We start from the raw sequence: 72,089 nt of genomic DNA on the forward strand, positions 1-72,089 counted from the left end.
GGTTATTATTGCATTCACTGACACCAATGTCAGGGTTATTATTGCGTCCTCTGGCACCAATGTGGGGGGTTATTATTGTGTCCACTGACACCCCATCTGGAGAGCTATAATTTTCCGTCTACTGACACCAATGTTGGGGCCTATTATTGTGTCCACTGACACCAATGTTGGGGGTTATTTTACTCCAGCTACAAAACATATAGCAGTACTGAACTTTTCAGACACAGGTGTGCATCATTGCCCATTTCATTTTGCATGGGCTGCCAAATCCCACCTCTGCACTTAAAAGCATTCACAGCACCAAGATTGATGTTTTTGAATGGTTTCATTTTTTTTAAAGATGGCGCCGAGAGTTTCCGAGTAAACAGGAAGTGATGTCAGGTCATGGCTTCCGGTTTATTATAGGGAAAGCCAATCAAAGTCGGTGGGACGGGAGACCCCGAGAGCACAGTGGAAAGCGGCAGGAGGGGGAACACCCCACCCACTGCTACTTGTACAAGTAATCCAATCCAGACTTTCTTTCCTGGGAGAATCCAGGGGTGTCACCAGAACTAGTGTCCCCGCTGGAAGATTTCCCCACTTCCTGCTCTGAGGAGAGCCCAATATTTGGGGTTTTCTTTGCCTTCCACTTTGAATGGTAAACAGGACACATGTAGAGGATGAATGTCCCTAATGGGGGGCACAGATGGCAATGACAGGGGTCTAATCCCTCCCCACTCCATACACAACTAGGAATATCAAAGGTTAGCCTTCAGTTATACTGTAACGATGCCCCTGGATCATTTCTGACGGGAGCCGCCATTTTCTTTCCATCCCCAGGTCTCCTCAATAGTAAGAGCTGAGCCCACACTACAGAAAGGCCGGATTTTATGGTAGAGTAGTGAGGACACGCCCCCTCCCCTTTCCCTCCCTTCTTTTTCCGCCAAAACCCCCCCCCCCCCCCCCCCCCCCCGGTATGTGTTGTGAGTGAAGGTGTGAGGTAAACTTTGGCGCGGAATCTCTATTCAAATCAACTAGGAAGTCCGGACAGCCGGCGGCCAATCAGACACACGAACTGCACACAGAGATCCCGCCCCGCCTCTGACTGACATCTTCAATGCACCAGTCGCCGGACTGCCTTTGGCACCGACCTACCAATCCGCGGGCACACCGTGGAGCGTTCCACAGATAGCAGCCTTCGGGGGGGAAAACTCTTAATGGGGATAAAACATAGGTTTGTGTAAAGCGGGTCCCACGCCGAGCGCTGTGTGCCACACAAGAGGGGGGATTTTACAGACAGCGGAGAGGGAAGGAGAAGGTGTGGGTGTTGGGGGAGGGGCGGTGGGTGTGGTTTTCGTGGCGGAAGCACCCCTCCCTTCGGGCTGTGGGCCGGTCCAGCGGCGGGAGTCCGGTTAAGGGTTTTGGTTTCTGGCGCGCTTGTCTCAGTAGGAAGAGAGCGGAGAGAGAAGAAGAGAGCGGGCTATAGTCATCATGTCTCATCACTGGAGCAGCCGCACTGAGGAACGGAGGTAATATATCGGGTCCACCGAGTCACCACCTTGTCACCCAGTACCGCGGGAGCCCGGGTAGTGCACCGGGGCCTGCTGCTGGGAGCAGAGGCCTGTTCTCCAACACGGGCAGATCACACCTGTGTCCCATCTATTATTGTTGGGTAACACGACTTCTGGTGGACGGGGCACTCTCCTTCCTGAGCCCAGGGGTTGGTGGAGGGTTGCTGAGGAGAGATGACCCACACTGGGGGGGATCTGACTGTGTTGGTGGGCTGCTCTGCTGACTGGACTTCATGTTCTCTGTGCAGTGTGATATCGGGGTGCTGAGAATAGGTCAGCTCCAGGGTAGGCCCCCTCCTATTGCCTGAAGTGTCCTTGCAGAATAGTCACCACTTCTGTTTTTATTAACTAGATCATCGTCTGTTCCCCTTCCCCCCTCCCTTGTGTCTTCCTGTGATATATAGACCCCCCCCCCCCAAAAAAAATCCTCCTGCTAGATGGACTTCATGTTTATTTACCATGTGAAATCTGAATGCTGTGAGTAGCCCAACTCCAGGACAGGCACCCTCCAGTTGCTGGAAGCTTCTTTGCACGATAGTTGGATCCCCTTGTTCTGTTTGATAACTAGGCCCTACTTGTGTTAACTGCCCCCCTTCACCTTTTCTTCCTCCTGGTAGAAGGACTTTATCTTTTCTTTACAGTGTGAAATCCTAGATGCTGAGAATAGTCCAGCTGCAAGATAGGCAACCTCCAGTTGCCTGAGACTTCCTAGCAAAATTATTTTGTACGTTACCTAGTCCCCCTCCATGTCCTCCTGTGATTGGATCCCCCTTGTGTCCTCATATCAAGACCTACTTTTGTTTTGTATAAGCAGATTCCCCCCCCCCCCCCCTTCCTCCTTTCCCTCCTGGGCTTCATATTCTCTTTACAGCGTGAAAGCTGGGTCCTGTGATAACCAAGTTGAAACACATTTCATCTCAAAAATCTCGTATCAACCCAAACCCCCAAGAGTGTCTTTGCTGTGTGAAATTTTCTTAATCGTGATATCTGGATGGTGAGAATAGTCCAACTGCAGGATAGGCACCCTCCGATTGCCTGAAACTATCCTGCAAGAAAGCTAATAGCCCCTCCATTATGTTCTTTTGATAACTAGATCCCCCTCTGTCCTCCTGTGCTGGCTGTATCCCACCTTGTGTCCTCATAGCTAGACCCCCTTTTGTGTTTGTATAAGCAGGCCCTGATCCCCTTCCTGTTTGGTGTTCTAAAATAACAGGTCCCCTTGGTGGCCTAGGATAACCGGACCCCCCTCCCCTTGGTGGCCTAGGATAACCGGACCCCCCTCCCCTTGGTGGCCTAGGATAACCGGACCCCCCTCCCCTTGGTGGCCTAGGATAACCGGACCCCCCTCCCCTTGGTGGCCTAGGATAACCGGACCCCCCTCCCCTTGGTGGCCTAGGATAACCGGACCCCCCTCCCCTTGGTGGCCTAGGATAACCGGACCCCCCTCCCCTTGGTGGCCTAGGATAACCGGACCCCCCTCCCCTTGGTGGCCTAGGATAACCGGACCCCCCTCCCCTTGGTGGCCTAGGATAACCAAACCTCCCTCTCATGAGTCAGCCTCTATAGCTACAGATAATTTTTACCTTTTCTGTCCTGCCAGGAGTAGAGGCACTGTGAGCTTCCTAAGAGCTTGTCCACATGGGGGGCAGTAGAAGCAGGTGGTGAGTTGCTGTTTTATTGCATGCCACAAAAATGCAGCTGCTCTGTGCTGTACACATGGTGTGGTGTTTGGCAGGTGGTATCACCGCTGAGTGCAACTGTGATAATTTCAATGTGGGCAGCTGCTCAACAGGTGGGCCAAGGAGCTGAGGACTCAACTGCTAAACCTAATCTTTCCCCAAGAAGCTGAGGACTCCTGTCCCTAATGTGTGGTGTTTGGTCGAGAAGCTAAGGACTCCTGTCCCTAGTGTGTGGTGTTTGGTCGAGAAGCTGAGGACTCCTGTCCCTAATGTGTGGTGTTTGGTCGAGCAGCTGAGGACTCCTGTCCCTAGTGTGTGGTGTTTGGTCAAGAAGCTGAGGACTCCTGTCCCTAGTGTGTGGTGTTTGGTCAAGAAGCTGAGGACTCCTGTCCCTAGTGTGTGGTGTTTGGTCAAGAAGTTGAGGACTCCTGTCCCTAATGTGTGGTGCTTGGTGAAGCGGTCCTGCCCCTAATGTGTGGTGATAGGTCAAGAAGTGGAGGACTCCTGCCCCCCTCCCCCTTCCTAGGCCAAAAGGGGCTCAGGACTACCTGTTTCACCATGTGCTAGGCGGGGAAGGTGTAAACTCCTTGCCCTGTGTTGGCCATGTGGTTGTGGCCTCTCTGCCACTTCTTCCTGGGACAAAGGGCTTGGCTCTGAGCCTTTGATGGCCTAAGGGGGCTGAGGACTTGTGGTAGTGGCTTTGGGTGGTTCCTTGGCATCATTTTTATTTTGCCTTGTGTGGCAGCGCCTTGTCAAGTACCAGTGCTGTCATACAGAGAGGAGTTATGTGCTCCCTGTACATGTGAGTAATGGGGATCTCCCATCCCCCCCACAGGTGTGGACAGTATATGTACAACTGGTGGTTTTGCTGCTGTTGTGATCCTGTTGCTTTCCCTACCATGGGGCATACTAAGATTTAAGCCAGCTGTAGATGGATTGAATTGGGTACAGTCAGCCTGCTCATCCATCCATCGACTTGGGTACAACCAGAATGTCAGATTTTTAGCATGTAGTTATTGCCAACGGCTGTAGCCTCTAGCAATAATCATTGTGTTCTTCTGGCAGGGATGGTTCCCTCCTGTCTGGAGAACACAATGGCTCCCTGGCAGGGATTCCCCCACAACACTGACTGTTGCTGGGGAGGGGATCGTGCGATTCTTTCCTGCAACCTGTGATGGCAGGAAAGAAAATCACAATCTTTGGCCTGCCTTACTTTGGAGGGTGGTGATGGGGGAAGGGTGGTGATGCCTTTAGTTGCCCCCTTTTCAAAACCGTAAGGCCTCCCCCTCCCGCAAGCTGTGCTGCCCCCCCCCATAGCTGACATCTCCTTGGCCAGCTGCTCACTTCCTCTACATTGTCCTCTGATTTGGGGTCATCTTTTGTCAGACTCTCCTAACCTCCCCTTCCAGAGAAAAGGGAACTCGCCACCCTAACCACGCTTCAGCCAAAAAAGATCTTGTAGATCTCTGCACATGCGGTCTATGGCTATCCGTGTGACCGTATACCAGACACTAGACAAGTCTGTGGTTTTTAAACATCTTTACAAAGTGGATGGAGGCAACCTCCCATAGGCAGCTTCTGTCTGAAGTGTGAAATGCTGGTAGATTGTCTTGGTCTAGTCAATCATACTTGTTGGATATTTCTGCTTGCACAGTATAAGCCTTGTGTATGGTGCTTTATAGATTTACAATACAAGCCCATTCAGAGGGTATTGCTGCTGCAAGCGGGATCCTGGATTTACTGCAAATCTGAGAGTTGCTGCATCTCTGACCTGCAAAGTGGGTGGATGTACGTTTAGTTATTGTCTGCAGTGTTGGCTATTGGTATACCTTGCACTGTATTAGGCGTTCAAACTCTGCTGCACTGTACAGTGAAATCTGCAGTCCTTTGTGGGCAACATCCATCTTCAACAAGTGAGGTTACAGGATAAGCCACCTAGAGGCTTTTTCAGTAAAGCAGTAGAGGCCTGTGCTGTCCTGCCGAGGACTGATGAGAGGAGCAGAAACGATCATAAAATATCTGGGCTAGATGTGTAGCATGAGTGTATAACTGCTTCCTGCGCTTTTACAGTTACAAATTTGATTTAAAAATGTAGAAGATTTTAGCATTCTGTATTAAATACACACGTGAAAAAAACACATTTATTTACAGTTTTGGTTTGAAACCGATGCAAACAGTGTATTGTGGGAGCAAAGCGCGGTGTCCTGCATTTACATACCAACCCCAGGTCTGCATGCAGGTATAGACCTACCATTATGGCTGGAGGAAGGAAGCAATGGAATACAATAGGGATGCACAGAAATTTTGGTGCCTGAAATGTTTTGGCAGAAATGAAGAGCACCGAAAAACCCGCAGTTGCCGTCGGTAGTTCTCAGCCATCGATCCCAGCGCTGGGCATAGAGATAAGTGAAGGAAAGATGGCCGCCACTCATCTCTATGCCCTTGGAGGACTGGACCGTTGTCACTTCCCGTTCCGGCCATTTTTTTTTTTTTTCTTGTTCAAAGCACTAGATCAGTGTTTTTTTGATCCAGTACTCTACATTGTAGAGTAGAGATATGGGGTCTTTGTGACTCCATATCTCTCCATAAAGAGGACCTGTCACAAATTTGTATCACAAGTGATGCATGCATTTCTTGTGCTGAGAATAAGTGATTAAAACATTTTTTTTTAAAGGGACAGTGCAAAACAATAAAAGAGAAAAATAAGGAAAGTGCCCCTGTGCTCACACATAGTAGTGAACGCATACATAGGCCATGCCCACATATGTAAATGGTGTTCAAACCACTCACGTGGTGTATCGCCACGAAACGTCTGAGCAAGAGCAAAAAATATTAACTAAAAAAAGCAGGCAGACTTGATGGACCACTCAGTTTTTTTTTTTCTCAGCTGTCACTTTTCTATGTTTCTATAGCGCTAGTTTCAAAACAGGCGTGTTCAGGGATCAGAATCCTGTTTCTTGGGAGGAGATGGCAGTTTTGAGGGTGGAGTGGCAAAAAAAAAAAATTCTTGCTCGATGCCCGGAAGTACATGTCCCAGGCGTGGGGCGATGGGAATTGAACATCCCTGAAGTGGCACATAAGCAGCTATAAAATACGGGTGGCTGCAGCAGGTTTCTACATGAGTTTAAAACCAGATAGTACTTTATATGCTGTTACAGCAACAATTTCCTTTTATGAAAAAAAAAAAAAAGCTGGTCTGTGTAAATACCCCAGTCAGTAGTAAATAGTTTTGCTCATCCCTGTAACTACTACATCAGGAGAGCTTTTTCTTTTGAAAAACAGGCTTACCCTAGGTTCACACAAGTGCTTTCTGCAGCATTTTGTAGAAACGCAGTACAGTTCATTTAACATGACTTCCTATGGGACATGTTCACATCTTTGCATTTTCACCGTGTTTTTTTTTTTTTCTTTAAAAGGGTCAGGGACTTTCGTGAATGCAAAAAATAACATTTTTGGTTCTATAGACTTCAATGAAAACACTGCATAAAAGCATGTAGTGCTTTTTTTACTGCACCTAGCAACAAGGAAAGAAAAAAATATGCGGCACAAATGCAGGTGCAAAACGCAATGCAGAAACTGCTCAAACACGACCTGCATGAACCTAGCCTTACTGCCTGGATCACCAGGTGAAAATTGAGGAAATAAAACCTAAAAAAGAAAACTAACTCAGCCATCACATCTAAGAATTGGTAAACTGTAATATAACGGTTTGCTTTTTGGGGTTAATACTGCTTTACTCTATTTTGGGTGTTGACTAGGATAAATGACACTAGATTTTTCCATACTACAGGGTGTGGAAATTTTTGGAAATGCTTGTCCAGGGACTAAATTGGGGTCCCAATCTACTTGTCCAGCATGACCATCTACTTGTCCAGATAAAGACAAATTTTACCAAAACCATATTTAGATCTGAGGTGCGTTTAGGAATGTCTTGGACTTTATGGCGACTTAAACATTTTAATTTTTTTTTTTTTTTTTTTTTTTTTTAACATTGCAGTTTATCTCTTCCCCTCCCTGCCTGTCTCCAGCACCGCACAAGGGTACTTGCAGGGAGGAGAGACATTGCAGTGAAGTGAGCACTGATTAAGTGCTCCTCAAGAAAGGAGTGTCCAGCTTATCCTTTATCCCTGTTGCTGCCAGAGCCGATTTTGCACGTTTAACAGATTATAATTTTAGGCTTTAAGATTACACAAAACCCCCAAACATTAAATATTTACTAAGAGTCCCTTGAGAATAAAATATTGGTAGTTCAAATTTTTCATGTCGCACAATATTACTGCAAAGGTCTAGGAAATGCGAAATTTCCGTTAAAAAAAATACACAAGTTAATTTTAGGGCACAAAAAGTGATTACCCTATTTTTCTGGTAAAATATAAGACGAGGGTGCACCGAGTAAATAGATATCCAACATGTCAAACCTTAAATTTGTGTGCACTCGTGAAATGGCAGCAAACTTTAGCACCCTATATTTTCTGTAGGCGACCCTTTTAAAGCCCTTATAGGTCATCCGTGTAGTGTTAGAGGATGTCTTGTGCTAGAATTATTGCTCTCATTCTGGCGTGCGCATCAATATGTAACGTATCGCAATCAACATTTTCATGCGTAGGCACCCCAGCGAGTGCATTTACGTTTGTATGTGTGGGAGTCTCAAATTTTTTTGAGATGTTATGTAATTGGGTGTTACAATTAAATAATTTTTTTTTTTTTTTTTATTTAATCACATGGGACAAAGTCACCTATGTTGTTGGTGACAGGTCCTCTTGAGACATCCAGGGTCTAAAAGACCCTTCATGTTGCTCCTGAATGTAATGCAGTGTACTTCACACTGCATTACATTCTTTCCTGGCCTCAATGGCCATGAAATTTGTGAATGGGGAAGTGACGACATAACGTCGCTTCTGGGTCAGAACAAGAAGGGGAGGGGTGCCGAGGTGTCTGCTCTCCTCCCTCCCCTTTAGCCATTGGCACACGCTGAACCAGTCCTGGGCCCGCAAGTGGAGCCCGGGAGACATAGCGGGAGGGGGGAGATTTGCATGGGAGGGGGTGGAGGTTGGCAACGTAGTGGGCTGTAGGAAAGCAATCGGGCGGTAACGGAATCGCCTGAATGCTTCCATCTGAAAGGTGAGCCCTGCTGCTTGCCTGCAGCAGGGCTAAAGGTTGGAAAAAAAACTACCTGCCCGGCGCCCAGAACTACAAGTCTTGGCGTCCGATACAAATTCAACATCCCTGTACTAGTTCCCTGGTGACTTGACTTGCTTTTGCTGACCTTTTAGTTTTTTGCTTTGTTTTAAAGTGTTACTAAACCCACAACAGTAAAATCAGTCTGTATATGCCGTAAAGCATGCTTGTTATACTCACTGTGGAACCTAAGGGGTTAATCCTCTGGCGTGAAGGCCATTTGATCCTGACTTCTCTGCCCCTCTTCTTCAAATGACCACCTGATGACAGACTGAACCCATAGCCACATGCTCAGTTTAGTGTGTATTGAGGGTTTTTTCTTGGGAGAGTGCATGTGATCAGCACAGGGCCAATCGGCACTTTCCAGACAGAGGTCAGGGGTTTTGCATCCTCCTAGAGCAGAAATAAAACTCCTAAAGCTTTAACCAGTGCTCTACTACACTGATAGAAGTCACAAGATTGCTCTAACCGCTGATGAGAAAAGGTATTTAGCAGTTTATATTTACTAAAATTGCATTTCCATGTTCTGTGTACTGTGGGAGACCACATACGGTGAATGCAGGGTCCGGGGAGACCAGATATAGTGAATGCAGGGTCCTGGGTTTAGTAACACTTTAATGTCTATATATATTTTATTTTATTTTTTTCCCCCTCAGACCTCAACCACCATCTCGCTGGTCTCAGGGACGAAAACGCCGCTCTGATGGTAACCTTAGAAGACGTAATGACGACGACTCCACTGTCTTTGATGAAAAACCTCCCCAAGACAAGCGTCCTGACAGGTACCGTACGTTTTTTCATGCCTGGCAACAATATGGCTTGGATGTTTCTGGTTCTGAGGTGGTTGTAGCAGAAAATATCTTGTGCAGTATGAACAAGTAACTGTTGTATAAAAGCTTGCTCCACCTTAATCTGATGAGGAGAAAGGGCTGATCTTGCATACTGTGGCACAAACCTGGGAATGTCTTGGAACCAGTCACTTATGGAGTCGCAGAGTTCAGAGGGTGTCTTGTTCAGTCTGTTCCGTCCTTCCAAAATAAATTTTGATTTTGATGAAGTGAATCATTCTGAGACTTTTACTCTGAACTATTTTAATACTAATGCAATAAAAGCAGAACAAGCGAGCACACGGTTAGACACAAACCAGCTGGCATACAAGGATGTACCCCTATATCCTCAAACATATAAAAAATGTGAAATGCAGCGCTATAAAATATAATAAAAACAAGGCACTGGTGCATAAATGTATAAGTGACAATAGTGGCAAATACAAAGTGAGGTGCTTAAATTTAAGCACTGACGTGAATGATATTCCATAAGTGTCTCGCAAGTAGGTAACGAGAAAGTGATATTAATGAAGTGACAATGGTGAACAGTACAGTATAAATATGATCATTCAAGGAAAAAAAATGGCAAAAACAGCAGAAACTGTCCAAATCTCTTCCATGAATAAGTGAGTGACTCTGTGCTAGGTAATGCTGTATGAATGCACTCACCAGAAGCGCATATTAAATACACATAATATATCCAGCTCCTCCACAGGTAGGGAAAACTTCCATCAGTAGGTATGGAGACAGGGAAACACCCCACTGGCTTCTCACAGCATTACAGGGAAGACTTCAAACACCACCACTGGCCTCTAACTGCATTACAGGGATGGCTCAGGGTACCTCTCCATGGACAGGGCCAGCAGAAACAATATATTCCACTGGTAAATTTGCTAAACCTGGAGGGTACAAAACCTGGTGCAGCTGTATATGGTAGCCAATTACCTTCTAACTTCAGCTTGTTCAGTTAAGATTTGACATGCTAAGTTGAAGTCCTCATTTCTCTTCTGTCATGAAAAACCAATAAACACGGTAATATGTGGGATGATCATTTACATTTTCTAAGATGACTGCAGGTACATGTAAATGTGGTTCTAAAAGCCTAAATATTTTTACTTAAATACATTTTTCTTTAAGGTAAAAAAAAAAAGTTTAGGCATAGGTATTGGCCCCTTTTACCTACCTGAGCTTTCGATCAGCTCAGTGCACAACTGCGGCTCTTATTTCTCCTCACTTCCGGGTCACTGGCTTTGCTGAGGCAGTGGGAGCCATTAACTTCCTCTGCTCTCAATCAAAGCCAGTGACTAGGTAGCAGAGCTGACTCCCCACTGTCTCAGTAGACAGACTGTGAGGCTCAGGAGCAAGTTTTCATGGGTGCCCCATGTGAAGCTGCTCCCTATTGGGGGTACTCCAAAGAGGAGGAGCCAGGAGTGCCAGCTGCAGACCAGAGGAGGAGGTTCAGGGCTGCTCTGTGCAATTCCATTTGCAGAGAGCAGGTATGTATGGACATTTTTAAGCTTTTTTTTTTTTTCTTCAACCACTTTCACTGCATCTGAACCACATCTACCTTGCACCTGTGCAGAGACCATACCCTTCCTACCCCCACTGCTGTCAGTCAGAGCCAGTGATGAGGAAGTGGGGCTACTGTCTGTCAATAGATACAGACTGAGACTCGGGAGTTAGCCCGCACGAGTGCCCCCTTAGAGGCTTCCTATTGGGGACACTAGTCAGGAGGAGCTCCACTGGGGGACCTGATAAGAGGAGGTTCAGGGCCATTTGTACAGAGCAGGTAAGTATAGACTTATTTATAAGGGATCACATACCTTCTGTTCTCAGTTGCATAAGAACTGAGGGGAGGAGAAAGCAGCACACTGAACTTCTCAGTTAAAAGGCTGTGCAGAGGGGCAGCATGTCGGATCAAGTCCTCATTGGAGGAGAGCAGACTGAGTTCTCAGCACAGCCAGAATACAGACCACACTGCGCTCCCATGCTTGGTGTGGTCAGTTTTTAATAGGAAAGCAGAGGGACTGGCAGGAACACCAGGGATTTCACACAGGAAGTAATGCAGAGAACAGGATATTCATTCATGTACATGGTACAGCAGGTGCAAATTGGGAATATTGGGTTTACATATTTAAATGGTTGATGTGTAGAATTATCTTTAGCTGGATAAACGAGGACCTGCATGTATCACTATGATCATTCAATATGGTTAAAATGAGAATTTTAAACCCAAGACGTGCAATTTGATCAATTTAGTAAGCTGTTTTGGTGGACTTTTTGCATACGTTTGTGATTTTAGTAACTACCTAAATGTGTTTAGAAAACCGATGTAATATCAATTAAATGATTGCTTCAGTTTTTCTTGCGGTCCATCATTGGGGATTGTAATCACTGATAACTGCTCGCTTGCACTTGAGAAATAGCAAATCGATGGGAATAGCTAAAGCCGCATTTAATTATAGGTAGCATCAGTAGCTGCAGACCGGCTTCTCTAAAGACAACTAAGGGCATGGCAGCACCTCTCTGCCTCCTGACTGCTTTTTTCTTTTTTTTTTTTTTTCTTGGACCAAAAAGACTCATTTATTTTATTTTGCACAAAACGATAAGTGTCTGTTTTAAAGTCTACTATATATTTTAGCATCTGCTTGAAAGTGTAGCACAGAATGGGGTACATTATTCCCTCATTTGCTTGATCTGCTAGGCTGACTTCTCGACGTTCCTTTCCTACCAGCTTCACCACCCCAGAAAGCCATAGGCCTGTGCCAAGATGTAAGGACTGGGGGTCAGCGGTGGAGGAAGAAGAAATCTTGAAAGAAACTGTAGAAAAAGATTTGGCCCGGTAAGTAAGAAATGCTATCTATAGACACTGCTGGGTATGTTTAGTTATGTGGTGCTTCCTGTGCAGGGGAAAAACTATGGTAATCTGTTTGTTCAACTGTGTTTTAGTTGGCTGTAAAGGCATTTTGTGTTTATCCAGTTGATGTAAGGTGCTAATTGCTCTGCCCTCATGGCCTACACTTGCCTCCTCTAGGTAACTTTGATGAAACTGAGTCATACTTTTTTCCTTTTTACATGATTGAGGAGGTAGCAGAGCCCAAATATACAATTTAAAGGAGTGCTCAATATTGTCTCCACCTGTATTTAAGGTGCAAAATGTTGCCAAGCACCCCAGCCCTTCACCCCTTGCGGCCTCCTAGAGATCTGTGAATAAACCACAAGTCCTGTCAGTCATTGCGAAAGTTGGCCTTTTAGTTCTCAATGGAAAAGTATGCTGATTGACATGCTTGTAGTTCATTGACACTTCTACAGCTCCATAACTGAAAGCCTATTAATGACACCCCAAAAACGATTCGTAGAAAGCCCCCAAGTGCAGAACATTACATTTATCAACATTAAATTTTATTGCCACATAGTTGCCCAATTACACAGAGCATTGAGGTTGGCTTGTAAGTTGGAGACATCCTGTAAGGACGTTATTCCACGGCACAGCTTGGTGTCATCTGCAAAGACTGAAATGGGATTTATAATCCCAGACCCTATATCGTTTATAAATGTATTAAAAAGTAAGGGTCCCAACACTGAACCTTGTGGTACACCACTGACAACCCTAGACCATTACATTATCCGTGTGTGGGGAACTGTGTCAAACGCTTTTGTAAAGTCCAAGTATACCATGTCCACCGCCACCCCTCTGTCCAAGTATACCATGTCCACCGCCACCCCTCTGTCCAAGTATACCATGTCCACCGCCACCCCTCTGTCCAAGTATACCATGTCCACCGCCACCCCTCTGTCCAAGTATACCACGTCCACCGCCACCCCTCTGTCCAAGTATACCACGTCCACCGCCACCCCTCTGTCCAAGTATACCACGTCCACCGCCACCCCTCTGTCCAAGTATACCACGTCCACCGCCACCCCTCTGTCCAAGTATACCACGTCCACCGCCACCCCTCTGTCCAAGTATACCACGTCCACCGCCACCCCTCTGTCCAAGTATACCACGTCCACCGCCACCCCTCTGTCCAAGTATACCACGTCCACCGCCACCCCTCTGTCCAAGTATACCACGTCCACCGCCACCCCTCTGTCCAAGTATACCACGTCCACCGCCACCCCTCTGTCCAAGTATACCATGTCCACCGCCACCCCTCTGTCCAAGTATACCATGTCCACCGCCACCCCTCTGTCCAAGTATACCATGTCCACCGCCACCCCTCTGTCCAAGTATACCATGTCCACCGCCACCCCTCTGTCCAAGTATACCATGTCCACCGCCACCCCTCTGTCCAAGTATACCATGTCCACCGCCACCCCTCTGTCCAAGTATACCATGTCCACCGCCACCCCTCTGTCCAAGTATACCATGTCCACCGCCACCCCTCTGTCCAAGTATACCATGTCCACCGCCACCCCTCTGTCCAAGTATACCACGTCCACCGCCACCCCTCTGTCCAAGGTTTTGCTCACCTCCTCCATGCTGTCGCTTAAAATATTTTTTCCGGCAAGAACTCCTCTGTGGTCTTTTATTAAACTCTCCAGTATCTTCCCAACTATAGAAGTTAAACGAACAGGTCTATAATTACTTGGTAAAGATTTTGGCCTTTTTAAATTGGTTAGTAAACTTACAGAAAGGACCAAACATCTGCAACATTACTTAGTAGACAGCGGAACCTGCATATGTGATGAACCGTGTGGTTTCCTAAATTATTTTTTTGTCATTTGTAAACGTGTTTTTATATGATCTGTTGGCTAGAAGTGACATTTGGTTCTTGACTTCGGATATAGTTGTGTCCATCCCTTTTAAATAAAATAGTGGAGATCACAGTACATATTGAAGGAGAGCCAGCAAGGCTCCTGCTGAACATGGATTTATTTTTAGTTCCTTATCTACAGTATTCTGTAAGCAGTGCTGTGTAAATGATCTCCCCAGCAGTGACTAGATCTCTGCGCAAACATTCTGTAGGTGTAGGCGATGTTTGCCTGTGTTGGGGTTTTTTGTTATGTTGAAACGTCTCTTGCTTTATCTTCAGATACAGAAGAAAGCTGCTTATTAATGATTTTGTGCCAAGGGAAAGAAGATCGTCTTCTGGAAGGTAATGCAGAGATTACTTTGAGACATGGTAAACTGAAGTGCTTTCCACTGTGTGGATTAAACACCTGCCTTGGCAAACTGGTATTTGGCTTTCCATAAAGACAATTACTAGCTTGGTGAGCATTGGAAGTTAAGAATTCTCACCTCTGATTGAAAATAAAGCTGAACTTTTTTCCAGCCAAGCATCATAGCCTCCGTTTAAACCAACTGCTATGGTGCTGCACATGTGATCAGTTCTCTTACCAGCTATTTGATGGTTTCTCAGTTTAGTTGAGAGCACAAGCAACTGACAGCTGCCGGCAATAGAACTTTTGTTAAATCGATGGATTTAGTTCAGCTTTTCCTATGCTGTTGCTCTCGGTGCTTTAGCACCACCTTTAGTGTAACTCCTAGCTCTGTGATTTTATGCATTTTTCTATTGAGAGAAAATCATGTTGACATGCATTTTGACGTGTTTATATTTAAAATAAAATGCATTCAGTATGGTGTAACATGCATATTTTAATTGATTTCCTGAGATTTTCAACCACTTTTTTGACCTTTTTTTCTGGCGATTTTGTTTACATATATATGGGTTCTAAAATTTTCTAGCAAAAAATACTGTTATATTTATATATTTTTTACAGAGAATATTTAAGTGTTGCAATTTTTTATGCCACATGTGTGCAGCAGTTTTTTGGGGTTTTTTGTAAACTTTGTTTCCAAAAAACTCAATACATAACCCAACTTTTTGGTAAGATCTATTACAGTAAGTAAATACCCAACATGTCACACTTTAAAATTGCACACTGCCATGCAACGGCGACCATACATTTTACTATCCATAGGCGATGCTTTAAAAGCCTTTTTTGGGTTACCACTTTAAATTTATACAGGAGGTCTGGTGCTCGAATTTACTGCCCATGATCAGACGTTTGTGGTGATACCTCACATGTGACGATCGCTGTTTGCATGTGTGCAGGCCCGACGGTTTTCTTTTTTCTTTTTCTTTTTTTAATTTGTGTCGCACAGAATGTAAACAACCCTTGTTACAGCAATAGGCAGTGACTGGTACTCTTTATAGAGAGATTTGGGTCCCTTAAAAGCACTTGATCACACCAAGATCAGTGTATGCTTGTCATTTCTGGTTTCCTATATAATAGAGATGACTAGAGCAGTTCCTGTGTTTGCTCGTCTCTATGATCAGCCAGCAGAAGTGCCAGCTGGTCAATTGGCTGCCCTGGTGGGATGGGACACCCTGAGAAAGCAGCAGAGTGGGAAGTTCTGTAGTCCACATCTACATTTTCTTTCAAACATAACTACATTGGGTGACTTCATACGTACCTTTTCTATAAGATCTCCTCTATTCACAGCTCTGATTCCAAAGATTCTTCCACTCATGGTGAAATGGAAACAGACCCATCTGTCCTTGCCAGAAGACAGAAGCAGATAAACTATGGAAAAAACACAATCGCCTACGACAGATATACACAAGAAGTTCCAAGGTGTGACTTTGATTTATAACCTAATACAATAAGGAAGACATTATATAAATTATGCTTTCACAAAAATGTAAATTGTAAAAATTATTCTAGTGCTGTGTTGTATGTGTTTACATTAAATTCTGCAGTGTTGAGTTTACACGCATAAACAGCTGATTCTAAAGGGAACTTTGTGGTGAGGATTGTGTGATTTTTCTGTGTCCCAGCTAGGGAGATTCTCTTGAATAGTCCTGATCACCAAGGAATAAAAGCAAGGGTATATCAAAATTATAGAAGGGACATCTTCAATGAGGACATACTCACCGGCCACTTTTAGATACAGCTTGCTGGTGCCAAAAATCTCCCCCACACCGTTACACCACCAGCCTGAACTGTTGATACAAGGCAGGATGGATCCGTACTTTCATGTTTACACCAAATTCTGACCCTACCATCTGAATGTCTCAGCAAACCAGTCTGCCCATTCTGACATCAAGGCATGTTTGTCCACACATCTGCCACTTGCTGGATATTTTCTCTTTTTCAGACCATTCTCTGTAAACCCTAGAGATGGCTGTGCCTGAAAATCCCGGTAGATCAGCAGTTTTTTTTAAATACTCAGACCAGCCCGTCTGGCACCAACAACCATGCCATGTTCAATCCACATAAATCCCCTTTCTTTCCCTTTCTGATGCTCTGTTTGAACTTCAAGTAATGTTCACCATGTCTAAATGCCTAAATGCATTGAGTTGCTGCCATGTGATTGGCTGATTAGCAATTTGTGTTACCAAGCAATTGAACCGCTGTACCTAATAAAGAGGCCAGTGAGTGTATGTCCCTGTGACAGTGAGAAGGGAGTTTCCCTCACATTGAACTGTATCTTCACTTCCTAGTAGGTGTAAAGGACAGGAAGTGTAGGAAAATCTCCCTAACGAGACATGGATGGCAAAACAGTTTAGCCAAATCTGGCATGTCCAGAAAGTTACAAAAGTGACTTCTCCTGAATATGTTCATGAGGCTATCTTAGGTGGACCATCAATAAGGACTGTCGCAGCTAAAGAAACCAGCCTCCTAGCCAAATGCTTTACCAGCCTCCTAGCCAAATGCTTTACCAGCCTCCTAGCCAAATGCTTTACCAGCCTCCTAGCCAAATGCTTTACCAGCCTCCTAGCCAAATGCTTTACCAGCCTCCTAGCCAAATGCTTTACCAGCCTCCTAGCCAAATGCTTTACCAGCCTCCTAGCCAAATGCTTTACCAGCCTCCTAGCCAAATGCTTTACCAGCCTCCTAGCCAAATGCTTTACCAGCCTCCTAGCCAAATGCTTTACCAGCCTCCTAGCCAAATGCTTTACCAGCCCTGTCAATGTAAATTGCTCATGAAGCACAGAACTGAATTTTCTTTTTTTTTTTTTTTTTTTAATGCTTGGTATGTTTGCACACCCAATTTTATTCACTTGAAATGTGCTTTACAAATTAGACTACTCCAGAATCCATTCTCTAGTACAGCCCCCTCCCATCCAAGATGGGCTGCATCATCCAGCAGTATCAGGGGAACACCCCCCCCCCCCCCCATACTTGTTGAGACCCGTTGCGATCCATGTGCACAAGAGCCTTGGCTCTCTGGGGACTTCCTCCTAGTTTAAGACAGCAGCAGGGGCCATTGGCTCCCACTGCTATCTCTCAGAAAATGAGACCAGGTGTTACTGAACTGCAGCTCTGTGTGAATGGACATGCAGAGCAGAAGCTTGGTAGTGAGTCTGCTTGGGTGGCCCCATAGCAAGCTTCTTGTTCTGGGGGCAGAAGGGAGTGGCCAGGAGTGCCCATGGGAGACCTGAGAAGGTTTGGGGCTGCTCTGTGCAAAACCACTGCACAAAGCAGGTAAGTATGACATTGTTTCTTTTTAACCATTTGCCTACTGGGCACTTATACCCCCTTCCTGCCCAGGCAAATTTTCAGCTTTCAGCGCTGTCGCACTTTGAATTACAGTTGTATGGTCATGCAACAGTACCCATATGTAATTTTTATTACTTTTTTTTTTCACACAAATAGAGCTTTCTTTTGGTGGAATTTAATCGCCACTGGATGTTGTTGTTTTTTGCACTAGAAACAAAAGTGCAAAAAATTAGAGTTTTTCTTTTGTTATAAAATTTTGCAAATAGGTGGCACTGCTGGGCACTGATCATCATTGCTGATCTGTTTTCTGACAATTGCCAGTTATGATCAGCACTTTCCTCGCGCTGTGATAGGGTGAAGAAAGTGCAGCCGATAACCAGCAACTGCATTTACCCAGTGATCTGCTGTGTCGTTGGACACAGTTGATCACATTGTAAAAGGCCACTGTCATTGATCAGCTATGTCCATAGAACAGACCGGTCACGGAGATCACCGGGGGTGCGCAGGAGGGCACGTTCTGGGAGGAAGTCACATGACTCCCTCCCAGCACTGGACAACCGTGCTGTAGCTGTCATTCGGCTATAGCGCTGCTACCAAGTGGTTAAACAAAATTGCCATTAATATTACTTTAATGCACATAACCATTTTGGTTGTAGCGTTGCATGACTGCGCAATTGTCAGTTAAAGTAACGCAGCACCGTAAAGCAAAAAATGGCCTGGTCAGGAAGGAGTAAATCCTCAGGAGGGCAAGTGGTTTAAATTGATTTTGGACAGGAGAATTTACCAACAGCTGTCTGGTATGAAAGGATTCTATATAATCCATCTTTTTTATCTGGTAAACTTTGCCAAGCTCAAAGGGAAGCTATAATGGTTAACAGTCTTGTTTTTTTTTTTTTTTTTTTTCTTCTTCTTCTTTTAACTTTGGTTCACTCTAGATGTAATTTGTGTAAAAGTATGCATTCAGTAGATTGGTGTGTAAACAGTGCTAAGCTATCAGACAGCACAGCAGCTTGGTTGGTTTGATAGAAACCTAGAATTTGGCTTTCTTAAAACTGAAGTCTGCTGTGAGTTCTGTCGAGAGGCTGCTTTCATTGTTGTATCCACGCAGATACAATGCTAAATCTGGAAGAGACAGCGCCACCTTAAGGCTCCAAGTAGGAATGGTGATCGCAAACCCATTTTTACCTGAAACTTTATGTGATAAAGGAATGCGTAGTAGTTTTAACATTTACTTTAAGCGTGTCCAGACTAAAGTGGTATACATGACATTTGAATTTTTTTTTTTTTCATTTTTTTTCCCCCATGTTGCTTCGTATGTTGCATCTCTTTAACTCTTTGCTTTTTTGTTTAGACACATGAGGCAGCAAGGTGTTCATCCGCGAACCCCTAACAAGTTCAAAAAATACAGCCGCAGGTCATGGGACCAGCAGATCAAGATTTGGCGAATTTCTCTACATGCATGGGATCCTCCTACTGAGGAAGGCAATGAACTTCAGCCATTGTAAGTCTAATCTCTGTACAGAATTATATGCTTTGTGGGTCATCGCTTATAACCATGTGGTGATGGCATCAAGCCTAGCTTGTTGAGGGAGGGGGACAAGTTGTCATGGTGTAGACATTACACTTTAAGTGACAGTTGAGAGGTCTGACTTTTTATAGAGGAACTGTAGTCTGTTAATTTCCTTCAGTGGTCCAGTGTCCCTTGCTGGCATTTTTTACCCTACCCTCTTGTAGCAAGAGACATTGCATGTGTCTTCTGCAATAAAGGGCCTGCTTGTAGTTTTTAAACTCCACTTTAAAAGTTCCCTTGCTCTAAATTTTTCATGGGGTTCTTTTTTGTTTAAAGTGTAATTACTGTATCTGGCACTGAAAACCCTATTTCCTAATGCTGGCAGCATTTCTGTGTTTATAGCCATAGGAGTCATCTGCTAGGACAGGGGTGTCAAACTCCATTTCATTGTGGGCCGTTGTGTCATTATGGTTCCCCTCAAAGGTTTGTTGTATCTGTAACACTAGATGTCTAGAGCACCCCTCCTTACAGCAAATGTCAAGAGTCCCCCACCCTCACATCACAGTGCACCCCTCTTAAAGAGCGGAGTTCCACTCACTGTCTCACAATCCTGCCTTTCCCCCGCCGCAGCCAGTTTCATCGGCCGTCCTGTATTCCAGGTGCCAGCATCTTCATTGTGGGCACATGGCTGTGACAGCTTGTGGCTTCACAGCCGGGTGCCCACTGCACATGCGTGAATAGTGCTGCGCTTCCTGAATGGCCCTGTGGTCTTCTGGGACCTTGTAAAATATCGTATTGTCTCGATATTTTATTAACTTGTATTGATGAGAAATGTTTAGATAGAAAGTCCTTCCACTTCTTGCATAAACTCAAAAAGATGATTTAATAATAATGTTGCATAAAATTAGAAATCAAATATTGGAATACAGAATGTTTAAATAAAGTCCAAAAAGTATAGTTAACTTCTTAATAAAATTGTATGTAATTGTGTGTGTATAATATGAATGTGTGTGGATATGAACAAGCAGCTCCCTTCGCCTTGCTGCCCAAAGAATGTGTGTCTTAAAAGTCTTTGTTCTGCTCTTAAAAGAGCAATCCAGCCCCCACCTTTCCTAAAAATGGGCTGGTATACTTGTAGTCCCACAAAGATAATTGGAAACAGATGTGTATATATAACAAACCTCCAGTCTACTTCTCCTAAAGTCTGAGCGTAACCTAAGAAGGCCTAGACAAAACTTCACTGACATTCCATCAATTAGAATACATTAGATGTATAACACACACATATATATATATATATATATATATATATATATATATATATATATATTTCTCCTAAAAGTAATCTTACTAAGAATTATCTCGTATATAAATATCGTAATCAAGAAATATTACAGTATAAACCTTGTAAACCGAACAATTCACTAGTTAGTGAAACATATAATCTTACATAGATGGGGGAAGGTATAGCTAATTGCTCTCATATGTGGCTTGAATGTAAAGGAAAACCCAAGATATATATTCATATGTATATTCACAAACTATGAAGTCTAATTACTTACTTTTCCCAATCTAGAACAAATATAAATATAATAACTCAATTATTCTATTAAGATCCAGCTCATTCATACTTATGTTAGTACTGTTAATAAGAAGATATTAGATATTAGGTTAAGGAAAGCTTCTAACAGACCTGTCACGTGTCCCACAAGACTTCGGGGAGGGTAGGAGGACAACTTCAGTTTCCAATCGCCTAGGCCAGGGGTGGGCAACTGTAGCCCTCCAGCTGTTGTAGAACGAAGTCCCATAATGCATTATAAAACTGACAGTTACAAGCAGGACTCCCAAAGACAGAGATATGATGGGACTTGTAATGCACCAACAGCTGAAGGGCCACAGTTGCCCACCCCTGGCCTAGGCGATCGCAGCGGAAGTGGGAGCGGGTATCTGTCAAACTTAGGTACCCGCTCCCCAAAGGTGTCAATCCTTAATGGGGAGCGGGGGACCAATCTTTAAAGCGGAACTTCCCCTCTTGTGTGGAACTCCGCTTTAGCTTGTGCTGCTGCTGGGAGAAGCTGGGGGCAGAGCTGAGAACGGGAAAGTGCAGTGTTTGGAGGAAAGCTAGAGTCTGCTAAATGCTGAGACCAGGGGAGGCAGAGATTAGGGGGTCCTACGGCTGCACTGAGGTGCAGGATCTGTTGGAGTTTTGTCCTCTGCTGCTAAATGCAGGGAAGGTTGGGTGGAGATGGGGGCGGGGGGTGTTGCACCTGCAGTAGAGGTGTAAGGGCCACAATAAATGGCATGAGATTTGGCCTTTGGGCCTTGGGTTTGACACATGTGCTAGAATGAATCAATTGGCACTTCTCTGCCAGTCTTTGTAGCTTTCCGTAGGTGGCAATGACAAACCTTGTAGAGTGTACTTGACAATTTCTGCAAAGCTTGTCTTTTAATTGTCCCTTACACATTGTGGGACATATGGCTTCCTCATAAGCACCTTTTTAGTCATTGTTTCCACAACAGCATTATGGCTTGTAGGACTGCTTTTAGTGGTTGTGTCAAAGGACAAATGCAGCTTGCTTCTAGGTGTATTCCTCCTATAATTAACATCAGTTGAGGAGCTTCTAATCAATGCATTTGTCCTACAGTTGACCGAATTGAAATGCTGCTTTTCTGGTCTCACTGACTTAAATCGAGAAGCAGGTCTGATCCAAGCGAAGTTTATTCTGTATTTGGAAAGAATCTAGTGATGGCGTATCTTAAGCAGAAACACTTGGGCTAGGTTCACACCTATTTAGTTTGTGTTTGATCCGTTTCTGTGGTGTTTTGTGTTTTTTGCTGCATTTTTCTTGTTAATAGGCAGATTAAAACACAGCAAAAACACTACATGCTTTTCTGCAGCATCCCTATTTTAAGACTATAGAACCAAAAACAACATTTTGCGTTTTTAAAAAGTCCTTGACCCTTTCTAAACACGCACCGGTGAAAACACGGAGATGTGAACCTGTCCCGTAGGAAATCATGTTAAATGGACTGCTGTGGTTTCTGCAAAACGCAGCGGAAAACGCATAGGTGTGAATTTAGACTCAGTTGGGTTTTTTTTTTAGTCCAGTTGAGGCTTCTCTTAGATGCTTGTAGTGGTTGTTCCCTGTGGAAGATTTCCCTTGTCTCTTGTTCCAGAATTTACAATTTTGGACTTTATCACTCTTTCCAAGACAGTTTTTTTCACCTGGACGTTTTTAGTGTTTGTTGCTGTCTTACTACAGGAACTCATCCTGTCTCGCTACAGGAACTCATCCTGTCTCGCTACAGGAACTCATCCTGTCTCGCTACAGGAACTCATCCTGTCTCGCTACAGGAACTCATCCTGTCTCGCTACAGGAACTCCTCCTGTCTCGCTACAGGAACTCCTCCTGTCTCGCTACAGGAACTCCTCCTGTCTCGCTACAGGAACTCATCCTGTCTCGCTACAGGAACTCCTCCTGTCTCGCTACAGGAACTCCTCCTGTCTCGCTACAGGAACTCCTCCTGTCTCGCTACAGGAACTCCTCCTGTCTCGCTACAGGAACTCCTCCTGTCTCGCTACAGGAACTCCTCCTGTCTCGCTACAGGAACTCCTCCTGTCTCGCTACAGGAACTCCTCCTGTCTCGCTACAGGAACTCCTCCTGTCTCGCTACAGGAACTCCTCCTGTCTCGCTACAGGAACTCCTCCTGTCTCGCTACAGGAACTCCTCCTGTCTCGCTACAGGAACTCCTCCTGTCTCGCTACAGGAACTCCTCCTGTCTCGCTACAGGAACTCCTCCTGTCTCGCTACAGGAACTCCTCCTGTCTCGCTACAGGAACTCCTCCTGTCTCGCTACAGGAACTCCTCCTGTCTCGCTACAGGAACTCCTCCTGTCTCGCTACAGGAACTCCTCCTGTCTCGCTACAGGAACTCCTCCTGTCTCGCTACAGGAACTCCTCCTGTCTCGCTACAGGAACTCCTCCTGTCTCGCTACAGGAACTCCTCCTGTCTCGCTACAGGAACTCCTCCTGTCTCGCTACAGGAACTCCTCCTGTCTCGCTACAGGAACTCCTCCTGTCTCGCTACAGGAACTCCTCCTGTCTCGCTACAGGAACTCCTCCTGTCTCGCTACAGGAACTCCTCCTGTCTCGCTACAGGAACTCCTCCTGTCTCGCTACAGGAACTCCTCCTGTCTCGCTACAGGAACTCCTCCTGTCTCGCTACAGGAACTCCTCCTGTCTCGCTACAGGAACTCCTCCTGTCTCGCTACAGGAACTCCTCCTGTCTCGCTACAGGAACTCCTCCTGTCTCGCTACAGGAACTCCTCCTGTCTCGCTACAGGAACTCCTCCTGTCTCGCTACAGGAACTCCTCCTGTCTCGCTACAGGAACTCCTCCTGTCTCGCTACAGGAACTCCTCCTGTCTCGCTACAGGAACTCCTCCTGTCTCGCTACAGGAACTCCTCCTGTCTCGCTACAGGAACTCCTCCTGTCTCGCTACAGGAACTCCTCCTGTCTCGCTACAGGAACTCCTCCTGTCTCGCTACAGGAACTCCTCCTGTCTCGCTACAGGAACTCCTCCTGTCTCGCTACAGGAACTCCTCCTGTCTCGCTACAGGAACTCCTCCTGTCTCGCTACAGGAACTCCTCCTGTCTCGCTACAGGAACTCCTCCTGTCTCGCTACAGGAACTCCTCCTGTCTCGCTACAGGAACTCCTCCTGTCTCGCTACAGGAACTCCTCCTGTCTCGCTACAGGAACTCCTCCTGTCTCGCTACAGGAACTCCTCCTGTCTCGCTACAGGAACTCCTCCTGTCTCGCTACAGGAACTCCTCCTGTCTCGCTACAGGAACTCCTCCTGTCTCGCTACAGGAACTCCTCCTGTCTCGCTACAGGAACTCCTCCTGTCTCGCTACAGGAACTCCTCCTGTCTCGCTACAGGAACTCCTCCTGTCTCGCTACAGGAACTCCTCCTGTCTCGCTACAGGAACTCCTCCTGTCTCGCTACAGGAACTCCTCCTGTCTCGCTACAGGAACTCCTCCTGTCTCGCTACAGGAACTCCTCCTGTCTCGCTACAGGAACTCCTCCTGTCTCGCTACAGGAACTCCTCCTGTCTCGCTACAGGAACTCCTCCTGTCTCGCTACAGGAACTCCTCCTGTCTCGCTACAGGAACTCCTCCTGTCTCGCTACAGGAACTCCTCCTGTCTCGCTACAGGAACTCCTCCTGTCTCGCTACAGGAACTCCTCCTGTCTCGCTACAGGAACTCCTCCTGTCTCGCTACAGGAACTCCTCCTGTCTCGCTACAGGAACTCCTCCTGTCTCGCTACAGGAACTCCTCCTGTCTCGCTACAGGAACTCCTCCTGTCTCGCTACAGGAACTCCTCCTGTCTCGCTACAGGAACTCCTCCTGTCTCGCTACAGGAACTCCTCCTGTCTCGCTACAGGAACTCCTCCTGTCTCGCTACAGGAACTCCTCCTGTCTCGCTACAGGAACTCCTCCTGTCTCGCTACAGGAACTCCTCCTGTCTCGCTACAGGAACTCCTCCTGTCTCGCTACAGGAACTCCTCCTGTCTCGCTACAGGAACTCCTCCTGTCTCGCTACAGGAACTCCTCCTGTCTCGCTACAGGAACTCCTCCTGTCTCGCTACAGGAACTCCTCCTGTCTCGCTACAGGAACTCCTCCTGTCTCGCTACAGGAACTCCTCCTGTCTCGCTACAGGAACTCCTCCTGTCTCGCTACAGGAACTCCTCCTGTCTCGCTACAGGAACTCCTCCTGTCTCGCTACAGGAACTCCTCCTGTCTCGCTACAGGAACTCCTCCTGTCTCGCTACAGGAACTCCTCCTGTCTCGCTACAGGAACTCCTCCTGTCTCGCTACAGGAACTCCTCCTGTCTCGCTACAGGAACTCCTCCTGTCTCGCTACAGGAACTCCTCCTGTCTCGCTACAGGAACTCCTCCTGTCTCGCTACAGGAACTCCTCCTGTCTCGCTACAGGAACCCCTCCTGTCTCGCTACAGGAACCCCTCCTGTCTCGCTACAGGAACCCCTCCTGTCTCGCTACAGGAACCCCTCCTGTCTCGCTACAGGAACCCCTCCTGTCTCGCTACAGGAACCCCTCCTAACAGGTTTAGCATTTTCCCCACTCTATCCAAACTTAAAAATAAAAAATAAAACTTTTTTTAAATGCAGCAAGCATGAGCCACACTGTTTCTAGTTGATGTAGCTGGGAGTCTGACTTTGTTCACTGATTATAATTTTACACAGCAAGGCAATCCATGTTGCTACATGTGTCAGTACAGGAGGGAGTGCAACAGGTCTGCTGCACTTGATGACAATTTTTCAGAAGCTGATCAACATGGATTTGTTTTATTTTTACAGTAAGGAGGAGGACATGGTCTCGGAAGAAGAAAAAACTGAAGACATTTTGGTAAGTACTGCAGAATGTTTCCTCTTGCCTGACATTGTTTCCATGTTTCCTGAACAGGACATGGTTAAATGCTTGGTTTAACCCAGGGGTAGGCAACCTGCGGCTCTCTAGCTGTTGAAATACATTTCCCATGAGGCATTGCAACATTACAAAACTGACCGTTACAGCTATGACTTGTGGAGGCATGATGGAACTTGTAGTCCTGCAACAGCTGGAGAGCCGCAGGTTCCCTACCCCTGGTTTAACCTCTTCACAACCGCCTACCCACAATATACTGGGGACGGGCAGCTGCTGTAGGCAAAGTGACGTATTGTACGTCACTTCCTACTTCCGCTGGCACCCGATGTGATTGTGCACAACTGGAGCCTGTCGGTAAGTCCTGGTGAATGATTCACAGCCAGGACCTGCTGATCGGCTGTGTCCAGTCGCAGCCCAGAGCTCTGTTGGTAAACAGAGTTCTGTACAGAGGGAGCAATCTGCAAGTTTCACAGGGATAAGAAACTTAGATTTTTATAGTAAAAGCGGCACACTTTAAACAAATAACATAGTTACACTTTTAACACTTGGCATGCCCTAGATGTTAACCCCTTCCTGGCCAGTGCCATTAGTACAGGAACAGTGTATAGTATTAATGTCCCTGGTGATGTCAGTGGCAGCGTGAGACTGCCCACTGCAGTTCCATTCAATGTCTGATCACCGCCTTTGTATTAAACAATTCCAGCATATATACTAGTTTGTATATATTTTTTCACGCAAACAAATCAAAATACACTTGTTGGGATTCTTTTTATCAGACGTATAGTAGAATACACTTTATTATAAAACATATCGAATAAAAAATGTAATTTCATAAATTTTGGCCAAAGTATGATTTTTATTTTTTTTTTCCAAGAAAAAAACTCAGTGACCCAATACCACCAAAAGAGTTTTATTTGTGTGAAAAAAAGATATAAATTTCGTTTTGACTTCAGAGTTGCATGATCGTGCAATTGCCAGTTAAAGTATTGCAGTGTGGTACAGCAAAAGGGGATAAAACTTTGCAGAGCTGGTGGTTAAATAAAACCTTTTCATCTGTAAATTTTTGGTAATGAGGGGCAAAAGGTAAAGATTGGTGCTGTGATGCTTGATGTAATGTTCCATCTGTATTTTAATATCTTGTTTTCTGTTTAGTTTGAAGGCACCCCAACCAAGGTCAGGAAAGTTGAAGCAGAGAACGGCTTGGACCTGGAAATCATGTGTGATTGAGTTGAACGTTTCTCGGCATTCCTTCCAGCAGATAACATGCACTGTACACGGGCTCTTATCTGCTCTCTGAAGGCAGGTTTCCCCGCTGTTTATTCTGCAAACTCATGGACTTGTTGCCTGGCAGCTACATGTTATAGAAGCACTTGATGCTGGAACAGCAGAGCTGTACCTGGCCAATTATTTACTGGAACATTATACTATTGTGCTGGATTCACTGGTCTAAGGCAGTATGTTTCCTGGAGTTCATGAAAATGGAATTTATGTTTTGTTTTTTGCTTGGACTTTTATTCTGTTTAATCATTTTGGGTTATGGTTATAAATAGTATTTACTGTTGTATATAACTGGCTGCCAGATTTCAGCTCGAGTCTTCTGCTTCCCTTGGGCAGCTGCTGCTGTTGGCCTTGAAATTTTATATAAATGCAAAACCTATATTTGAGAAAGGTTACCTGAAAAGGTAAACACAAACTTGGGCCGAATTACCTTCACAAGCCAACAAACCTTCTCCTTCCTCTGGCGGACCTCACTGAGACAGGCATACATATGGGGGCATATTAACCAAATTTGTAAGGCATGGAGTTCTGGCTGATGTACTCCTCGTATGATCTGTAGGCCTTAGACCCCAGTTCTATGGTTGTAACGCCACCCCTCTCCTTCAGGCTGTTCACAAGTGGACTTGCAGCTGTGTACTTTGTGACTGGTCTGTAGGAGAGACCCTGGGGCTATGGCCTCTCTAATCCCCGGAGACCTGCCTGACTTCCAGCTCCTGCTGTACTTTGACTGCTCTGGCATATAAAAGTAATGATTTGCAGAGTATTGAAATGTGCCAAGAATGTTTGCATGTGGGAAACCTGTGAAGGTGATCGTGCCTGCAGGTGGGCTTTAGACAGATCATTTTTGAATGTGCTGCAAAACTTATCTGGAGATCCTGCCAGTAATTGCACTTCTGTTGCTGCCAACAAGTCTCTGCCTTGCAATTAGCGGCAATATTGTCAGCCTCCCATTCTGTCATATGTGGACCTGATATGAGCCTAGTAGCCAATTTAAAGGCTCAAGGATCACTGAATTGAGACCATGGCCCAGTATTTGCTTGCAGCAGGATCTCCTGATAAGAAACTTTGTAAGATTCACAAATTATTTGTTTAAAACTGCATACAGCAAGGCATGAGACAAGGCATAAATGTTTGGATCTGCATGCTGTATAAACCTGTTTACCATTGAACTTTTTAGGAAATGTAAGTTTTTTGGTCATAAACCTGGTCTTTTCAAAACTCCTGTCCTTTAACCCCTTGGTACTGGTGCCTCCTGCCCTTTTAAGGGTTTCAGAAGCCGGGGGTGGGGTTTTAGGGTCATGTGACTGCTGTAATTTGCCGTCACATGATCGGAAAAGGTCCCGATAGAGAAGATCGGGACCTTTCCGTGAGTGCCGGACATGTGTGCTGGGAGTGCGCAGGGTGTGCTCTCACCACATATACTTTTCTTAATTGCATGCAAATATGCGGCTGCTTGGCGTCAAGGATCAGACGCCGGGAGGCTGCGCATTTGCGTGCGGCCGGCGCCAAGAGGTTAAGGTGATAGGAAATTATCCAAAAAGAGAAGACACTGTTCCAGGTGGTGCAACAGGATCAGTCCAACACATGCAGAGGTGCTCGCCTTCAGTCGGAAGGAAATTGGCTGCACACTCCACTAAAATGTGTGGATTTAGGGAAGCATAACTTAAGTCCAGATTACAACATATGAGCACACTGACAATGTTGCAGCATGGAAAAGGTTAATGCAAAAAAAGCAATATGGAGCATTAACCTTTTCCATGCTGTAACATGGTCGGTGTGCTCATATGTTGTAATGTGGACTTAAGTTATGCTTCAATAAATCCACACTTAAGTGCAGTGTAGCAGCAAATTTCCTTGATTAGGAAGTCTGGATTCAGACAGCAGTCGTGAACTGAAGGGGCTGTAACCACACTAACACTCATGCAGTCTAAAGTTACCTGTAGCTGAAAAGGTGGTAGTCAGACTGCCACATGATTGTCCCGTAGAACGATTGTGGCATAAGCATCCACATGAAACCTGATCAACTCCCCCTGTGACTGCACTGCAGGCACCAGATAAGTCTGTAGTTGCTATTAAACACGACCTATTCCTGGTTATCTGGGCAATCCATATTGGCTGTACTTTAAAGTTTGTGTTGTGTGTTGATCCCGGCTGTGACTGCTTCTCCAGCTTCTGGCAGGGGAGCAAGCACTGTGGACATCACACATGCAGGAGACAAACCAGCTATTAGACACCCGGTACATTTAGTTTGGTCATTTGTTGCTCAACCTGCTGGTTATAAAAAAAAAAAAAATAAAATTCCCATTCCACATAGTGTGTATTGGGGAATTTTTGTTCAACCTAGTTGAACAAATAAAAAATGTACACGGTACCTTAATGGCTGTTTTTTTTTTTTTTTTGTTTTTTTCCTCCTCTCCCCCTGCTGAGCTTTTGTGTTCTGTTGGTGGGGAGATTTTTCTGCCACTGATCAGTGTTGTTGGCTATAGCCGGTGGCACTGATCAATCTGGAAAAACTTGACAGGGTGGTTGTGCAGATGTTCATCAGTGAATCAACTTCTGCACAACTAACCTGCCCATATATGAATCAAAATTTCAAATCCGCGTATGGCTGACTATAGTCTAAGAGCTGGTGGGTGGTGAAGTGCTGCAAATTAGAAGCTTCATCTGTTTTATTTGCAGCTGTAGTCCTAGGAGCTCACACACAGGATGGCTCCAGGGAGGCCATGCAAGGCAATGGAGTCACCCTAAAAGCAGATATCAGGGCACTAGTTCATTTAAAAGGTAACAAAGCTGATGGAGCTGAAGGGGAGGATTGTAGCTGCTCTGTACAAAACAATTGCAAAGAGCAGGTAAGTATCTTTAAAAAAAAAAAAAAAGGGGGGGGGGGAAGAAACTTTACAAGTTGCCCATTGCTATGGACAGGCATTAAAATTGTAGACACAAAATTGCCATATGCATCAGCTACATCAGTCTGTTCAGATGGTAAAGTTCGTGTACATTGGTGGAAGTGTGCAGAAGGGCATAATTTCTACATCCCAATGTCCATCCTATGCTCAGCTGTGTTTTCTACTTGGCTGCTCTATTTACCCATAGAGACTGATGTAGTCTGGTCTTCGTGCAGCAAAAGATGTCTAAGATGAAATGCAGTGCTTTATCTTGTGAACCCGGGGGGTAAACGAGAGCTTGTTCAGGCATCTCATCTATGCAGGTGGTGCTACTGCGGATCTGCACGAAAATCTGTGCAGCCGAACCACCTGCACAGAGAAATGCGGACCCGTGGGTGGGCGCCATTATAATGGCACACCGCCCAAACGGGAAAATGCAACCGCACTGGAAGCTGAGGTTCCTGTGTGGGCTGTGTTTTCCAGAGAAGTGCAGGGACTTTTCCCTGCCTGGCACGGGAGTCCATTCAAATGAATGGGCTCTCGTGCCTGTGAAAAAACATGGCCCGCACAGCCACATAGATGTCAGCCATGTAAATATTTGGTTAGTTGATGGGCATGCTTGTTATCACTAGGCAAGTTTGGGAAGTACAACCCTGTCAAAGGGTTCTGCATGTAAAGGTAAACAAGTTAAAGTACAGCAGTGTAAAGTTAGCATTAAGCAGAGGAGTTCATCGTAGATGATGTGTTCAGCTGTTGGGACAACAAACCCTGTGTAAGCCCCATACAGACTTTGAGATTTGAGCTCCCCCGCCATCCCCATCACACAGCACTTTGCCAATCACAAGGTACTATCTGTGTCACGTGTTCACTACCTTGGAGGCCCAGTGGGGGTGAAGGAAAGGCACACTGCTAGGGAGAGGGAAAGCAAACATTTTATTAAGGCTTTCTTGTACCTGTGCTCTTACGCCGATCACCCCAAGCTGCTATGAATATCTCCCAGATATCTGATATTGTACTCTATACAGCAGTAATATTAGCGCTGACATCTATATTGGCGTTCTATATAGAGCAACATTTTACTTAGCTCTACTTACAAAAGTTTACTTTCTTCGTTTGTCTACATGGCTCCAGGGACTTGTCCAGCCTTAGCTGAAACGTTACACCCTGTTAAATCTGCACAATTGGTGCCTCAACAAGAAAATAACCATGTGCAGGTCACGTAATGAGGACTTAACATACAAATACTCTGCATGGTTACTTTTAATGTGATTCTGTAGCCAAACCTCATTGTACATAGTTGGCAGCATTGTATATATATTTTCTCACGGTAAGCTGGCAATGCATATAGCTAGACAGAATTTTTAAAATCTTGTAATCCTCAATGTATAAACATTGTAAATGTTCATTTTTTTTTTTTTTTTTTTTGTACATGGCAGTTGTATACTTCATGTTTACCAATTCACCTGTCACAAATTTTGATAAATAAAACAATTGCTGTCTTTTTTTTGTTCTTACAAAGGTGTACATTTATTTTGTACATATGCTAATGCACTGTTAAAGGAAACCTGCACTGAAATGTTATTGGCTGGCTTTGACCAACTTTTCTTAGTGTTACTAAACCCAGGACCCTGCATTCACTCCATCTGGTCTCCCACAGTACACACAACATGGAAATGCAATTATTTTAGTAAACATAAACCGCTAAATACCTTTTTTCTCATCAGCAGTTAGAGCAGTCTTGTGACTTCAGCTGAGCACTGGTTAAAGCTTGTAGCAGGAGTTTTCTAGGATGCTGTGGAAGTCCTGACCCTCTGTCTGGACAGCGCTGATTGGCCCTGTGCTGATCACATGCACTCTCCCAAGAAAAGAAAAAACAAGCAATACACCAAACTGTGCATGTGACTATGGATTCAGTCTGTATCAGGTGCCCATTTCAAGATGGGTAGGGAAGAAAGAATCACACAGCTTTTACCTAATGCAGAGGATTAACCCCCTAGGTTCCTGTGTACAGTCAGGTCCATAAATATTGGGACATGGACACAATTCTAACATTTTTGGCTCTATATACCAACTGCTCATGATCCTAAGCATACCACCTCATCAGTGAAGCATGGTGGTGGTAGTGTCATGGCGTGGGCATGTATGGCTGCCAATGGAACTGGTTCTCTTGTATTTATTGATGATGTGACTGCTGACAAAAGCAGCAGGATGAATTCTGAAGTGTTTCGGGCAATATTATCTGCTCATATTCTGCCAAATGCTTCACAACTCATTGGACGCCGCTTCACAGTGCAGATGGACAAAGACCCAAAGCAGACTGCAAAAGCAACCAAAGAGTTTAAGGGAAAAAAGTGGAATGTTATGCAATGGCCAAGTCAATCACCTGACCTGAATCCGATTGAGCATGCATTTCACTTGCTGAAGACAAAACTGAAGGGAAAATGCCCCAAGAACAAGCAGGAACTGAAGACAGTTGCAGTAGAGGCCTGGCAGAGCATCACCAGGGATGAAACCCAGCATCTGGTGATGTCTATGCGTTCCACACTTCAGGCTGTAATTGACTGCAAAGGATTTGCAACCAAGTATTAAAAAGTGAAAGTGGGAGTCACATATGCAAACTGTTGTAATTCCTACACCGTTCACCTGATTTGGATGTAAATACCCTCAAATTAAAACTGACAGTCTGCAGTTAAAGCACATCTTGTTCGTTTCATTTCAAATCCATTGTGGTGGTGTATAGAGCCAAAAATGTTAGAATTGTGTCAATGTCCCAATATTTATGGACCTGACTGTATATGCAGTAAAGCATGCTTGTTATACAGACTGGTTTTACTGTTGTGGCTTTAGTAACACTAACTAAATCCCAAGGGAAGCATGGATACCAAGCAAATACCATTTTCTAAGTAAAACAAGTGTGTGTGTCATACATACTGAGCCAGATGTGCTCAGCCTGTGGACCCTTCTAATGCAAACAAGGGAAGTGCTTGCCTGGCGTTGGCAGCCCATTTATGATCTGGGCTTGCCAACCCACCATCAGAGTGCATGGAGCCACCTCTAGCGCTGACCCCTGTCCCAGGCGAAGTGATACAAACCACTTCATCTGGGTCCTGTCTAGCAGCTTGGAGAACAACGGCAGCAGAAGCTAAGGGGGAAAAAAGGGTCCCTGTCTTAAACATATGCTGTGCTTTTGCAATGGGAATATTATTGCCTATAAAAGAGTTAATTATGGGGCTGCTTTCATGCTGATCCACAGGTGCAGTGCGCCCTGTGGCTTTCCTGTGGGTTAGTTGTGGTTTGCCATAGAATTCTATTGTATCTTGTGGGTGTGGTGCATTTTCTGAAAGTGCACCACACCCAGGTAAACTGCAGTGCATCAGTGTGAAAACAGCCTTAGGACAGCAAGGGTCATTTACATTTGTGCTGGGGGGGGTCTGTAAAAGCACATAGGTGAGATTTTTTTTTTTCCAAATCGCCCCCAACCAGTGAGGGAGTTGCAGTAGTGATGCCGCCTCCCAGCCACATACTGTTTTACACTTGGACAGGGGGGCTGCAGGGGCAACATACAATTGATCCTCTCAATTTTTCCTCCTGCATTTACTGAAAGCGGTCTTCTCTCCCTCCTGCTGGCATTCAGTGGCTGTAGGAGGAAAATGTTTATTATGCTATTAAAAAAAAAAAAAAAAAAAAAAAATCTAAAGCCTTGAATTTCTTTGTGGCCCATGATTGGTTACCAAATGCCTTTATGTGGTCCTTGTTTGCTTTAACAAACCTTTTAATTACATACGGCAAAAAAAGGTAGCATAAATATCGAGTCCAGAACAATCTCAGAATACAATAGTAGTGATGTCTTTCACTTTTTTTTTTGTAAGCTATAAAGCCAGGTTCAGGACAAGTATGGGTTAGACAACATTTCCCTATCTGCAGCCCCTCAGGAGATCAGGGCACTTCTTAACTGGCACAAATAAATGAACATAGAGGGTGCAATTGATCAACTTAAAGCCACATGGCCAAGTACTTGTCTTATTAAAATCTGAATCCATCCACGGTGAGGACACAACTCCATGCTGTTCTGTCAGCCAAGAACACAGCCATCTGCTGCCGGAGATTCTGCCAGATCACTCTATAGGGAAGCACAGTGGGGAGGCCATGTGATGGTGTTCTAGGTGAGGAAATGGGTGTCGCTATGTATTGCAGGGGCTATACTGCCTTTGTCAAGCCTCCTGTAATTTGTGGCCACATGTTTGCCTGCCTGGAGTGTATGATGTAACAAGGCCTCCCCACTGTGTTTGGCTATTGGGTGTGACCTGGCAAATTGTGCTTTCTTATAGTGGTGATTCCCAGCAGCATATAGCATATTCCTCTTGGCTGACTGCAATGGAGTGGTGTCCTTACAATGGATGGATTTTCTGCTTCTATGAGTTTTGTGAAGGTAGCCATTCACCAAGTTTCTTACTACACTTAGTCTGTGCTCTCTATTCATGTGTTTGTTGCCTTGGGATCAGTGATCCTAGAGGCACTAAATCCTGGTGTGTGTGTGTGTGTGTGTGTGTGTATATGTATGTATATATATAATGTATATAGGGGGGGGGGGGGGGGAGAGAGAGAGAGAGAGTACTGAATTCATGGGCCACATTTTTTTTGGTCAAGTATTGTTGCAAGAGACAGCCGGGAATCTAGGTTTTTTTTTTTTTGGTAGACCATCAATCAGAACCTACATGTCTTAGAACTATATGCCATTTTTTTTGTTTTGACTATCATGGGAGACTTTTAACTTTTGTCAGTTTTTTTCTGGCCATCTGTGTCCCATTGGGGAGATTTACTTTCACTTTCTGTTGCCATAGCCAAAACAGGAAGTGAGAGGAAATCTGCAAGTTAAGGCAATCCATTGGAGCCACCACTGCTAGTGTACCTATTGGAAGATTCCCCTCTTACTTTTCTTGGGATAACCAAACATTTTGGATTTTCTTTCACTTTGATAAAGGTAAACAGGACAAATAGAGGTTGAATCTCCCAAAGGGGGCTACAGACAGCAATAAAACCTGAGTGGTGTTTTAATCCATCTCCACTCTATTCAAAACTGAAATGTTTGCTCTTTAGTTACTCTTTATGTCAAAGGGCACTTCATATTTATGACAACTTATGCTATGCTGCCACCTTCCAGTGAATGGCCACTGGCAAAAAAAATAAATAATGCATGAATTCTCCTCCTACCTGCATTAAAGTGTTACTAAACCCAGGACCCTGCCTTCACTATATCTAGTCCCCAACAGTACATACAACATGGAAGTGCAATTATTTTAGTAAATATAAACTGCTAAATACCTTTTCTCATCAGCAGTATACATAGCCTGGCTGAAAAATAAAATAAATAAAAGTCCATCCAGTTCAACCAAAAAAATAAAAAATTGTTATAACCCTATACCCACAGTTGTTCCAGAGGAAGAGAAAAAAAAACCAAACAAACCAGCAAAGCATGATGAAAATTGCTCCTGCCAGGGAAAAATATAAAACAAATCATTCCTGATCTTCTGAGAGGTAAGTGGATATTCCCTGGATCAACTTTACCTATAGATAGTAACTAGTTATATTCTGTGTATCCAAAAAAGAATCCGGGCCTTTTTTTTTATTTATTATATAAAGCAATCCACTGAGCTGGCCAGAACCAACTCTTGAGGGAGTCTATTTCACATTTTCACAGCTCTTACTGAAGAAACCATTCCGTGTTTGGAGATTGCATTTCTTTTCCTCCAGACGTAAAGAGCGCCCTCTTGTCCTCTGTGATGTCCTCAGGGTGAATAACTCTACACCGAGTTCACTGAACTACTGATGTATTATACATGTTGATCATATCCCCCCTTAATCTCCTCTTCTCAACAGAGAATAAATTCAGTTCCTCTAATCTTTCCTCATAGCTGAGCTCCTCCATGCCTCTCATCAGTTTGGTTGCCCTTCTCTGTACTTTCTCCAGTTCCCCAATGTTCTTCTTGTGAATTGGTGCCCAAAACTGAACTGCATATTCCAGATGAGGTCTTACTAATGATTTGTACCGGGGTAATATGATATCTCTCTCTGGAGTCTATACCTCTTTTAATACAGGAGAGGATTTTGCTCGGTTTAGAAACCGCAGCTTAGCATTGCATGCCATTATTAAGCTTGTGATCTACCAGAACTCCCAGATCCTTCTCCACCATTGATTCCCCCAGTTGTACCCCCCCTAGTATGTATGATGCATGCATATTCTTAGCCCCCAAGTGCAGAACCTTACATTTATCAACATTAAACCTCATTTGCCACATAGTTGCCCAATTACACAGTGCATTGAGGTTGGCTTGTAAGTTGGAGACATCCTGTAAGGACGTTATTCCACTGCACAGCTTGGTGTCATCTGCAAAGACTGAAATGGGATTTATAATCCCAGACCCTATATTGTTTATAAATATATTAAAAAGTAAGGGTCCCAACACTGAACCTTGGGGTAAACCACTGATGACCCTAGACCAATCAGAGTATGAATCATTAACCACTACTCTCTGAATACGATCTTTTAGTCAGTTTTCTATCCATTTACATACGGATTTTTCCCAGCCTGTAGACTTTACCTTACACATTAGTCATGTGTGGGGAACTGTGTCAAACGCTTTTGCAAAATCCAAGTATACCACGTCCACCGCCACCCTTCTGTCCAAGTATACCACGTCCACCGCCACCCCTCTGTCCAAGTATACCACGTCCACCGCCACCCCTCTGTCCAAGTATACCACGTCCACCGCCACCCCTCTGTCCAAGTATACCACATCCACCGCCACCCCTCTGTCCAAGTATACCACGTCCACCGCCACACCTCTGTCCAAGTATACCACGTCCACCGCCACCTCTCTGTCCAAGTATACCATGTCCACCACCACCCCTCTGTCCAAGGTTTTGCTCACCTTCTCATAACAAGAAATCAGATTTGTTTGACAACTTCTGTCTTTCATGAATCCATGCTGTCTGTTGCTTAAAATATTTTTTCCTAGCAAGAACTCATCTATGTGGTCTTTTATTAAACTCTCCAGTATCTTCCCAACTATAGAAGTTAAACTAACAGGTCTATACTTACTTTGTAAAAATTTTGACCCCTTTTTAAATATTGGCACCACATTGGCCTTACGCCAATCCAGTGGTACTATGCCAGTCATTAAAGAGTCCCTAAAAATTAGAAACAATGGCTTTGAAATGACAGACCTCAATTCTTTAAGCACCCGTGGGTGTATGCCATCCGGTCCAGGTGCTTTATTCACCTTTATTCTGTCTAAATATTTCTGGATCATATCAATTGTGAGCTAATGTGGATCATCTAGAGTTGTGTGAATACCATGCTCACTATGGACAAGAGCTCCCCCATGCTCCTTTGTATACACAGAGCTGAAGAAGGTATTAAATAAATGTATCTTCTCTTTGTCCCCAGTCACCCACTGTAGATTATTTTGTAAAGGGCCTACATGATCGGACTGCACCTTTTTACTATTAATATATTTGAAGAAGTTTTTGGGGTAGGTCCTGCTATCTTTTGCAATCTGTCGTTCGTTTTCAATTTTTGCTGCCTTTATTTCCTTTTTGCATATTCTGTTATATTCTTTGTAACGTTTAAACGATGATAGTGTTCCTTCATTTTTATATTTAATAAAAGCTCTTTTCTTATTATTTATAGATTTTTTAACTTTGCCATAAACCACATAGGTTTGATTTTTAGCCTTTTACACTTGTTACTCATGGGAATATATTTTGCAGTGTGTTCACATACAGTCTTTTTGAAGAACTCCCATTTCTGTGTTGTGTTCATCAATGCCAATTTTCCCTCCCAGTCTAAGTCTTGGAGAGCAGCTCTCAGCCTTGGAAAATTAGCTCACTTAAAATTGAGCGTTTTTATTTTTCCTGTATGTGCTCGCTGCTTACAGCTAACAATAAAATAAATCATGTTATGGTCACTGCTAACCAGTTGTTCTTTTATATGGACATTAGTAATAAGCTCTGCATGGTTTGAGATTACCAGGTCCAGCAGAGCATCATTCCAAGTTGGGGCCTCTATGAACTGTACCATAAAATTGTCCTGTAGTAGGTTTCAAAATTTTTGCCCTTTAACTTTTCCTGCAGTACCATTACTCCAGTCAATTTCCGGGTAGCTAAACTCCCCCATTATTATCACTGTCCCAGCCCTTGCAGCCCTTTCGATCTGTGCAAGGAGCTGAGTCTCCTCCTCATTAACACTGGGTGGCCTATAACAAACTCCAATGATAACCTTTGTAGTACGCACCCCCATGTGCATTTCCATCCATAATGCTTCAGAATCATCACATTCTCCATCAACTAGGTCCTCTTTCACACTCGCTCTGAGATCACTTCTCACATAGAGACAGCCACCACCACCTTTCCTATTTACCCTGTCTCTCCAAAAGAGAACATAGCCAGGAATATTAATGGCCCAGTCATGTGAACAATGAAGCCAAGATTCAGCAATATCAGTTAAATCATAGTTCTCTTCATGCACCAAAGCTTCCAACTCACCTATTTTGCTTGGCAGACTTCTGGCATTGGTGAACACACTTTAATTAATTGACACCTTGTACACGCATATTTTGCATATTTTTTATTTTCATAAAAATAGTACCAATTCCACTGGTTGTTTGTAACATGGGAACCTTCTTATCTGCCATAGGCCTCCTCCCATCTTTCCCCATTCCACCCACCAATAAGTACTGACCCCTGTCTGATCTGTCTACCCCGTTATAATCTAATTCTCCCTCCCCCCTCGATCCTAGTTTAAATACTCCTTCAGCCTTCCCATAAACCTCTCCCCCAGCACAGCAGACCCCCTTCCATTTAGGTGCAAACCATCTCTAGCATATAGGTTGCACCCCAATGAAAAGTCAGCCCAGTGCTCTAGAAACCCAAATCCTTCCCTCTTACACCAGGTCTTCAGCCATGCATTGAGTTTTCTAATCTCCCTGTCTTTCCTGAGTTCCACTTGGCACAGGTAATATTTCAGAGAATATCACCTTGGAGGTCTTTCCCTTCAACTTGCAGCCTAGTTCTTCAATTGATTCTTAAGGAGCCTCCACTTTCCATGTATTCTATCATTGGTTCCAACATGGACCAAGACAGCTGGGTCATGCCCAGCCCCTCCCACTAATTTATCAACCCGGTCCACCACATGCCGAATCCTGGCACCAGGGAGACAGCAAACCATTCGGTTGAGGAGATCCTGGTGACAAATTATTCCATCAGTCCTTCTGATTATAGAATCCCCTACTACTACCAGCTGTCTAGGCCTTCCTGCACTACCCTCACCACCCCTCCCAGATGGTCTGCCCTCCTGACTGTTAGGGATAGCAGTGACATCCAGGGCTGCCACCCCCACATCTTCACCCAACTTGGCAAATCTGTTTGGGTGCACAAACTCAGGGCTGGCATTCCTTTTTTGTCAGCCCCTACCATTCACTCTCATTACAGTAACCCATCTTCCTACCTGATAATCCTGATTAGCCCCTCCGCCCTCCACATCAATCCCATTAGCTACCTACTCAGGGACTCAGGGTTTTTAAGGCTGTCGGTTCTGCCCAGTGTTGCAACTTGCTCCTCCAGATCTCTAACGTGAGTTTCCAGAAGGGCAAGCCGTTCACATCTGTCACAGAGGTATCCATCCTGGAGCTGTTGCTCCATTGCTGCATACATGCGGCACACTGTGCACTGCACAAAACCTTCAACCTTGCTAGCACTCATATCCCAGTTACAATATTTATAGGAAATATCAGTTGTCACTTACAGGTTAGTAGACTCCTGTTATAATCTCCTGTTTTCCACTCCGGTATATAGCAGTCTTGTTGTTTCTATCAATGTCCAGCTTCGCGCATGTTAAAGCTTGTAGGAGGAGTTTTCATTCTGCTCTAGGAGGATGTAGAATCCCTTGACTTCTGTCTAGACAGTGCTGATTGGCCCTGTGCTGATCACATGCACTCGCCCAATAAAAAAAAAAACCTCTCTAGCAATACACACCAAACTGAGCATGTGCAGAGTATCTCCACACGATATGTCTTATCAGGAGATAAGAGGGGAACACTGGAATAAGGGGAGTATCAGAGAAGTCAAGATCAAACAGCGTTTTACACAATGCAGAGCATTAACCCCTTAGGTTCCACAGTGAGTATAACAAGCATGTGTTATTGCATATACAGACTGATTTTACTGTTGTGGGTTTAGTAACACTTTACGCCTCCATTTTATCTAGTTTATGTGTGTCTAGTTGACCCTGCAATCTTCCTGGGCTTACTCCACTATTTATGGCCTATTCTGTACACTCCTGCAGAAGAAGGGATGACTTCATCCAGATAAGTCGCTTGAGGCTGAGAGGCACTTTGCCTGGATCCCATGTGCAAGACCAGAAATGAGCTGGATCCTGCGGGTATCTGTCTTCATGTACTCTTTTTCGGGTGACCTTGCTGGTTTGGTGCTGTATAGGTCTGGGGATGTAGAGACTCTGTGGGGCATTCCTACCATGAAGGCTGAAGATTAGGCCTTCTGGCCCTACACTAAGGAATGTGGTGAATATTGTGGAAGTTCCCTGCGCTTGGGGGCAGTGCGGGCTGGTAACTGCAAAACCAATGTTCAAAGGGCAAATTGCATGTCTGCTATTTTTTTTTTCTTTCTCTTTACCGCCTACCATGAAAACGTGGGTTTGGAAGCTCCTGGGCACAGAACAGACACAGCTCCAGCATGTCTGGTTGTGATCAGTCAGAGCACACCTACAATGTAGAAGCGCTAGTGCTCTGCAAGTATTGACACATTGTAAAGGTGCTGACATTACTTTTCTCTTTTATTGGATCACAAGTTTACTAAACCTCAGCAAGCCATGACTTTGTACAGATGGAGTTGGTGGAGGGGGTCCCAGTAGGGAAGAACTCTGCTGTTTTCCCTGTAATGGCTCCTATAAGGGTTAGGTTAGCTCTGAATTCCTGCCCTTTCATGTGCACAATCCTCCAGTTCCTTTGTATTGAGGGGCAGAATTTTTGTGCAACTCTTTATGGTTTACCTGATCAGCTCTTATGGGTTCTTACTGGTTTAGGGCAGGCATGCGTAGATCGAAATTTGGCCGATTCAGCAGGGACCAGACAAATTTAAATTCATGTATAGGCAGGATGGCTTTGCAGATTTCGATCTATTGATTGACTTCTGAATAACCACCCTGTAAGGAAATATGTTTTATTAACTGGCATCCATTTTGTATAATGCTTCCGTTTCTAGATGTATGGACAGTTATTTTAGACTAGTTTAATTTCTGTAAACAGAACTACCTTATATAGTATCCCTCAGTTTCTGTTCTTCACGTAACTATATTGATAAGGAAGGAATGTTTAATTGGTCATCCTAAGATTAAGCAACGCCTACTGAGTTCTGTATAACTGTTCTTCTCATGCATTAAACTTTTAGAGATTTAGCATTGCACACTTTGGTGTCTGGAGCTTTATTTCTCCAAGGCCTGAGGATGAAAATAATGAGGACAGGGGCTACAGACATAGGCTGATTCCTATCAACTGGTGTCAGAAGTGGGATCCGAACCCACGCCTCCACTCCCATTGCACACACCGCCAAAGCTCAATACTTATTTTCTTGAGGCAGAATTCAACTTCTTTATTATTGATCAGGCCTTAAGTAATAAATGATAACACAGCATATTTCAGGCGGCTTCCATAAAGCACCAATCAGAACACAGTAAAGAGATTTCAGTAAACTATTCTATGGCTAGTTATAACAAAAATGCAACAGATTAGTAACTTCTACAATTTCTCAGAAAAGAAATGTGTGCATAGATAACATTTCAATCCCAAGGGAACATCTTGTATGATATATAAACCAGTTAGTAGGCACAAAGCAAAAGTTAGTTAACTATTAACTCTTTCACGCCCTGTCAGATTTTTGCCACTCGTTCGGTGCTGCCAGTGCTAGTTGGTGTATTCTGATGGCGGGGATGACTACCCGCTGTCAAAATACAAAGGCTCAGTAGGAGGATTTCCCCATCTAGTGTGTAGATAGGGGAAATCGAGTTGTGTGTATATATATATGTATATATATTTGTGTATGTATATATATATATATATATATATACACACACAATATATGAGGTACATTCCCAGTTCAGGTGTTGAAGTAACATCTGCAGGAGGTGAAAGCTGTCTGAGGGTCAGGAATCCTTTAGGCAAGTCCTCCCAGGACTCAAGGTTCAGTACTGTTTCAGACACAGAAGACCACAATGTGCTTCTTGGTGGACATGGTGTGAGCTAACTTAAAGCTGCTTTTCCTGGAGTCCTCCCAGTACCCAGTGGAGGAATTCTACAAGAAAAAAGGGTCTCTATATGTTACCCTGGCCATTTCCTACTTGATTAAGACCCCGATGGTCCCAGTGGATGAGGTCCTGGTTTTTAAGGATCCCACAGATAAGAGGCTAGAGGCCCTTTGAAGCGCCCTTTCTGTTGTAAGCAGCTCCACCATCTGTGGTGAAAGTTTGAGCAAAGTGTATGCTTTGTTCCAGAAAATGGGATCCTGGCATATGGCATTTTTTGGAAAATTTCTGAGAACCTTGAGTTACTCAATGGATTTCAATGGGCATGTGGAAAGCTCCATATGTTGGCTTTCTCAGTTGAGCACCTTGTTTGTACTTGTGAGAAGGCTCCTATGGTTGCTGGTCGGTGAAACTAAGGAAGGCAGTGAGGGTAACATGTTACAAACTGGTGCTGAATTCAGATCTAGAAAGAGTTCCTTTTGCAAGCAGCAAGCCTTGGACTCTTTATCAGAAGACTTGCGTCTCTGTTCCATAAGAACTGGACCTCAAGCGCTCCAATTACAGAAGCAAATTTTCTTCACAGTGATGGGGTGTTTGCACCTGTCTGGACCTAGGAAGATGATTGGGTCTGCAGCATGGTATCCAGAGGTTACTGAAATCTTGCTGCTTTATGTGCTCAAAGGTATCTTCTGAGCTGGAGGAGTGGCTTTCTCTACACTTCTGTAAAAGCTGCTGTCCCAGGTAGTCATCACTTCTGTGCTGGAAGAGATGTCTCACAGCTTCTGTTCAATCCTGTTTGTGGTTCTCAAGCCAAATGGAGACATCCGGCCTATTCTGGATGTCCAAGGGTCTCAAAATAATTCCTGAAAGTACAGACATTCAGAAATGGGTTCTACCTAGTTGGAGATGGTTTTGTTTCATTGCGGTACGTCTGGCATCAATAGATATAAAGAATGCCTACCTACACAACCTGATTTTTTTTATTTCTGACCTCACCAGCAGTTTCTGCAGTTTGCATTACAGGATCACCATGATCAGTTTGTGATGTTGCCTATTAGTCTTTTCATGGCTCCCAGAATGTCTACCAAGGTGTTGGCTCTGGTTCTGGGGCTGAGGGCCTGGGGTATTCCCATAGTCAGGCACCTTGGCAACCTGCTTCTAAGGGAGCAATCTGTTTAGAAGCTGTCCTAAAATGTCCAGCAGACTGTGCAAGTCTTGTAAAAATTTGGTTGTGCACTGAACTGTTGGAGAGTCTGTCCATTCAGGTCTGCATGAGGATACTGAGGCAAGATAGTAGATGCCTTCAATGCTGTCCAATATGCCCAGTTTCATTCCATAGCTCTTCACCTAAATAACCTGTCAGTTTTGAACAAGTGTGAGAAGATCTTGGATTTTTTTGCAGAGATTTACCTGTAGTGGGAAATGCCATATGTGGATCTCTTGGTATCCAGATTCAACAGCTCACTGAACAGGTTTGTGCCTTAGACTAGGAAATGGACATTAGCTGAGGATGCCCTGGTGATTCCTTGGGATCTGTTTTTCTTGATTTATGTATGTCTTCTATGCACTGCAACTTCTTCCTCGCCTGTTGTGCAGGATAAAGGTGGAGGGCATCCTGGGTGATTCTAATAGCACCTGGTTCGCCAAGAAGAATGTCATATGTGGACATTGTAAATCTCTTGGCAGACGTGGGCTTTTCTGATCAGCCAGATTTGCTGTTGCAGGGTCCAGTGTTTCATCCATTTTATTTTTTTTGCTGGCTTTGTTGGCATGGTTGTTGAAGCCCAAGTTCTCAGGGATAGGGATGTTTCTAACTCTCCAACATTGTTATTACTACCCTTCTCGAGGCAAGAAAGTTTTACCTCCAGGAAGTATTACCATTGTACGTGAAAGACTTGTAAATTTCATCCAGACAGTATGTCATTGGGCACAATCTGGCTTTCTCCATTCTGTTGTAGAGATGTCTCTGGCTTTAAGTGCCATCAAAGGGCAATTTTTAAACTTAACTATTCTGTATCAGAGACCTATTGCATCAAATTCCTTGGTAAAAGCCTTTGTGCAGGGTGTCACATGGATTGTACTGCTTGTGTGACCCCTTTTGTTGCTATGGGATCCTAATTTGAGAGATTACCTTGTTGCTTTTTACGCAAGCCGTATTCAGACAATAGTAACTAATGATTCATTTTCTGAGCGGCCTAAGGTTAGTAGAGTTGGGACCCTTACATTTTAGCATATTTATAAATGATATAGAGTCTGGGGTTAAAAATACTATTTCAGTATTTGGAAATGACACCAAGATATTCAGTGGAATTAAACCTTTACAGGACGTCTCTAATTTACAAGCTGACCTCAATGCTCTGTTTAATTGGGCAGTTGTGTGGCTAATGAGGTTTAATGTTGATAAATGTAAAGTTATGCACTTATGGGCTAAAAACATTCATGCATCATACATACTAGGAGGAGAGCAGCTGGGGGAGTCAATGGTGGAGAAGGATCTGAGTGTTCTGGAACATCATAGACCTAATAATAGAATGCAATGCCAAGCTGCAGTTTCTAGAGCTAAAAAAATACTTTATTGTAATAGGAGAGGTAAAAACTCAGAAGATATATCATAATACCTCTGTACAAATCATTAGTAACACCTCATCTGGAATATGCAGTTCACTTTTGGGCACCAATTCACAAAAAAAGATATCGGAGAACCAAAGACAGTGCAGAGAAGGGCAACCAAACTGATAAGGGGCATGAAGGAGCTCAGCTATGAGGAAAGATTAGAGGAACTAAATTTATTCTGTCTTGAGAAGAGGAGATTTAGGGGGGATATGATCAACATGCATGGATACATAAGTGGTCCATATACTGAGCTTGGTGTTGAGTTATTCACTTTAAGGTCCTTATAGTAGACAAGGGGGCACTTTAAGAGCTGAGAAAATGTGTAATGAGACTTTCTAAAGATTTGGTTCTACCCAGTTCAGTTTGTTTTGGATTATTTCCTAAATGCACAAAACATAACTGGATATTAATATTTAAAGGTAATAACCACAAGGGTAGTTGGTTCAGGGAATATTCAATTGTCTCATGGGATATCTGGAAGGAAATTTTTTCCCCCACTGGAACGAATTGGATCATGCCTTATTGTTTTTTTTGTGCCTTTATCTGGATCAAATGTGGTATATGATAGTATCTATAGAGGAATTCTATAAGTGTTTTTAACATGACTATGTAACTATACTGCTACACAGAGCATGAGAGACATGGGTAAGAGCCTTTTCTTTGCATGCAACTTAAGCAGCCTATAGATCAGTGATGGCGAACCCGTGGCACGCGTGCCACAGCCGGCACGCCGAGCCTTATCTGTGGGCACGCCAGGAGAATACCGTATTTTTCGCTCCATAAGACGCACTTTTTTTCCCCCAAAAAAAGGGGGCAAAATGTCAGTGCGTCTTATGGAGCGAATATAGAGCGGCCGGTCCGGTATTTCCACCGCCGCCGTGTCAGAATACCGGGCCGGCCGCTCAGCTCTGCAGTGGGACCGTACCTGTCCCTCTATCCAGCGGCGCGCTGTCTTCCCGGCTTCTGTAGTGTGCGTGACAGCCGGGTCCCAAGTGCGCATGCGCAAGAAGCAGTGCTCTTTGTGAATGGTAAGGCGGTACCTGGGACACATGACAGATCCCAGAAGCCGCCGGACCAATCACAAAGCGCAGCGCTTCTCGCGCATGCACACTGGGCATCCGGCTGTCCGACGAGCGCCCACATTACAGAAGCCGGGAAGACAACGCGCGGCTGGATAAAGGAACAGGTAAGATAAAAAAAAAACTCTGCGGAAGTAAGAGCGGGTACCTGTCAAATTCAGGTACCCGCTCCCCCTCCCTCCCCAAAGGTCAGCAGTCATCTGTACTGTCCGCAGTCTCTGGTCATCTCCTGTACTGTGTCCGCAGTCTCTGGTCATCCCTGTACTGTGTCCGCAGTCTCTGGTCATCCCTGTACTGTGTCCGCAGTCTCTGGTCATCCCTGTACTGTGTCTGCAGTCTCTGGTCATCCCTGTACTGTGTCTGCAGTCTCTGGTCATCCCCTATACTATGTCTGCAGTCTCTGGTCATCCCTGTACTGTGTCTGCAGTCTCTGGTCATCCCTGTACCGTGTCCGCAGTCTCTGGTCATCTCCTGTACCATGTCCGCAGTCTCTGGTCATCTCCTGTACCGTGTCCGCAGTCTCTGGTCATCCCTGTACTGTGTCCGCAGTCTCTGGTCATCCCTGTACTGTGTCCGCAGTCTCTGGTCATCCCTGTACTGTGTCTGCAGTCTCTGGTCATCCCTGTACTGTGTCTGCAGTCTCTGGTCATCCCTGTACTGTGTCCGCAGTCTCTGGTCATCCCTGTACTGTCCGCAGTCTCTGGTCATCCCTGTACTGTTAATTAATTTGCACTACTGTACGAGTTGTTTTTTCTAAACCAAAAGCTCGATATTCAGGTTTCATTGCGGTGTTGGCACTTTGAAAGAAATAAGTTGGTTTTGGGTTGCAGTTTGGGCACTCGGGCTCAAAAAGGTTCGCCATCACTGCTATAGATGATTTGATTTTCTTTCCTTCCACCTAAGAAAATCACTCGAGTCCCCCATCAACACTGACTGCATGCCTCCCATAGTGCAGGCGTGAGCTTTCCCAACCGGCAGAACACAGTGAATACTGCTAGTGACTATAGCTATGAGAGAGATTGAGAGAGACCACTCTGGTCTGGTCACCTGAGCTCAGCCAGCAGAGGCTGCAGGGGAGAAGAGGGAGCGCTCTGACAATGGTTGGTAATAACTGGGAGTGATTATGTCACCCATAGGCTTTAATGGCCCAACCGTGATCGCCATTCCCTTCTTTCACCTGGAGCCTAGCTGTCTGACACAGGGAAACTGGGTCATGTGACTGGGCCACCTTAAAATAGGTATGTATACAGATCTTTTTTACACAGGATAGTCAGATTAGCTGTTAGTGAAGGGAGGGAGCATTTTTAAGAGTAGACAAGTTTTACCTGGAATTCCACCTTAAAGGAGAACTCCGGGATAGGCAAAAAACATCCCCCTACACAAAACCTTAAAACGTTAATAACATTTTGAAAATCCTTACCATTTAGGAGAAAAGTCCAAATGGATTGTAATGACCTCATCTCTGTAATTCAAAAGATAACAGCATCTGCTCTGCCATGGAGGAGATGTAACAGCCGGGATTACATCATATCCTCTCCTCTCTCTGCAGTAAAAGGAAACTACAGTTCCCATCCACCACAGGGATTTGTAGAGAATGTGGGTGAGTATACTAGGCCTATACATGTTAAATGTGTTTGAGAGTCTGAGAATCTAGGTCCACCCACCACTTAAGTGGGGCTGAATTACAGCAATGCTTCCTGGTGAGAAAAAACTACAGAAGGGATGTGCCAAGACCAGTGGCTGGGGGAATAGGAGGCATAGCAGCCACCAGTCTTAAAAACAGGAAACCAAAGAGAAGGAATGGCTTTATTTGAAAATAAATAGGCTATTTCAAATCAACTACTAAGTGAAGCAGAAGATGGATGACATATTCAGTGAAGGTAGGAAATCAGCAACAAGGACATGTAAAGAAGTGATTGCCGGAGTTCTGCTTTACCCAGTTGCCAACAGTGCTATAGCCGAATGACAGCTACAGCGCGGTTGTCCAGTTCTGGGAGGACATCATATGACCTTCTGCCAGAACGCGTTCTCCCGCATGCCCCCAGCGGCACGCAGCTGTCAGTCTCTGTGATCGCTGTTTCCAACGGACTCAGCTGATCACATGATGAGGTGAAAGACCAATCATAGCGGCCTTTTACCACGTGATCAGCTGTGTCCAATGACACAGCAGATCAGAATGTAAATACAGTTGCCGGTTATCGGCAGCATTTTCCTCACACTGTCATAGCGTGAGGTAAGTACTGCCGATAACCGGCAAATGACACAGAGGACATCTGCACTGATCATCAGGGTACTGATGATCAGTGCCCAGCAGCGTCACCCAGCAGTTCCCAGCAGTGCCACCCATCAGTTGCCAGCAGTACCACCCATCAGTGCCCAGCAGTGCTGCCAGTTAGTGCTGTCAGTCAGTGCCACCTATCAGTGCCCATCATTGCTGCATATCAGTGCAGCATTATCAGTGCCTCCTCATCAATGCCCACCAGTGCTGCCTCATCAGTGCCACCTCATCGGTGCAGCCTATCCATGCTACCTTATCAGTGCCCATCAGTGCAGCCTCATCAACTCATCATTACCTGTTTGCAAAATTTAATACTAGAAATTTTTTTTTTATTTTTTTTAAGAAATGTTTTGCACTTATTTTGTTTAACCACTTCCTGTCCGGACACTTTTACCCCCTTCCTGTCCAGGGCAATTTTCAGCTTTCAGTGCTATCACACTGAATGACAATTGCGCGGTCAGTCAATACTGTACCCATATGAATTTTTTACCATTTTTTTGAGACAGATAAAGCTTTATTTTGGTGGTATTTATTCACCGCTGGGATTTTTATTTTTTTTACTATGTAAATGAAAAAGTCCAAAAATTTTGAAAAAGTGTTTTTTTAAATACAATTTTGCAAATAAATAATATTTCATCATAAATCTTGTAGTAAAAAAAAAATCCAAATTAGTTTATAACCAAAAATTATAATTATAATTTTTAAACATTTTTTTTTACATTTTTATTTTATTTTATATTATTATTTTTTTTTTTTACATACTGTCACCCTAGCAGTACAGTGTCACCATGGTGACACTGTACTACTTGTGGGGGTGATGAAGATTTTTTTTTTTTTTACACTGATTGCTTTTACACCCATATAGGATGTAAAAGCAATCATTTCTCTTTCTCTCTGTCTGCATTCTTGCAGTCATTGAGAAGTACTGAGTGAGCTGTGATTGGTCACAGCTTGTCACATGGTACAAGGCTGTTGTGAATAGCCTTGTACCATGTGACCTCTGTGATCATTCACAGATTTCACACGTAGTAAGCAATGATGTCACAAGTGATCATACAGAGGTCCCGTCCGACGATCAGTGTTTCACTGTGTCCGGAGGACACAGCGGGCACCGGATCGTGGTGCTGCGCGCTCCCAGGGAGCACACACAGCTAGAAAAGGTGGGTGCCGTTTATGAACGGCAACCCGCCCCTGGACTTATCAACAGCAGGCGGATGGCAAGTGGTTAAAGTGCAAAACAAAAACACTCAGTGGTGATTAAATACCACCAAAAGAAAGCTCTTTGTGTGTGAAAACAAAATGATAAAAAAATTCATATGGGTACAGTGTTGCATGACCGCACAATTGTCATTCAAAGTGTGATAGCTCTGAAAGCTGAAAATTGGCCTGGGCAGGAAGGGGGTATAAGTGCCCGTTAGGCAAGTGGTTGATGAATGTTATGGTGAATACAAACATTTCAATTTTTTTTATCCAGGTGAAATTTTGCATTGTAATGGATCTTGTTTTTTCTTTTCCAGTCAGCTCTAGGCTCATTTCACATTTCATAGGTATGTTTTTCACAGAACTGGATAACTGAAGCTCAGGTTTCATACAAAGCTGAAGGAGTCAAAAGAGCAACTTCTCCCTCTACCTTCCCCTGCTGTGTACAGCTCCAAAAAGAGTTCCAATTAGGTAGCTTCAGAATAAAACAACAATTATAAAAAAACAATTATTTATTTATTATAGGTACTTATATAGTGCTTCAGTTTATGCAGTGCTTTTATATACAGTATCTCACAGAAGTGAGTACACCCCTCACATTTTTGTAAATATTTTATTCTATCTTCTCATGTGAGAACACTGAAGAAATGACACTTTGCTACAATGTGACGTAGTGAGTGTACAGCTTGTATAACAGTGTAAATTTGCTGTCCCCTCAAAATAACTCAACACACCGCCATTAATGTCAAAACCGCTGGCAACAAAAGTGAGTACACCCCTAAGTGACAATGTCCAAATTGGGCCCAATTAGCCATTTTACCTCCCCGGTGTCATGTGACTCCTTAGTGTTACAAGGTCTCAGGTGTGAATGGGGAGCAGGTGTGTTAAATTTGGTTTTATTGCTCTCACTCTGTCATACTGGTCACTGGAAGTTCAACATTGCACCTCATGGCAAAGAACTCTCTGGGGATCTGAAAAAAAGAATTGTTGCTCTACATAAAGATGGCCTAGGCTATAAGAAGATTGCCAAGACCCTAAAACTGAGCTGCAGCACGGTGGCCAAGACCATACAGCGGTTTAACAGGACAGGTTCCACTCAGAACACGCCTCGCCATGGTCGACCAAAGAAGTTGAGTGCACGTGCTCAGCATCATATCCAGAGGTTGTCTTTGGGAAATAGACGTATGAGTGCTGCAAGCATTGCTGCAGAGGTTGAAGGGGTGGTGGGTCAGCCTGTCAGTGATCAGACCATACGCCATACACTGCATCAAATTGGTCTGCATGGCTGTTGTCCCAGAAGGAAGCCTCTTCTAAAGATGATGCACAAGAAAGTCCGCAAACAGTTTGCTGAAGACAAGCAGACTAAGGGCATGGATTACTGGAACCATGTCCTGTGGTCTGATGAGACCAAGATAAACTGATTTGGTTCAGATGGTGTCAAGCGTTTGGGGCGGCAACCAGGTGAGGAGTACAAAGACAAGTGTGTCTTGCCTACAGTCAAGTATGGTGGCGGGAGTGTCATGGTCTGGGGCTGCATGAGTGCTGCCGGCATTGGGGAGATACAGTTCGTTGAGGGAACCATGAATTCCAACATATACTGTGACATACTGAAGCAGAGCGTAATCCCCTCCCTTCAGAGACTGGGCTGCAGGGCAGTATTCCAACATGGTAACGATCCCAAACACACCTCCAAGACAACCACTGCCTTGCTAAAGAAGCTGAGGGTAAAGGTGATGGACTGGCTAAGCATGTCTCCAGACCTAAACCCTATTGAGCATCTGTGGGGGATCCTCAAACGGAAGGTGGAGGCGCTCAAGGTCTCTAACATCCACCAGCTCTGTGATGTCATCATGGAGGAGTGGAAGAGGACTCCAGTGGCAACCTGTGAAGCTCTGGTGAACTCCATGCCCAAGACGGTTAAGGCAGTGCTGGAAAATAATGGTGCCCACACAAAATATTGACACTTTGGGCCCAATTTGGACATTGTCACTTAGGGGTGTACTCACTTTTGTTGCCAGTGGTTTAGACATTAATGGCTGTCTGTTGAGTATTTTGAGGGGACAGCAAATTTACATGTTATACAAGCTGTACACTCACTACGTCACATTGTAGCAAAGTGTCATTTCTTCAGTGTTGTCACATGAAAAGATAGAATTATTATAATTATACAGGATTTATATAGCGCCAATGGTTTGTTCAGTGCTTTACATTAAGTGGGAGACAATACAGTAACAATACAGTTCAATACAAGAGGGATTAGAGGGTCCTGCTCCTTAGAGTTTACAATCTAGGAGGGCGAGGTGAGTGGTACAGTAGGTGGTCACTGTGGGGGATGGAGTGGTTGGAAGAGTAGAGGATACCAGAATTAGCAGAGGGCGGGATAGACTTCCCTGAAGAGAAAGGTTTTCAGTGAATGCCAAAAGGCAAGTAGAGTAGGTGATAATCTGATATATTGGGGTAGGGAGTTCCAGAGGATGTGTGACACCCTGGAGAAGTCTTGGAGACGAGCATGGGAGGAGGAGATAAGAGAGCTAGAGAGTTAGAGGTCTTGCGAGGAGCGGAGTGTACGGTTTGGGTGATATTTAGAGACATGATCGGTTATGTAAGTCAAATATTTACAAAAAAGTGAGGGGTATACTCACTTCTGTGAGATGCTGTACATTCACATCAGTGCCTAACCCTCAAGGGGTGTACAATCTAAAGTCCATAACTTACATTCACATACTAGGGCTAATTTGAAGAAGAGCTGGTTGGCTTGCCCTTGGTAGGATGCTGGGGTGCCTGGTAGAGGCTCACATGGGGAACATGCAAGATCCAGGTAGGTGGTACGGTGGTTGGGATTTGAGCTAGCAGCCCTGGTGCTGCCAGGAGGAGGTGCTAACCATTTAGCCACTGTGCTGCACTGTGTGATGTAGGGATCTTTCTTTAGAAAATTCAGAGTGCTATGCAAACCCAGTGTTATGGGTGCAGGCTGTGTTATAGTACTTTGTATAACTAAAGGCAAATTTTGGTTTAGCATTAGATTAAGCGTAGAAGGTTTAGAATGCCTGTCAGGTTTTAATTGCTGTCTGTCTCCCCACTAAGGAGAGTCACCCTCTCTATTTGTCCTGTGCACAGTTATCACTGAGAATGAAATTGAATAAAAATCCCAAAGTTTGGATTGTCACCAGAAGGGGAATTAAGGAGAGCAATAAGGAGCCTGGATAGCTCAGTCAGTAGAGCATCAGTCTTTTAATCTGGGGGTCCAGGGTTCAAGTCCCTGTTCAGGCGTATAAGTAATTTTAAAACCCACAGAATCACATGACAAGGGAAATCACATTGTTCTCAATGTGCTCATTCACATCAAAGCAACTAGAGATGGTGCAATTTTGGAAAAGGTTCCTGTACTATGGTGTGATTCATGCATGATTTTGGCCCCATAGACTACACAAACCTTATCAAAGTTGCACTTCATAATTGCACTGAAAGTCAGTTCAAAATCAGAATGCGGCACTGTGAACCAAGCCTGTTGGTTGTGTTTTGGAATGGTTGTTTTAGGTTTGCAAATTTTCAAATTGTTTGCAGCCTATTCCTTGAAATGTAATGTAACCTATGAATTATATAAATTTAGTAAGTTGGCCAACTACAATCAGGGAAAAGGGGTTTGCTAATGCAAAGAAAAATAAGATACAGCAGAGGGCGCCAACCTAAGTGTAGCAAATACTAATCTTTATTATAAAAAAGAGATTAGTATATGCTACACTTAGTTTGGTGCCCTCTGCTGTTTCTTTTTATGTTTCCAGAGATTACTTCAGTTCCACTGAGGTGCTGCGAGCAGTGTTGAAAGATACCTAAAGACTATACCCAGTCTCATGATGGACAATTTACATTTATATCCTATTATTTATTTTATGTAATATTGGCTGCATTTCACTCTCTACTTTTGCAACATTCTTTTACTTGATTGCTTATGCAAAGGTAGACTAACAGCAATGGGTGCACCTTGCAGGACGTGCCTCCTAGGATGACCATACACCTAACCAAAAAACACACACTGTGTCATTGATCAATTTTTGTTTTTTTAAAAACAAGTCATATTTGAAAGCGATGTTTAGTAAGCTCAAACCGTACTCACATTTTAGCAATAGTTTGCATTTGTACTTAAAATATCATTGTTATAAATTTAGCAAAATTTCCTTTGTAAAAAAAAAAAACGTAGGAAAATGTGTATTGCTTGCCCTCCTGAGGATTGACCCCCCCTTCCTGACCATTTTTTTGCGTTACGGCACTGCGTTACTTTTACTGACAATTGAGTGGTCATGCAACGCTGCACCCAAATGAAATTTACGTCCTTTTTTCCCACAAATTGAGCTTTCTTTTGGTGATATTTGATGGCCTGTGCATTTTTATTTTTTGTGCTATAAAAAAAAGACCGACAATTTTGAGAAGAGAACAATATTTTTGACTTTTTTCTATTAAACATGTCCAGTAAAAATTTTTTTAAAAATCATATTTCGTCATAAATTTAGGCCAAAATGTATTCTGCTACGTCTTTGCTAAAAAAAATACCAATACGTGTAAATTAATTGGTTTACGTGAAAGTTATAGCGTTTACAAATGGCGGTATATATACTGGAATTTTTTTATTTTATTTTTTATTTTTACTAGTAATGGCGTTGATCAGCGACTTATAGCGGGACTGCGGTGGGCATTCTGACACTGGGGGGAATTGACTTGGTGTCACTGACATCCCCAGTGACACCAATACAGTGATCATTGCTAATAAAAAGCACTGACACTGTACTAATGGCACTGGACAGGAAGGGGGTAACATGTGGGGCGATCAAAGGGTTAACTGTGTGATGTTTTACTAGGGGCAGTGTAAGCACACTGCTATTCACAGCCATGCAAAGAAGTGTACAAGAGCTGACAGGGAGGAGAACTGTTTTGTTTACTAACAGTTCTCCCCCCCATCGGAGATGCTTGGCAATCACCGGACCCCAGTGAGTAATCACCAGCTGGGACCTGGTGATTGACAGCCGCGTCTGCGAATGGTGGCACACACCTCACACGCGCCCCCTACCCGGAGATGCTAAATCACGTACAGTCAGGTCCATAAATATTGGGACATGGACACAATTCTAACATTTTTGGCTCTATACACCACCACAATGGATTTGAAATGAAACAAACAAGATGTGCTTTAACTGCAGACTGTCAGCTTTAATTTGAGGGTATTTACATCCAAATCAGGTGAACGGTGTAGGAATTACAACAGTTTGCATATGTGACTCCCACTTGTTAAGGAACCAAAAGTAATGGGACAGAATAATAATCATAAATCAAACTTTCACTTTTTAATACTTGGTTGCAAATCCTTTGCAGTCAATTACAGCCTGAAGTGTGGAACGCATAGACATCACCAGACGCTGGGTTTCATCCCAGGTGATGCTCTGCCAGGCCTCTACTGCAACTGTCTTCAGTTCCTGCTTGTTCTTGGGGCATTTTCCCTTCAGTTTTGTCTTCAGCAAGTGAAATGCATGCTCAATCAGATTCAGGTCAGGTGATTGACTTGGCCATTGCATAACATTCCACTTCTTTCCCTTAAACTCTTTGGTTGCTTTTGCAGTCTGCTTTGGGTCATTGTCTATCTGCACTGTGAAGCGGCGTCCAATGAGTTGTGAAGCATTTGGCAGAATATGAGCAGATAATATTGCCCGAAACACTTCAGAATTCATCCTGCTGCTTTTGTCAGCAGTCACATCATCAATAAATACAAGAGAAGCAGTTCCATTGGCAGCCATACATGCCCACGCCATGACACTACCACCACCATGCTTCACTGATGAGGTGGTATGCTTAGGATCATGAGCAGTTCCTTTCCTTCTCCATACTCTTCTCTTCCCATCACTCTGGTACAAGTTGGATGAAACCCAGCGTCTGGTGATGTCTATGCGTTCCACACTTCAGGCTGTAATTGACTGCAAAGGATTTGCAACCAAGTATTAAAAAGTGAAAGTTTGATTTATGATTATTATTCTGTCCCATTACTTTTGGTTCCTTAACAAGTGGGAGTCACATATGCAAACTGTTGTAATTCCTACACCGTTCACCTGATTTGGATGTAAATACCCTCAAATTAAATCTTGGTCTCATCTGTCCATAGGATGTTGTTCCAGAACTGTGAAGGCTTTTTTACATGTCGTTTGGCAAACTCTAATCTGGCCTTCCTGTTTTTGAGGCTCACCAATGGTTTACATCTTGTGGTGAACCCTCTGTATTCACTCTGGTGAAGTCTTCTCTTGATTGTTGACTTTGACACACATACACCTACCTCCTGGAGAGTGTTCTTGATCTGGCCAACTGTTGTGAAGGGTGTTTTCTTCACCAGGGAAAGAATTCTTTGGTCATCCACCACAGTTGTTTTCCGTGGTCTTCCGGGTCTTTTGGTGTTGCTGAGCTCACCGGTGCTTTCCTTCTTTTTAAGAATGTTCCAAACAGTTGTTTTGGCCACGCCTAATGTTTTTGCTATCTCTCTGATGGGTTTGTTTTGTTTTTTCAGCCTAATGATGGCTTGCTTTACTGATAGTGACAGCTCTTTGGATCTCATCTTGAGAGTTTATAGCAACAGATTCCAAATGCAAATAGCACACTTGAAATGAACTCTGGACCTTTTATCTGCTCATTGTAATTGGGATAATGAGGAAATAACACACACCTGGCCATGGAACGGCTGAGAAGCCAATTGTCCCATTACTTTTGGTCCCTTAATAAGTGGGAGGCACATATGCAAACTGTTGTAATTCCTACACCGTTCACCTGATTTGGATGTAAATACCCTCAAATTAAAGCTGACAGTCTGCAGTTAAAGCACATCTTGTTCGTTTCATTTCAAATCCATTGTGGTGGTGTATAGAGCCAAAAATGTTAGAATTGTGTCGATGTCCCAATATTTATGGACCTGACTGTATATACAGTGGGGCAAAAAAGTATTTAGTCAGCCACCAATTGTGCAAGTTCTCCCACTTAAAAAGATGAGAGAGGCCTGTAATTGGCATCATAGGTAGACCTCAACTATGAGAGACAAAATGAGAAAAAAAATCCAGACAAAAATCCAGACAATCACATTGGCTGATTTGGAAAGAATTTATTTGCAAACTATGGTGGAAAATAAGTATTTGGTCAATATCAAAAGTTCATCTCAATACTTTGTTATATATCCTTTGTTGGCAATGACAGAGGTCAAACGTTTCCTGTAAGTCTTCACAAGGTTGGCACACACTGTTGCTGGTATGTTGGCCCATTCCTCCATGCAGATCTCCTCTAGAGCAGTGATGTTTTGGGGCTGTCGCTGGGCAACACGGACTTTCAACTCCCTCCAAAGGTTTTCTATGGGGTTGAGATCTGGAGACTGGCTAGGCCACTCTAGGACCTTGAAATGCTTCTTACGAATCCACTCCTTCATTGCCCGGGCAGTATGTTTGGGATCATTGTCATGTTGGCAGACCCAGCCACGTTTCATCTTCAATGCCCTTGCTGATGGAAGGAGGTTTGCACTCACGATATCTCACGATACATGGCCCCATTCATTCTGTCCTGTACATGGATCAGTCGTCCTGGTCTGTGGAGAAACAGCCCCAAAGCATGATGTTGCCACCCCCATGCTTCACAGTAGGTATGGTGTTCTTTGGATGCAACTCAGCATTCTCTCTCCTCCAAACACGACGAGTTGTGTTTCTACCAAACAGTTCTATTTTGGTTTCATCTGACCATATGACATTCTCCCAATCCTCTTCTGGATCATCCAAATGCTCTCTAGCAAACTTCAGACGGGTCCGGACATGTACTGGCTTAAGCAGGGGGACACGTCTGGCACTGCAGGATCTGAGTCCCTGGCGGCGTAGTGTGTTACTGTTGGTAGCCTTTGTTACGTTGGTCCCAACTCTCTGCAGGTCATTAACTAGGTCCCCCCGTGTGGTCCTGGGATTTTTGCTCACCGTTCTTGTGTTCATTTTGACCCCACGGGGTGAGATCTTGCGTGGAGCCCCAGAACGAGGGAGATTATCAGTGGTCTTGTATGTCTTCCATTTTCTAATTATTGCTCCCACAGTTGATTTGTTCACACCAAGCTGCTTGCCTATTGCAGATTCAGTCTTCCCAGCCTGGTTCAGGTCTACAATTTTGTTTCTGGTGTCCTTCGACAGCTCTTTGGTCTTCACCATAGTGGAGTTTGGAGTGTGACTGTTTGAGGTTGTGGACAGGTGTCTTTTATACTGATAACAAGTTCAAACAGGTGCCATTGATACAGGTAATGAGTGCAGGACAGAGGAGCCTCTTAAAGAAGAAGGTACAGGTCTGTGAGAGCCAGAAATCTTGCTTGTTTGTAGGTGACCAAATACTTATTTTCCACCATAATTTGCAAATAAATTCTTTCCAAATCAGCCAATGTGATTGTCTGGATTTTTTTTCTCATTTTGTATCTCATAGTTGTGGTCTACCTATAATGCCAATTACAGGCCTCTCTCATCTTTTTAAGTGGGAGAACTTGCACAATTGGTGGCTGACTAAACACTTTTTTGCCCCACTGTATATGTGATTTTGTGCACATCTGCCGCCCTGTAGCAGTATACCTGCTATAGGGCGGACGGGAAGCTGTTAATTTGTACCAAAATTAAAGTAGTAGTGTACATGTACATTATAATATAGAAGTGTGGGGTTAATAAAAAACGAAACATACATACTTGCCTGTGGATGTAGCATCAGTCGGTCTTCAGGAAGTAGAGAGCAGTGACTGTCAGTCACCAGATTTGTGCTCTGCCCCGTCAGCACTCACTGGAGTGCTGATCTGTGGAAGGGACCGGAGGAGCGACTGAGAGGCTGAGCCAGCTGACAGTCAGACATCTGGAAAGATCCTGACATTATTGTCAGGATCCCCGCAGAGCCTGGACCAGCTCAGTGTTGTCAGCCAACAGCAGACTTTAGCTGAATCTGGATGCAACTCCGAAACAGCTGACATCTGTGGTGACAGGGCACACCTTACACATTTCCATTCAGTTGTACTCTACCTTTATGGAGCAAAATATAGCCAATACAAATAATATAGCACAGGGGTCTCCAAACGTGTAAAACAAAGGGCCAGCTTACTGTGCTACAGACTTTAGGTGGGCTGGACTGTGGGCAGTTGGAGTAGAAAATATCCTGGCATCAGTGGGAGTAAACAATGTCCCACCTTTGGTAATAAGGGAAGCATTAGTGCCCATCATTGGTGTCAGTGGGAGGAATAGTGCCCCATCATTGGTGTCAGTGGGACAAATAGTGCACCATCATTGGTGTCAGTAGGACAAATAGTGCCCCATCATTGGTGTCAGTAGGACGAATAGTGCCCCATCATTGGTGTCAGTGGTAGGAATAGTGCCCCATCATTGGTGTCAGTGAGACAAATAGTGCCCCACCATTGGTGTCAGTAGGACGAATAGTGCCCCATCATTGGTGTCAATGGTAGGAATAGTGCCCCATCATTGGTGTCAATGGGACGAATAGTGCCCCATCATTGGTGTCAGTAGGATGAATAGTTCCCCATCATCGGTGTCAGTGGGGGGAATAGTGCCCCATCATCGGTGTCAGTGGTAGGAATAGTGCCCCATCATTGGTGTCAGTGGTAGGAATAGTGCCCCATCATTGGTGTTAGTAGGACTAATATTGCCCCATCATTGGTGTCAGTGGATGGAATGGCCTAAAAAAGCAAACTAAGCCATTACATCTAAGCTGCGATATAATAAATGTTTGCCTTTGGGTTTTATACCACCTTAAAGTTATATTAACGGCAATTTAAAAAGAATAACAAACATACTACACTTATCTGCTCTGTGTAATAGTTTTACATAGAGCAACCCCGATCCTCCTCTTCATGGGTCCCCCACTGGCGTTCCTGGCCTTTCCCTCCTGCCCGAGTGCCCCCAGACCAAGCTGCTTGCTATGGGGTCATCCAAGCAGGTTTGCTTCTGAGCCGCTTATCTGAAAGAATCACACACAGAGTCGCGGCTCCGCCCTGACTCCTCTCTCCTCATTAGCTCACTGACTGTGATTGACAGCCAATGGCTCCCACTGCTATTTTAGCAAATAAGGAGGGAGAGTCCCCGGAGAGCCGAGGTTCACGTGCACATCACTGGATCGCGATGAGGCCCAGGTATTGGGGGGGCTGCTGCACACAGAAGGTTTTTTACCTTTGTACATGGAGTCTTTACAACCACTATAAGTACAGGTTTCCTTTTAAAGTCTTGCTTCACCTTTCTGATTTTTCTGTTCTGTAAAAGGAAAGGCTACAAGTCCTATTGGCCACAATGGCAGAGGGACTCACAGATCTCAATGACGTGCCTTGATGTCACTACACTTGTAGTCCATTGATTACTTCCTCCAGCCCATAACAGTAGGTCTGTACATGCAATTGAGCCTAGGGCTAGGATATGAACAATGCAGGACCCTGTACACACAGTGCACTGATTGCAGTTGCAAAGCTCTACAGGCTTAAATGTAATACTGAATCAATGCATTTCTTTATTTTATTAATGTGGTTGCATTTATAAAGTTTTTTCAAAAGGTGGACCATGCCTTTAATTGAGATACAGTAAATACCACCATCAATCTGCAGGGGGCAGTAAAAGACCTGTGTAAGGCTAGCCTTCTGCGGAGTCCTCCTACACAGTCCTAGAGTAGAATATTCTAGCTTTTGTGACCTTCAGAGCAACCTCTATAAACAGTTTCACTCCTACTTGCAGCAGAATGTTAATTACTGACAATTCACAAAAAATCCCCCTATTCTGTCATCTTAGATACTTTCTGTGTAAAGTGTACCTGTCACTCATACACATGGAAGGCAGCCATTCTGTGAGATAGGCCGGCGCTCAGCCCCTTGGTACACTTTAGATTGTAAGCTCCATGAGCCGGGCCCTCACATTCCTTCTGTACTGAAAGTATTGTAATTGTACTGTCTCCCTTATATTGTAAAGCACTGAGCAAACTGTTGGCACTATATAAATCCTGTATAATAATAATAATAATAATAATAATTTTTCAGTAGACAGACCACTGAGTTCTAGAAAAGTGATAGGATTTTCAGAATGTTTCATTGTAACACTCTCCACATGAACTGACCTTCTACTAGCTTCACAAAATGAAAAAGAGAGACATTCATTTTTCCCCTGATGTTTCCAAAACCCTCCTCAGTTACGAAAATGTCATGGCAATGTCTAACAAATCCCACCCCTTGCCTGAACATAAGCTAGAGTGAATATATTCATGAATGTGTTCACATCGCATGCATCTTGACTCCTATAGGTGAACTAAGGGGCTGGCAGGGTCTTGTAAATGTCACAGCACCCTGCCTCTGAACTTCTTTCAAGAGCATTATGGAAATGAACACATCCTTGGCATCCCTTTACACAAACATGCTCTTCCCTGCTGTGGCAGACATTAGCTGTGCAATCTGTTGATCAGTTGCTTGATTGTAAATCAGCTGATTCAAGCCACTGATTAGCAGATTGCACAGCTAATGTTTACACCACCCAAGGGGCTTGTACTTCTGAAGGGAGTCAGGTATGTGTTCTTTCATATAATGCTCAGAATGAAAATAATTGATATGATTAACGGCAGAGAAAGCTAATAGTTGTAACAGGCAGTAACCACAGTACGGAGCAAGAGGAAAGTGGATTGATGATGACTGAAGTTGTTTAGACAAGAAAGGAAGGCAATCACAAGATAGCTACAGTAGCTTCAAAGTGTTGTGGGGATTCTTGTTTGCATGAAATTTAGTTTCAAACAGTTGCAATGCAGGAGAAAACTTGCCACACATGCAGGAAATTATATAAGGCTGGAGTTCAGCTTTAAATATATATGTAAACCTCCTAAAGATTTATAATTCTTCATTCAGTCTTGTGATCCAGACTCCCCCTGCCAAATATCATAGTCAGGTCACTGCCTGCACTTTTCTCTACTGCAGTCAAGCAGCACACCTTGCTTAACAACCTGTCCCCCACCTATGATTGGACAATATAGGAGAAGCAGCCCCGCGAAGGCTACTTCCTTCCTGTGTGTTCACACTGTTCAAAGTGATAAAGCCATGAAAGACTTGTAGTACTGACCCTCACACCCCGTCTGCAGAATTTGATGGCTTTTCTATATACAGTATATATATAATAACAGTTCAGCAGTCAGCAATATGGTACCCTATTTCTTCTGCTGGCCATCTCGTTTGGGCCCAACCACTACCGGGGGAGTGCTTAAAGTAGTGTCCCTTTAGGAACTGATGCAGGAACTGCCACTGTGTTTCTTGCAGACAACTCTGTCCCTCTTTTGTCAAAGTGTAGTGCAGGGTTGGCCAATGGCCTTTCACTACCCTGTGTCAGCAGGTGGATCTCCTTCTGCTCACTGGCAAAATGTGACCCTGATAAGTGTCCTCAGCATTCGGCTCCTCAATCAAGCAGCCGGCTCAACTGGCATTCAGGTCAGCCTCCAATGTTCTGGAATCGGATCCATCCTGCAGGGATCGTCGGCTTGCTTTACAACTTACCTTTTCGTGGAGCAAGTCCGGTGTCACCCCCTGCGGTAGGTGTTACCCAGTGCGGGCCGCACCCCCCGCACCTGCCTCGGGACACCACTGGGTACATTCTATCCCACACGTGCACACAGTGATATTGCTGAGAGCAGTATAGGGTGTGTATTCCTATACAACTTGTGTATGACCTTTTAGTTACAGGTTTTTGATCTGACAATATTAAAACTCTGATTATTTTATGTATTGGGTTGTTTGTAATATATGGTGCTGTGAAAGTCCCCCTCACCTGTTGTTCTTTATTTACCTGTCATGGCGTTTAGTCGACTAGAGGTGCGGGAATATTTGCATGTACACCTATTCATATGTTGTGATTTGACTTTGAATAACCTGGATTCACTGCTCTCTCCCAGAAGTATTTTCCTGTAAATGACTTGCACTGTACAGGAATACACAGCATTTTGCATACAGGGCGAGGCTTCATGGCAGAAGAAAGCTCTGTTTTGTGGGTCATAAACCGTAGTGCAGCACTAAACAAATAATCACCAATCTAATCTAAAATGATTAATCACTCACGAATATGATTCCAGATCGGTATAAAATTCAATAGAAATACAGTATATAATATAGTGTCCAGAACTAGCCACAATGGTAGTAGTTATTCCCACTGGTGAATGATTATATAAATCTCTCCGTGTATATAGATCTGGAAATCCGGTGGCTTGCGATCAAATTGGATATAGAAAGATTGCCCACTCACCGGAAGCGCAATCTTAATGCGCAAGTATCAGATAAACCAGCAGCAGGGGTTCCCTTGATGGTGCAGCCTGAAGCAGGATCCCTTCCTCTGCTAATCCGGATAGTTGGTGTCTCCCTCCTAAACGCCTTGGATCAGGTGAACTTTATTGGGGTCTGGTCACTGGCTCCCTCCTTTAATCCTGGTGTAGCTATTGGGATCCTAGGTGGATTTAATTGCTCGGCACGGAGCAGAGAAGAAGGATTCCCATAGTGTAGTATTCCAAGATATTTATTATGAACAATGAGGTTAAACCACATCCAGTATTAAATGTACAGAAATGTTAGGTAAACAAATCCTAGATAGTGTGAAGCAGTACTGCTGAATGTACACTGACCAGCTGAAATGAAAGATGGCCACCGGACCTCCACGATCCGGCGGCTTGACGTCACGGCGTGTATGGGCTCCTCCTTGATGCGTTTCGTAAGCAAATACGTCCTCATAACCCCTTATGAGGATGTATTTGCTTACGAAACGCGTCAAGGAGGAACTGATACATGCCGTGACGTCAAGCCGCCGGATTGTGGAGGTCCGGCGGCCATCCTTCATTTCAGCTGCTCAGTGTACATTCAGCAGTACTGCTTCACACTATCTAGGATTTGCTGGCAGCGCCACTTATTAGGACGTATTTGCTTACGAAACGCGTCAAGGAGGAGCCCATATATGCCGTGACGTCAAGCCGCCGGATCATGGAGGTCCGGCGGCCATCTTTCATTTCAGCTGGTCAGTGTACATTCAGTAGTACTGCTTCACACTATCTAGGATTTGCTGGCAGCGCCCCTTATGAGGAAGTATTTGCTTATGAAACGCATCAAGGAGGAGCCCATACACGCCGTGACGTCAAGCCACCGGATCGTGGAGGTCCGGCGGCCATCTTTAATTTCAGCTGATCAGTGTACATTCAGCAGTACTGCTTCACACTATCTAGGATTTATTTACCTAACATTTCTGTACGTTTAATACTCTATGTGTTTTAACCTCATTGTTCATAATAAATATCTTGGAATACTACACTATGGGAATCCTTCTTCTCTGCTCCGTGCCGAGCAATTAAATCCACCTAGGATCCCAATAGCTACACCAGGATTAAAGGAGGGAGCCAGTGACCAGACCCCACTAAAGTTCACCTGATCCAAGGCGTTTAGGAGGGAGACACCCACTATCAGGATTAGCAGAGGAAGGGATCCTGCTTCAGGCTGCACCATCAAGGGAACCCCTGCTGCTGGTTTATCTGATCCTTGCGCATTAAGATTGCGCTTCCGGTGAGTGGGCAATCTTTCTATATCCAATTTGATTGCAAGCCACCGGATTTCCAGATCTATATACACGGAGAGATTTATATAATCATTCACCAGTGGGAATAACTACTACTATTGTGGCTAGTTCTGGACACTATATTATATACTGTATTTCTATTGAATTTTATACCGATCTGGAATCATATTCATGAATGATTAATCATTTTAGATTAGATTGGTGATTATTTGTTTAGCGCTGCACTACGGTTTATGACTTATTCATTTGAGAAAGTTTGTGGTTACTTTTTTTGGTGCATTAGCTGCTACAGTAAGCGCTCGCTTTACACCCTTGATTCTGTTTTGTGGGTCTGTTTGTGAATCTGGATTATAATATTCTCCAGCACTTGGAAACTAGATCTGATAATGTAATGTTGTTGTAAGAACAAACATTGGAAGAGACTCATCCATGAGCCCAGATCCTATGTCATGACTATTATTGTAGACACAATTTATTTATACAGGCTGGGTCTTTACATGTCCTGCCGTGCAGTGGTCCTGTCTGCAGCTGACTTGTTGATGACCCCAAATGGAAATGTATCCGGTGTATGGACAATTATGAGAAAGAACGTGGGAATAAATGGGGAACTCCAGAAAAAACCCCACCATTAGGTGATATACGACTCTTATTAATAGTACATGCAAGGTGCCATACCCATGTCAATTAGTTAGAATGGTCTACCGTCATTAGGTGAATTTGTATGGGTTTCTTAGAGCAGGGCTCTCCTAACGTTTTAGTGGAAGGACCACATTGTGTGCTTTATAAATATTCGGAGGCCAAAAAAAAAATCAATTTTATAAATTAATTAAATAAAAAAATAAAGGAATACCTTTTACTTGGCCATTAGAGCCCCCTTACAACCCAGTCCCCATCAGAGCCCCCCTTACATCAAAATCATCATCAGAGCCCCACTTACATCAGAATCCCCCTCAAAGTCCCTCCTTACATCAGGGTCCCCATTAGGGCCCCCTTACATCCCAGACCCCATCAGAGCCCCCTTCACATCAAAATCATCATCAGAGTCCCCCTTACATCAGAATCCCCCTCAAAGTCCCTCTTTATGTCAGGGTCCCCATTACAGCCCCATTTTCATCACAGATTGCCTTATTAGCCCCCCTCCTTACCTCAGAGTCCTCATTAGAGACCCCCCCTGATATTGGATGACTACAGCCGTTACCTTGCTTGCCTGGTAGTTGTGTCGCAAGCCAGGATCCGAGGAGGAAACTTCATCCTCTTGCTGCAGCAAGCACATCATCCATTGCCAGGACACCTGCAAGCCTAGCAACCAAGTAACGGGAAACCTGACTCAAGCTGTGGGCTGGATGCAGGCCAGTATTGGGCTGGATTTGGCCCCTGGGCTGGGGTTTGGAGAGCCGAGTATTGTTGCCCAACCTGTGGTCAGGTGGCCACCTGTGGCCATTTGGCATATATTGTGTGGCCTTGGGGAACCCTGCAGACAGTAGACCTTATTGTGGTGTTTAATCATATACAGTAAGTGAATGGAAAATATTTTTTTAGACTGGCTTCTTAGTAGTTAGATAGTTTGGTTTATTTCTTTCACACTATCTTGCTTTTTTGGTTCCTTTTTTAAAGTTTTTCATTTTCTTCTAATCTTTGATAATGTCTCCTGAAGCATGTCCCCAGTTTACTGTAGAATGTGTGTAGTCTTTGATCATCTCTCCTAACATGCCCATAACTTCTTACCATCTCTTGTAGCATGTCCACAGTCTCTTATCATCTCTTGTAGCATGCCAACAGTCTCTGACCACCTCTTGTAGTATGCCCACAGTCTCATCACCACCTATTGTAGTATGGCCACAGTTTCTGACCACCTCTTTTAGTATGGCCACAGTCTCTGACCACCTCTTTTAGTATGCCCATAGTTTTTGACCACCTCTTGTAGCATGCCCACAGTGTCTGACCAATTCTTGTAGCATGCCCACAGTCTCTGATCACCTCTTGTAGCATGCCCACAGTCTCTGACCAATTTTTGTAGCATGCCCACAGTCTCTGATCACCTCTTTTAGCATGCCCACAGTTTCCGACCACCGCTTGTAGCATGCCTATAGTCTCTGATCATCTCCTATAGCAAGTCTGCAGTCTTTGATTACCTCTCTTAGCATGCCCATAGTCTCCTACCATCTCTTGTAGCATGCTTATGGTCTATGACCATTTATTGTAGAATGTCCATATCCTCTTACCATCTCTTGTAGCATGCCCACAGTCTCTGACCACCTTCTGTAGCACGCCCACAATCTCTGATCACCTCTTGTAGCAAGTCTGCAGTCTTTGATCATCTCTCTTAGCATGCCCATATTCTCCTACCATCTCTTGTAGCATGACCATGCTCTATGACCATTTATTGTACCATGCCCAAAATCTCTTGTAGCATGCCCACAGTCTCTGATCACCTCTTGTAGCATGCCCACAGTCTCTAACTACCTTTTGTAGCATGCTCATAAGCTCTGATCATCTCTTGTAGCAATTCTGCAGTCTTTGATCATCTCTCTTAGCATGCCCATAGTCTCCTACCATCTCTTGTAGCATGCCCAGTCTCCAACCACCTATTGTAGCATGCTTACAGTCCCTAACCAACTCTTGTAGTATGCCCACAGTCTCTGATCACCTCTTGTAGCATGCCCACAATCTCTGATCACCTCTTGTTGCATGCCCACAGTCTCTGATCACCTCTTTTAACATACCCACAGTCCCCGACCACCTCTTGTAGCATTCTCATAATCTCTGATAATCTCCTTTAGCAAGTCTGTAGTCTTTGATCATCTCTCTTAGCATGTCCATAGTCTCCAACCATCTTTTGGAGCATGCCTGTGGTCTTTGGCTATTTATGGTAGCATGCCCATAACTTCTTACCATCTCTCATAGCATGCCCACAGTCTCTGACTACCTATGTAGCATGCCCACAGTCTCTGACCACTTTCTGTAGCATGCCCACATTCTCTCATCACCTCTTTTAGCAATTCTGCAGTCTTTGATCATCTCTCTTAGCATATCCATATTCTTCTACCATCTCTTATACCATCTTGTAGCATACTCATAGTCTCTGATCATCTCCTACAGCAATTCTGCAGTCTTTGATCATCTCTTTTAGCATGCTTATAGTTTCCTACCATCTCTTGTAGCATGCCCATGGCCTATGATCATCTCTTGTCGCATGCCCACAGTCTCTGATCACCTCTTGTAGCATGACCACAGTCTCTGACCACCTCTTGTAGCATGCCCACAGTCAGCGACCATCGCTTTTAGAGTGCCCACAGTCTCTGATCACCTTTTGTAGAATGCCCACAGTCCCCGACCATCGCTTGTAGCATGCCCACAATCTCTGATCACCTCTTGTTGCATGCACACAGTGTCTGACCATTTCTTATAGCATGCTCTTAGGCTCCGATCATCTCCTGTGGCAAGTCTGTAGTCTTTGATCATATCTCTTAGCATGCCCATAGTCTCCTACCATCTCTTGTAGCATGCCCATGGCCTACGACCTTTTCTTGTAGCATGCCTGTAATCTCTTACCATCTCTTATGGAATGCCCACAATCTCTGACCACCTGTTGTAACTTGACCATATCCTGTTGCATGTTCGCAGTCTCTGTCAGCTTTCTGTAATATTACCTTAACTAAATATTATGTGTGGCCCTTTAGTGATGCCAAGGGCCACACTTGAGGCACTCTATTTTAAGTAAGTTGACACCACTGACTCAGTTTGTTGAATTAGCCATTTAATGCTCCTTCACACTATAACACGTCATAACGCACGTTACAGCACGGCATGGTAAATGCATTGCAGGTGTGTGTTGTAAAGCATTGCCATTCATTGTTAATTGCACCCCAACCCACAGTGGATTGGGCCATAGTGCGCCACAAGGCACATATGTAATTGCTTGGTACGCTGGGTTTTGAAAAACAAAGCAGGACTCCTGCAATTATGAAATAGTTTTTTGTACCTGGGGGTTTTTAATAGTTGTATTTGGACCTGAAAGTAATGGGAAATCTCTTTAATGGGGACACACATTTTTAGAAGAATGAGTATACTTCTAACAATGTCTTTATTGCTGCCTGTGTCTTTTTGTCCTGGTGACAAAGCAAATAAGCACAAATCTCCCCAGTGGAGTCACAGACAAAAAGGAAATGATGACAGATATTTTTTTACTTTTCTGCACTTTACTCAAAACAAAAAAATGGCTGGGGGTCCAAAAACATATTCTCTCAAATGAAATAATAATAATTATTGAAAAAAAAAATAAAAAAATAAAAAATATATATATATATATATATATATATATATATATATATAGTAAAAAGGTGTCTTCTGACATGAGAAAGCATTTTTAGGTATTCAGAGCAATTTGCTGGTTCTGTCCACTTATCTGAGGTCTGCAGAGCTCACAGGCCTTATCGTCAGGAGGGCGCTAACTTGTACATGATATGTAAACCTCAACACAAAGAGAGAAAGACAAACAGGCGTACCTCGGTTTACGAACGCCTCGGTTAACGTAATTTTCGGTTTATGAATGAAAATTCATTGAAAATTATGACTCAGTTTATGATTTTTTTTTTCACAATACGAACGGATTAATTGGTTTTCAATGCATTTGCAGATTTTTTTTTTAATCATGTCCCTGTACAGTACTATGCCTTTAAAGTGCACTTTATAAAGAGTTTTAAACAGATAAAAAACGGAATGGATTAATTGGTTTTCAATGCATTCCTATGGGAAACCGCGTTTTTGCCATACGAGAAGTCTCGCAGAACGCATTAAATTCATAAACCGAGGTACGCCTGTATTTCTTTTTACTTCACATCAAGGCTATCCCACTACCATATGATGTAAACCTGTTTGTTTTTGTTTCAGCTCAGTCTGGATTAAAGTTGAACATTACTGTATTCTATGTGGTTCATATCTGTAATGTTAATGTAAATCAAGCTGTCCAGGAATAGTTTCAGTCACAGAGTTTGGGAAAAACGATAAAGCATTGCTGGGGATGGTTACTAAGGTCATTTTTTTTATTCACAAGCAGGGGCGGACTGGCAACTCATGGGGCCCCCGGGCAAAAGGGGATCATGGGGCCCCTGTGTCCCCTGTGACCCACACTCAAACTACACCCAAAAAAGCCCATGAAAGGTACTAGGGGCATGTCATAGGGCCCCCTACTGACCCTGGGCCCTCGGGCAGCGCCCGAGAGCCCAAATGATCAGTCCGCCCCTGTTCACAAGGTTTAAACCTCATTTTAAAAGAATAGTAAAACTGTTGCTGTAAGTGCTTAAGTGTTATCAAGAGTCGGGCTTTAATTTGTTTGCCACGTACCTGGAGCCCATTTAAAACTTCATATCTATTTTAGACTACCATGTGCAGAAGAGGACAACACTGCAGTGATTTCACTACAGAACGAACAGCGTTGTCACTTTGTTACAGGAAGTAGAGAATCAAAGAATCTACTAGCAGAATCAAAAGATAATTAAATAGGGGGAGTCAGAAAAACAAAAACTGCTGTGTTAATGCTACTGACAGATTGCATACAGTGGGGCAAAAAAGTATTTAGTCAGCCACCAATTGTGCAAGTTCTCCCACTTACAAAGATGAGAGAGGCCTGTAATTGGCATCATAGGTAGACCTCAACTATGAGAGACAAAATGAGAAAAAAATCCAGACAATCACATTGGCTGATTTGGAAAGAATTTATTTGCAAATTATGGTGGAAAATAAGTATTTGGTCACCTACAAACAAGCAAGATTTCTGGCTCTCACAGACCTGTACCTTCTTCTTTAAGAGGCTCCTCTGCCCTGCACTCATTACCTGTATCAATGGCACCTGTTTGAACTTGTTATGAGTATAAAAGACACCTTCACTGGTTCTCTATATATCTTCAGCTTAAAGTATAACTATGGCATATACAGTATATACATATACTGTATAAATATAAATATGTACCGTGGATATAAAAAGTCTACACACCCCTGTTAAAATGTCAGGTCTCTGTGATGTAAAAAATGAGACAAAGATAAATAATTTCAGACCTTTTTCCACCTTTAATGTGACCTATAAACTGTACAACTCAGTTGAACAACAAACTGAAATCTTCTAGGTGGAGGGAACTAAAAATAAAAACTAAAATAATATGGTTGCATAAGTGTGCACACCCTTAAACTAATCCTTTGTTGAAGCACCTTTTGATTTTATTCCAGCACTCAGTCTTTTTGGGGAGGAGTCTATCAGCATGGCACATCTTGACGTGGCAATATTTGCCCACTCTTCCTTGCAAAAACATTCCAAATCTGTCAGATTGTGAGGGCATCTCCTGTGCACAGCCCTCTTCAGATCACCCCACAAATTTTCGATCGGATTCAGGTCTGAGCTCTGGCTGGGCCATACCAAAACTTTCATCTTCTTCTGGTGAAGCCATTTTTTTTGTTGATTTGAATGTATGCTTTGGGTCGTTGCCATGCTGAAATATGAAGTTCCTCTTCATGTTCAGCTTTCTAGCAGAAGCCTGAAGGTTTTGTGCCAATATTGACTGGTATTTGGAACTGTTCATGATTCCCTCTACCTTAACTAAGGCCCCAGTTCCAGCTGAAAAAAAACAGCCCCAAAGCATGATGCTGCCATCACCATGCTTCACTGTGGGTATGGTGTTCTTTTGGTGATGTGCAGTGTTGTTTTTGCACCAAACATATCTTTTAGAATTATGGCCAAAACGTTCAACCTTGGTTTCATTGTTGTCACATGTACCACACAGCCAGTACTTGCCAGATATTCTTGCAGCTCCTTTAATGTTGCTGTAGGCCTCTTGGCAGTCTCCCAGGCCAGTTTTCTTCTCATCTTTTCATCAATATTGGAAGGACGTCCAGTTCTTGGTAATGTCACTGTCGTGCCATATTTTCTTCACTTGATGATGACTGTCTGCTCTGTGTTCCATAGTATATCTAATGCCTTAAAAATTCTTTTGTACCCTTCTCCTGACTGAGACCTTTTAACAATGAGATCCCTCTGATGCTTTGGAAGCTCTCTGTGGACCATGGCTTTTGCTGTAGGATGCGACTAAGAAAATGTCAGGAAAGACCATCTAAAACAGCTGAACTTTATTTGGGGTTAGTCAGAGGCACTTTAAATGATGGCAGGTGTGTACTGACTCCTATTTAACACGATTTTGAATGTGATTAATTCTGAACACAACTCCATCCCCAGTTATAAGAGGATGTTCACACTTATGCAACCACATTATTTTAGTTTTTTATGTTTACTTCCCTCCCCTAAAAGATTGCAGTTTGATTTTGAACTGGGTTGTACAGTTTATAGGTCACATTAAAGGTGGAAAAAGTTCTGAAGTGATTTATCTTTGTCTCATTTTTTTACATCTCACAAACCTGGCATTTTAACAGGGGTGTGTAGACTTTTTATATCCACTGTGTGTATAATATATATATATATATATATACTGCAAAAGTTTTAGGCAGTTGTGAAAAAATGCTGTAAATTAAAAATGCTTTCAGAAATAGAGATCTTAATTGTTTTTATCAATTAACAAAATGAGTAAAAAGTAAATGAACGGAAGGGAAATCCAAATAAAATCTTTGCCTTCAAAACAGCGTCAATTCTTCTAGGCAGGTAGGTTGCTTCAAACATCTTGAGGAACTAACCAAAGATCTTCTGTGGCTGTAGGTTGCCTCAAATCCAAGATCAATGGTGTCCTCAATGCTGAGAAATACAGGCAGATACTGATCCATAATGCCATGTCCTGGATGTGATATTATGACCCCTACAGAGCCCTGATCTCAACATCATGAAGTCTGTCTGGGATTACATGAAAAGACAGAAGGATTTGAGGCAGCCTACACCCAGAAATGTGTTCAATTTCTTTTTGCTAAGTGGACCAAGTTGAGCCTTGCCCCTGACAGGACTCTTACACCCTGAGAGTCAGGGTAGAGTCCTACTCCTTTGGGGGTGGACTAGAGACACACCCTTATGTGCACTTTTTTGTGTGTGTTTTCACATTCACTTTTTTGTACAATTATGTGTTTTGCTTTTGTGCACTACTGATTGTTTTAAAAATATAAGGTGAATATAAAGGAAAAAGCCTAAAAAGAAATTAATGCAGCCATCATATCTAATGATTGGTATTCTGCAATATATAACAATTTTATTTTTGGGTTGTAACCACAACAA

General features: G+C 43.9%; 1 protein-coding gene across 2 annotated transcripts; it reads left to right on the top strand.

Annotated features, from left to right (window-relative positions):
- Positions 1 to 1,351: 1,351 nt before the first annotated feature.
- On the top strand, positions 1,352 to 31,327 carry SLBP (stem-loop histone mRNA binding protein). Of its 2 annotated transcripts, none has more exons than XM_089692273.1 (8): positions 1,352 to 1,508; positions 9,064 to 9,189; positions 11,939 to 12,076; positions 14,271 to 14,333; positions 15,685 to 15,816; positions 19,037 to 19,186; positions 25,580 to 25,628; positions 26,799 to 31,327. In XM_089692273.1, exons 1-8 carry the CDS (start codon positions 1,471 to 1,473, stop codon positions 26,871 to 26,873), a joined length of 771 nt encoding a protein of 256 aa, XP_089548399.1. In that variant the 5' UTR covers positions 1,352 to 1,470; the 3' UTR covers positions 26,874 to 31,327. The 2 variants fall into 2 exon arrangements, with proteins under 2 accessions (XP_089548399.1, XP_089548400.1); XM_089692274.1 differs by having other exon boundaries at positions 11,969 to 12,076.
- The last annotated feature ends 40,762 nt before the right edge of the window (positions 31,328 to 72,089 follow it).

This window comes from Staurois parvus, unplaced genomic scaffold, assembly GCF_062004578.1.
Source record: "Staurois parvus isolate SC_StPar_1 unplaced genomic scaffold, SC_StPar_1.0 ptg000581l, whole genome shotgun sequence".
In the NCBI taxonomy this organism is placed as follows: domain Eukaryota; kingdom Metazoa; phylum Chordata; class Amphibia; order Anura; family Ranidae; genus Staurois; species Staurois parvus.

What these genes read in the sequence shown, in the direction of transcription:
- SLBP (XM_089692273.1), top strand. Translation starts at nt 1,471, where the DNA reads ATGTCTCATCACTGGAGCAGCCGCACTGAGGAACGGAG. An exon ending in AGAAGATCGTCTTCTGGAAG is followed by an intron (nt 14,334 to 15,684) that starts GTAATGCAGAGA and finishes CTCTATTCACAG; the next exon opens with CTCTGATTCCAAAGATTCTT. An exon ending in TATACACAAGAAGTTCCAAG is followed by an intron (nt 15,817 to 19,036) that starts GTGTGACTTTGA and finishes TTTTTTGTTTAG; the next exon opens with ACACATGAGGCAGCAAGGTG.